At 41.8% G+C, this 71,396-nt stretch overlaps 3 protein-coding genes across 4 annotated transcripts in view; 1 reads left to right on the forward strand and 2 right to left on the reverse strand.

Moving 5' to 3' along the window:
- Positions 1 to 8,925, reverse strand: part of fam120c (family with sequence similarity 120 member C) — a 20,991-nt gene extending 12,066 nt beyond the window's left edge. The window contains exons 1-10 of the mRNA XM_062392488.1: positions 8,655 to 8,925; positions 7,628 to 8,490; positions 6,629 to 6,875; positions 6,386 to 6,468; positions 2,634 to 2,762; positions 1,188 to 1,290; positions 994 to 1,067; positions 465 to 739; positions 188 to 350; positions 25 to 108 (exon numbers count right to left, since the gene is read on the reverse strand). Coding sequence (XP_062248472.1) covers positions 25 to 108; positions 188 to 350; positions 465 to 739; positions 994 to 1,067; positions 1,188 to 1,290; positions 2,634 to 2,762; positions 6,386 to 6,468; positions 6,629 to 6,875; positions 7,628 to 8,143 — 1,674 coding nt within the window. The 5' untranslated portion in view covers positions 8,144 to 8,490; positions 8,655 to 8,925. The remainder of the gene's footprint in view (positions 1 to 24; positions 109 to 187; positions 351 to 464; positions 740 to 993; positions 1,068 to 1,187; positions 1,291 to 2,633; positions 2,763 to 6,385; positions 6,469 to 6,628; positions 6,876 to 7,627; positions 8,491 to 8,654) is intronic.
- Positions 8,926 to 13,049: 4,124 nt separating this feature from the next.
- On the forward strand, positions 13,050 to 20,928 carry LOC133957257 (vasopressin V2 receptor-like). Its single transcript, XM_062392746.1, has 7 exons — positions 13,050 to 13,113; positions 14,091 to 14,404; positions 14,515 to 14,760; positions 15,958 to 16,104; positions 17,583 to 17,823; positions 18,506 to 18,682; positions 19,998 to 20,928. The coding sequence occupies exons 1-7, from the start codon at positions 13,050 to 13,052 to the stop codon at positions 20,174 to 20,176; spliced, it is 1,368 nt and encodes a 455-aa protein (XP_062248730.1). The 3' UTR covers positions 20,177 to 20,928.
- A 1,338-nt stretch (positions 20,929 to 22,266) lies between these two features.
- Positions 22,267 to 49,853, reverse strand: LOC133956444 (monocarboxylate transporter 1-like). 2 transcript variants are annotated; one of them, XM_062391476.1, is made up of 5 exons: positions 49,785 to 49,853; positions 37,799 to 38,140; positions 28,625 to 28,768; positions 26,141 to 26,956; positions 22,267 to 24,774 (listed from the first exon to the last, which is right to left on the reverse strand). In XM_062391476.1, exons 2-5 carry the CDS (start codon positions 38,013 to 38,015, stop codon positions 24,482 to 24,484), a joined length of 1,470 nt encoding a protein of 489 aa, XP_062247460.1. In that variant the 5' UTR covers positions 38,016 to 38,140; positions 49,785 to 49,853; the 3' UTR covers positions 22,267 to 24,481. The 2 variants fall into 2 exon arrangements, with proteins under 2 accessions (XP_062247460.1, XP_062247459.1); XM_062391475.1 differs by lacking the exon at positions 49,785 to 49,853 and adding an exon at positions 46,260 to 46,417.
- Positions 49,854 to 71,396: the final 21,543 nt, after the last annotated feature.

Consider the following 71,396-nt stretch of genomic DNA (forward strand, 5'->3'; position numbering starts at 1 on the left):
GGAATGTTAGAGAAAACAGTTTACCTTGGTCAATATGTGGTAAATCTGTGGGTACATCAGTCCTCTTCTGTGTCTGTGTTCGGCGACACGAAGAACCTCAGCACTGACCTAACAACACAAACAGAAACTTTGAGAAAGTGCATCATACATCTGTCCGGTGCAATACTATTTCATTTGTGATTTTCACCTGAGGCAGAGGGGGTGTGGTTATGTCCATGTGACTCCGCGTCGCCATAGACAGAAGTGAGGGAATGTTTGATCCGCTCCCATTGCCTTGAGAACCATCCCTAGAGGCCGAGCCCCCCCTTCCCGCAGGATCATCCCACCGTGAGGGTTTGTCTGTTAAATGGCTGAAAGAAGGGGATCATGGGAGAGTTTAGACATCTCTCCTGGAATTCTTCATCATGTTTCTATGTACAATGAATGAAGATTCAACAGTGGCAGATATTGGATCCAGGTCTTACTTTGCGTTGCTGTCATTGGGCTCATCTCCATCTGATGATGAGGAAGGCGACGGAGACGGCCCCGATTGATTGCCCATGTGATGATTGGGTAATCGACTTCCCACCTGAGTGGAATCATAGGGAGCTGACCAGTCAGAGAATCCCATCTTGCCCGTCAACGAGTCGTTGCAGTCTTGAGACGTTGGAGGCGGGTTCTGGAACAGGGGGGTGGGGCCAGGTCCATATGGAGCATTTTGATAGGGTGGTTTGAATCCTGGAACCTGGGGAGGAGGGAACTGGAGTTGGACAGAAGAAAGGTTTGATAAGAAAGGAAGAAAAGAAGGAGGGGGAGATGTCTCAGGGAAACATTTTATCAAATATGATGGGAGGATTTGAAATGGAAAGGACTTTGCCCACCTGTCATCTGTGACTCAAGCATTTACCTGCCAGCGACTGCTTAATGTTATTGTTGTGCATTTGATAATAAAAATCTTGAATCAGTGACATGTAGATTAATGTAGAACACATCAAACAGGATGAAGGAATCTACCTGATTCTTTCCAGGCGGCATCGGTCCCATGTGGCCAGGTGGTCCCCCAAACGGAGTGGGTCCAAACCCAGGTACTGAGCATGGAGAGACTAAATTAATCAACTTTTCTTACTTTCCCATGTTTAAATAAGACAAACGTGGTAACAAAATGATGTTGATGACAGATTCTATGACATGAACAGTTTGCTACTCACAGATGAAAGCAGAGGGCCCCATACTGGGTGAACGTGGTTTTGAGGCAGCTGAGAAATACTCCACAGCTTTCTTAAATCGCTCCACCTTGTCCTCCATACGAGACTGTGAGAGGAGCAGAGCATCGTGCTCACCACAAAGCATGCTGGGATAGAAAATCTTACAAAACTTCAGATAAATTTTGCTTCAGAGCAAAGCGAGGAGGAGGAACCTCGTGCTCGGTGTCCATGTTCTCTCTTTCAGATATCAACTTAACACGATCGTAACTGTGTGAACACAGGAGCATCCGACAACTACAACATCAACAGGAGGAATTTGAACCTAGATTTATATCTGCAGGCTTCTCATTTTAATGAAAACATTAAAGTGGAATTAAAAACAAAGTGGTCCAAATTTAGACTTTTATCATCATGTTTCAACCCATTCATTGGGTTTGTCAGCAAGATACCACAAAAACTACTGCAAGGATAACAAGTAAATTTGGTGGTGGGATGCTGCATGGGTCAGGGTCGCTTTGCGTTCTACCATGGGGAAAATACCCGTTCACACAGCAGGCCCAATTGGCCTGAATCTGATTGTTTAATGCAGCATTGCGTGGAATCTGATCTTTTCAAATCAGGCTTGGGCCACTTTCATGAGATTCTAAATCAGATACAGATTCGTTTTTTTGAAATGCAACCTCAATCTGAACAGACATGTGACTTGTATCTGAATTCAATGCATCTTTTGCATCACTCAAGATCAACACTTAATTTTCTGCAGGAGAAGGGGCGGGACTCATCTGTCAAAAACAAAAATGGACTACAGCTTCGACAGAGGTCATCAGTGTGGAGACAATGAGGTATTATACCTCACTTGAGGTGAAATGTCTGGTCAAGCTAAACTTGAGGGGTCAAGTGTAAACTGCAAACGCCAACGTGTGACGTCTTGTCACACACCACATGGAACTCTGATCATGGCCACAAGATAATAGGAAAAGCTACAGAAAAAAAATTATCTGCAAAAAATTCTTAATCGAGCACTATGGCTTGCATTGTGAACATATTGTACCCCACTACATCAACAGTATGTTATGTAAGGTAGAGGTGAGCCCATTCAGTTTGAATCTTCAAACTACTATGATGACTCCATTTTAAGCTAATTAAAACTTTACTACACCATCAACTCGTCGGCATGAGTGAGCAGGTGAGTGAGGTAGAGAGCAGTCAGCAGAGTCTTAATGAGTTTAAAAACCAATGTAAAAAGTATTTATCTTTGTATTTTTGATAGTTTTAATGTGTATCAGTATTGCTATTCTTCCTTTGGTTGTGCCGCACATCTCCACAACATTTTTGTGAAATTTGTTTAGTCGATTTTGAGTAATCCTGCTGACAATCTAACAAATAACAATAAAAAAAGATGGGCTGCTTCGCGGAAGTAATAATCACTGATGTCATCCCCTGACATACCTGTGACTGTTTGAAGACATCTCTGGCGATGGCATCGAGGTTTCCCAGGTCCTTAATGGAGGAAACGTACTCTGAGACCGCCTTGATCACCACCTCACAGGGCGGCAGCACCAACTGATGAGCTCGCACCTACGACAGTAAACAAACAGCACATAGGTTTGGATTCATCTAATTCAGTGTGTAGTGGCACTTATCATTGCAGTACAGTCATCAACATTATTGCCACCTGAAGGAGTGGATGGAGCAGCTTGTGTAGCTGTTGGTTGTTCCCACATCAGCAAAGTAACCCGTCTAATGCTTACTGATCTTCAGACTATGGTAGAAACTAGGGATGGGCATTTGATTAAATTGTCTTAATCGATCATCAGTAGAATTAACGATCGATTTTCAATTACTCATTCATATTTTTATATTAAAATTCACTAATTATAGGCTATATTAAAATGCAGTGAAAATAGAAAAACATCACTTGTTTCCTCATTGAGGTCTTTATCACAAGATGAAAAATCTTGTGGTAGAACGGGATCCGTTCACTGGTTACATTTGAAAATATGCGCTGCTGTACTCTTAGGCCCTGATGAGAGCAGCAGCTAGCCACTGAGAGCTAGCTGGATTTGACGGTTCTCGACGTCTCAGTCCGGTTGTTGTCACGTCCTCAGTCCCGGAACACCACACCCAGACCTGGGTCTGTCCGGGTTCCCTTCCCCGTGGACTGAGGATCTGTGTGCGGACATCATTAATCATTCATATTTTCAAGTTAAAAATTCAATATTTATAGGCCATATTAAAATTAAGTGAAAAAACAAAGCGTGTTTCCTTATTGAGATCTTTATTACAAGAGAACAAAATATGCGCTGCCGTAATCTTAAGCAGAGGAGCCGACAGCTAGAAGCCGGTGCTACCAAACACAACTGACGCTCGTTTTTTTCTTTCTCCAAAATAATGCAATAATAACAAAAAACATCATGTTAAACAACAACTTAACCACATCTATATAATACTTAGGTCTGACAGGTTTTGCCAGATGTAACTCAAAACTATCAAACAATGCACCGAGTCGAGAAAGCTTCATAAAAATAACCAGTAACTCTCATACAACCTCAGCACCAGCCTACTGGTTTGTGTTGAGAAAGATGAGCATGTTAACATTCCCCGAGGTCAGACGGGACCGCAGCCTGTTGACCGTCAGTCCAGCCACCAAAAAAAACTCGCTCTGAGGAGACTGACGTCCCCGTGATACACAGGTAGCTCCGTGCTAACTTGGCTAGCCTGGCCGCGGCTCCGGTGTTTGCTCTCCCCTCGTCCGTGTCAGACCACGCAGGCTCCTTGTCTCCCCGAGTCTCGGGGATAGCTTCGCAGTACTGGCAGTGAACCAAGTCATTGTTTAACTCAATATGGTTCCGCGCTACACTTCGCCATTTTCTCTTCATGTTTACTTTGGAAATGGAAATACACGGTAACTCGCAGCCATTCGCAGGTAACTGAGTAGGCCTGTGGCGTTTTTTCCAAACACTGACCCCCGTGGTCAAATGTGTAATTAGTGACTTTCGATGAAAAAATAATTTCCTCAACGAAATTCTTACTGATCCATTAATCGATTGTCGATTAATTATGCCCATCCCTAATCGATAGTGATAATTATCTCAATTTAACTTTTACTCGATAGAAATTTAAGACCGGACAATATAACATCGATAAAACTCGTTCCATCCATGTTTCCAAAGAAAACAGGAACAGCCAGTGAAAATGAGAATAGTATTGAGCCGAACCAATCATGTGGCTGGAATAGAGTCAAGATTAAGATTAAGATCCATTTATTTGTCCCAAACACATGCACAGACATGCAAAGGCACACTCATGCAGGTAGGGGAATTTAACCTCTGCTTTTGACCCATCTGGTGCAGGACACACAGAGCAGTGAGCGACCATGTACGGCGTCCGGGGAGCAGATGTTGGGGGAGTAAGGTGCCTTGCTCAGGGGCACTAGACAGGGTAGGGAGAATCCTCTTGGATATCTGGACAGATCAATCCAGGTTCGTCTTTTTGTTTTTTCTTCGTGGAGCCGAACAAGAGACGAACCAGAGACCTTCTCTGCCCATAGTCCCAGTTTCTGCCACCAGTCCACCGCCTGTCCGTGAGGAGAGGCGGTGGACTGGTGGCCCTGAAATCATGTCCGCGCCATCTGCAGATTCAATGGCCAAATGGGGCAGGACCTGACAAGGTGCAGATGGTTTTCAATTCAGTGTGACGAGTCGGCTGTGTTTGTTCGGATGGTCTTTGATGACATTTCCACTAGAGGAGATTAGGTGTCTATTACAATAGACGGGCCCCAGAAACGACAGGACACCTCTCAGGGTTTATTATTGCACAGTGCAAATCAGACCCGGGCTTTCCTAAAATCTTGGACTACCATTGCATCATTCACCAACAGGCTATATGCGCCAAAGTCTTAAGAGTTGATCATCATGACACCTGTTATTAAAATGATCAACTGCATTCGAGGAAAGGCCAAACAAAACAGAAGTTTCTAACTGTTTCTACAGCAACTGCTTGCTGACTATGGTGATGTCCTCATATGATTTTTCCCACATCTCCTAGCTCAAAAATACAGTGATAAAGTCTTTCTGCTTTAGTTTCACTGCTAACATAGACCCATTACAGTAAGTGGTCTACAGACACTGAAAATATAAATACTTATCATTCTAGCATGGTTTCATTGAAAAAATTTCACCTGGCTATCGGGGGTCTATGGACAACTCCAAGTCAGTATTTAGTTACTCAGTCTGTAATTTACTGCTCCGCTCTGTTTTCCATCATTCACACTGAGCCCTTCACCTAAAGCATCAAACTAAACCCAACACCATTTCCTACAGCTCTACATACATCGACTAAGTTTACAGTTTTCATTTGTTTTTAACAAGACTGAGTTTATATCAAACTGTGTGTGTTTGAGAGCGAGATAGCTGATAAATGCACTGCTCTGAAGAAAGATTTAATTAATTGCTTAAAGTATCAGCAATTATATGATGATCAGTGGTGACAAACAAATCAACTTGTCGTTTCTGAGAGAGCAGCGAAATCGATGAGTGAGAGTGTGTCACTTTTCCCTCAGGTACTGGGATCATAAATAAGATACACAATTCTTTTATATAATCAATCAATCACTCATAGTGATGAATCTGACTCGGGACAAATGCCCTCACTAGAAGTTGCCACACTAGAATTTAGCTGGGAGTAGGCAGCACAAGATTTCACGGAGCTGCGTCGCGATTCCTCTCCGACAATGATCTGAATATTTTTAATGTATTTTAGGGCAGCGGGATTTCATTTGTTGGCGAAATATATTGATATGCAGAGTGTGAATGCACGGCATATAAAACACCCTTTGTCCCATTTAAGCAGTCCACCCAGGTGAACAGCAGTCTGCAGGAAGAATTAAGTGCCCTGAAACAAGATCCTGGGACGACAAGCTCCAGGTCAAAATGCAGCATTAGTCTAAAGTGACAAATGAAAAGTTAGTGGCACTGGTATTAAATTATCTACGGTGAGTAAACAGGCTTTAAATTATATATGTTTCATGTGGACAGATTAGTTTTGGAAACTGATGCCTCACATCTGGAAGTATTTTATAGTGAAAGAGCACGGTTGTTTTAGCATTTAATTTAAGTCAGGGCTCACGACAATGTTTGACTAATTACGTTACACAAAGAGCTGATCTTTATAAGATATTGGCAGAGGATTTTGTACGATACCTTGAGAGAAGCTAGTGGGTGTTCTGGTCCCAGCAGACTCCAGTGGAAGGCAGCCAGGTCCTCATCGGGCAGAATATGATTTCCTGCAAGAGAGAATCAGTGTGTGAGACACCAAAATGTCAGACCAAAAGAGTCACCAGGAGCTACTTGTGTTTCAGTAAAAGACAGACAAAGAGACATGTCGCGTCCATCTTTGTAGCTGTGTCTGCAAAGGGTGTGTGCTGAGTGTGTGTAGTTCCTTACCCAGCAGAGCAGCAAAGCAGGGCAGGTGCTGCGTCTTCAGCCCCAGCTGCCTGGCGGCCTCAGACAGCAGGTACTGGTGTGTGGTCAGGTTTTTGCCGTTCCAGCTCAGTTTGAGTGCGTGTGAGGAGAAGTAGGCAGGAACGTTGCAGAGAGCAAACTCAGAATCCTGAGCAATCAGACCAGCAAATGCATAGTCTCTGTAGAGAGACAGCACCTCCTGGTGGTGGTCCTCCAAAGTCTGTACAACCTGTAGATGCATAACAGACAAACTCTTGTTATACCTTATGTAAAAGCAGCAATAAATTGATTCACAATTATCTACAACTATTTTGAGGTGGGAGTAAATATGACAAACTTCAGTCTGACCTTGTGTTTTCTCTGCTTTATACCACTGAAAACTTAGGATCATGGCTGGACAATAGAGCTAAATAATTATATTCAGTCACTTAAGGAATCTATTCAATGAGCTGGTCAAGGATGCACGGACTATTATCTGATTCACAGATCTGTAAATAGCACTGGCTGTGAGAACATTTCTCTTCTCTTTGGAACAAAACCCCAAAACATGGGGGAGAGCAATCTACAGACCACAGCTACAGACTAGTTATAGACCACATATCAAATCTCTGTTTTCTCTTCTTCTTCAATTCTTCTGACAATAATTCATTGATGGGAAAACCTGTCAATGATCTGAATAGCTTTCATTTATTATCCAGGCCAGCAGGGATTCACCTGATGCCGATATATTTTCTATATAATGTGCAGCCCTACTACACTCACGTATCTTTCCTCATAGAAACACATCTGTCTCCGTGTAAACCACTGAACTACTGTCTCTTCTCTCGTCGGCTCCAGCAGCTGCACTCAGGACTGAAAACTGGATGATGACAGCTACTAAATGTCTGAGGTGCAAAAACAAACTGTTGGAAATGAACAATGTGAAATGAGAACAATAAAATAAGTTGACTTAGCCACATTGGCCAGCGTGACTGTGCTCACCCGCACTCGGAAGCGGAACATGGCGAGGCGGACACAGTGGCTGAGGCAGGCCGGGGGCAGGAACCATGCCCGGGGAGGCGGGGTGGCCTTGCTGCCGACGTGGTTGACGATCAGCTGCGCCGTCTGTCTCTGGCCCTGAGCTCGCCGCGCCCACTCGGGCCAGCGCTCCTTCCCCAGTGTGCCGTTGAAAACCACGACGAGCTCCAGGCCACCCTGGTACAGGCAGGCCTGTGACAGGGCAGCCAGGTAGCCCAGCATGGCGTTCCACTCGCCCCCGCACACCCAGTCCGTCTGGTAGCCGCCGTACAGGCGCTGCAGGCCGGAGTCCGCGTCGATCAGGATCCTGGCAGGCGGGGGCGGGGGAGGCATGGGCCCGGGGTGATGTGGGTGGTGGTGTGGGTGATGGTGGTGAGGGGGCTGGCGGGCCGCGGTACGGGCGAGCTTCAGGAGGTCCACCGGGACCGCAGCTCCGGGACACCGCTTCTCTAAATACTCTTGAAAACCCTGCACTCCCATGACGGTGTTGTTGAGCCGGTGCGTGTGGCCGGGAGCGGGCTCGGAGTACGTTCTGTACGCCGTGTTTGTGCTGTGACGTGGGGCGAGACAGCAGCTAGCAAGCTAACTGCTCTCCGATGTAGTGACTAACTAGTTTGGTTAACTTCGAGTGAGACGAGTCACCGTGCACCGAATTCCTCCAGAACACAGATATGAGAATCTACGCTGAGTTCAGTCGTAGCTGCTCGGGTTACTTTCCACCCCTGCGGGGGTCTGGTGACATGTCAGCGGGGCCAGGGCAGCTACAGGCGGGGAGAGTCCAACACGTTTCCTGCTGCCATCGTTCACCAGAAGCAGCTCCGACCGATCTGCAGGGAGAAGAGCGTTAAAATGAAGATGTGTGTTAACACTGCGCATTAGTGAGAGCACCAGTCCGCCGACACGACGTCACAGCGAGCAGCTACTAATCCACATGTGTTCTTGTTTAGCTCGGACTAAATGTTAGCACGGCTGCAGTCTGGATTCAAAGTACCTGAGAGACGAGCTGCTAACAGCTAGCTGCTAGGCGCTAGCTGCTGGCAGGGTCCCCGGCGTGATTTGACGCGTCAGCTGCCTAACACGAGTCCGAGGCGGACACGACGCGGAATGAGATGATGTGTGACGAAAGAAAAGAAAAAGAACTAAAAGAAAACAAAAATAAAAGCCCGTCGGTGCCTCCCTCGCTTTCTTCCACGCTCACGGCTTCATGTTGCGGAGGGGAACGTTACTTCCAGGAGACAGCGGCCATCTTGCGACTTCCTCGCGGCCCGGTGGAGTGGGAGGGAAGGCGGAGGGCGGAGGATAGAGGGGGGCGGCGGGGCCGCGGTGAACCCTGGGATCTGTGGTCTTATGACTGGATCACGTCCAACATGTGACCCTGTAGTGACGCGGAAAAATAAACTACAACTACCAGCAGCAGGATGCGATGAAAACTGGACTAAAGTGATTCAAGTAGAAACGCAGTTAGTTTCTTTACATAAAAAAAACTTAAAATTAGCGTGTGCATTTTTACACGTGTAAAATTTGTAAGTTTATATTTTTTACATTATATAAAAAGCTGGTCCGGCTCAAATTGATGCCTTATAGTAACTATTAACACAGCAGTGATTTGATTAAATATTGACAGTAATAACTATTGAATTCATACATAATTGTGTTACTTGACGCTTGAATCAGTGACTCAGTGATCAGAGCTGGTAAAAGTACACACAGTTTGGACACCAGTAGAAGTACTATCCTTCTGTAAAAGTGACTCAAATAACAGTGTAAAAGAACAGCCTCTGAAATGTTCTCCAAGTGTAACCAGCCTAACAGTAACAAGTTGTCGACTTGCTGTATCCGTGCAAAGCAAACTGACATGTTCCATTAATATAGTTCATATTAATGTAGAATATATAGACTATTGTGGCAGCTCGGCTGCGGCCCTTTGAATCCAGAGAGAGTGGATTGATCAACCAGTCTCAGCTGTGCCATTCCCCTCTCCCTGGCTCACCTGAGGGCTCACTGAGCCACCTCCAGAAATATTAGTTAGCTTGAAATTACGCTCAAAATAACTTGAAATAAAATAAAAAATCATTTCCTAAGTTGTTTAAACAAGAAAACAGTTACCTTAACCCACCGGAAGTAATGTGAAAATGTATTAATTAAACTTTTCTTCATTTAAATAAGTCCAGGAATGTAAAATGTTTAGCTCGGCTTTCATCATGGAAGTTATCAACATTATCAGTAATGTTCTTCTCTTTCTTTCATATGGTATCTTCTTGACATGGACGTATGTGCTGCCCCTGTCCTGTTTTGTGTTATCTTGATATGTCTTTCACACCATGTTTTGTGTGTTGTTATTGATCTGCACTGATAGATACAGAACAAGGAGTCGTTTCATCTCTATTATTGTTTATAGAATTACTCTCAAATGCAGTAAAACACTGTGAAGTAGAGTTAAAGTAAAAAGTTAATAATAATAATAATAATAATACATTTTATTTCACAGCGCCTTTCATGTCACTCAAGGACGCTTTACAATTTAAAACAGGAGCAAACAAATAACAAAACAATTAAAATTAAAAGTGCAAGTAAAAACAGCATGGCAACTACAGTGTGAATGCAATCCTGAAAAAGTGGGTTTTGAGAGAGGATTTGAACTGAGGGAAGGAGTCAATGTTTCGGATGTCAAGTTGTCAGACACATACAAACTTAAGTACAGACACCTGAAAAATCTACTTAAGTACTGTAACATCATATCTGTACTTTCATACTTCTCACCTCTGTGAGTGATGTAACAGGTACAACTGCAATGTCACTCTTTCTAATCTCTGTCGCCCCCTTGTGGTCTTAGTCAGCTCTGTGCTCTTAAAAGAAAGGTGAGAAACCCACAAAGTAAAACTAGGTTCTACACTGAAGCAGCTTCAGACCAGACCTGAAATCCTCACTTTTCAGTATCTTCTCTGGAGGATCTAGTGTGAACACAAACGTCAGAGTGATTCTCAGTTTCTCTTTCTCCTCCTGAGCTCCTGTATAAATTCTAAATCCAGGAGCAATATGAACAGCAGAGGATCCTCCACTGATTCACTGAGTCAGTGACTGGGGGGGGGGGGGGGGGGGGAAAGATGCTGACACACACAAAGAAGACATAGACGAAGATGTGAAGAGAGTTTGTGGTGATCAGAGCTGACGACATGTCAGGTGATGATCACATGACCTCTGCAGCAGAGGTAATACACCACTTCCTGTCTCTGTCAGGAAGTGACAATGAGGAGGATTTGATGCTGTTGTGAACGAGTTGAACGTGTTGTTCAGCTGTGAAACAAAAACTCAGTTCATGTCTGAGAACAGCTTTTCTGTTCTGCTCTTCTTTGCAGGTTCATGAGAACAGCAGAGTTGTAACACTGAGATATGAAATGAAACCTGTTTATAAGTCTATGCAACAGTTTTCTATTCACAGGGTTTATTCGTTCTTAACAAATATAGGTGGTTTCCTAACTGTTGTTTGCCACTTTAAGTTGGACCCAATCTTTCCCATGTGTGTTAATATATACTTATAAGAATAAATAATGTGTTTGAAGGGAGAGTTCTGCTGAATGCATAGTTCAGATGTGTGAAATGTCTAATAAAATCCTGTTTCTCTGGAGGTCATTCTTTTATATATATTTCCGCTCACTGGCAATTGAATAGATTTGAGGATTCTTGAGTAGACTTTATTGAGCCATTTGAACTCATGTTTTTTTAGTGCTGATGCATTGATATCTGGGCTACAAGCTTTGTTCTGTGTTGAATATGTGCTGAGTCCAGATTACCGAGTATACATACAGAAGGGGATTATGGAAGGTCACAGCCAAGAAATACTGACAATGTAGGGGGTACTTGTTCCCAGAAATGTTGTGTCTGTGGGCAGAGCCAGAGTGCATGGAGGTAGTTGTCTGTTGTGTTTAGTGTACAACGAGTGCATAAGTCTGATCCACCTAATCCCATTATGTGTATTTTGTGCTTTGTGTTCTGTGAATGATCTTCTATTAATTTCATGTTTGTTTTCTGAGACATGCTGAAGATGTTATTACATGTTTTTGTTCCAAAAGTAGTTATTTGTGTGGATCTTGAGGTATTTTCCCCATTTCTTTATTGTAATATGCAGGATATTGGTAGGGTCCGGGGGGATATACGATTATTCACTTTTGAAAGGGCCTTGTTAGATTTGTATTGATGCAGCCCAAATGTGGTGGTTGTTCCTCGAAAATGGGCTGGATGAATTCATTTTTCTTTCAACTCGTGCCAATTAAGGCAAATCTATTTGCAGTAAAGTCAGAGTTGTGCCCAACTTTTTTTAAGTGAACAATCATGAAAGGACCAAATTTAAAGTTAAGGTGAATAATGAACAGATGATTAAAACCAGAAAACTCCCAGAACTAAAACAACACAAGGGTGAAACATGCATGAAAATCTGTTTGAAAAGACTCAATAAAACCAACTGGTTTAAAGTTGAAAATAGTTCTTTACAAATGAGCGGTGTCATTTTTTGTGTTGGGGACAAGTGGCCTGAGGCATTCTGCTTCCAGCTGTCAGTCTGTTCACCCGTCCCATTCTCATGAACATGATTTCCTTCCTTCAATTTGGTATAAATGCTCAGTTCAGACTCACTGAACATTGAGGGATTGACGACCATGTTTTTGACTTTGTTTTCATGTAATTTGCTGATTCATAATTTTTTCATGATAGTGTTTTTACTTCTATGCTTGAATTGCCACTGAATCCTTGAAGCTCAAACTGCTTCACAGATCAGAACAATCAGCTTTAGTGTCACATGTGAAGAAGAGAAAAGCTCGAGATGACCGGCCTTGTTGGTTTGTGTGTTCATGTTTGTGTGTCCATGTCCAAAGGTCACTCAGTGGGCCCCTCGATAATTAGAGGCTCCTCCAAATGAAGGAGCAATAGAGGGGAAGCAAACAGTGCCCTGTCAGAGAGAAAGAAAGGAGGAGAGAAAGAGAGAGGTGGAATGCAGGAGAAGGAGAGAAGGACAGAGGGGGGTGAGGAAAAACAGGGAGCAGGGGTAAGAGGGAATTAAAAGAAAGAAGCTCATCAAACGTACACTTTAAAGTGTGCGTGATCAATAACACAAAAGTGCACTTCTGCTCTAAATCTGGATCAAAGTTGCACCAACAGCAACTTGGTGAATGTCAGTGACACAGCAGGACATCAACACACCAATTTTCCACTTCAGTTCTCCCACTTTATTTGTCTCACTCTGTTCATTTTTTTGAGTGAGGATAGAAGAGGGAGGAACGTATTCAGGAGGAGGGAGAGTTGTTGATGGGAGGAGATGGGGAGACAGGAGTCAGCAGCGAGAGTTGGCAGAGGTCACCCACAGAGCAATAATCAAGAGGAACACACAGCATGGATGCAGCCAGTGCGTGCAGATCAGGTTGTTGTGGCTCCTGCAGATGCTTCACACGGAGAACGAGGTGAGTAGTGAACGATTCAACGACCTCTTCTTGTGCTTCTGCTCTTCAGTTTCTCACCTCCTTTGTAGTGAAACAGAAAATCAGGAACTTGCTGTCACTTGTAATGAGGTTGGACAGGTTCAGATGGGTATTGTCTGGGTGGAGAACCTTCGGCCTACAGACTACAAACCTTCCTCCACACAATTCATAAATACAATCCCTAACCCTGACTGTAAGCAGTAAAAGAAAACAACTTGGAATGGTGGAGTAACACTGGCTCGATGACAACCTGCTGTGTTTGGGTGAGAAGGAGTTTCACTATTAGCCGGTCTCAGTAAAATTCTGACTTATGTGTAAACACGAGCTGATATATCTAAGTGTTGCTGAGTTTGCACAAGTCCTCTCTTCTTTCTGTTTTGTAAAATGTGCAGTTTTCTTTGTGTGATCCTTTTTTCTAGTTGTTGTGTGATGTCCTTCATGGGAAAAGTTTCTCATTTAACAAGGGGGCCTCTCTGCATGCCTCTGTGTTGCTGTGTGTGTTGCACTGTTAAAGTGCTTCAGTAACTGCATGCTTTATGTGTCATTGTTTCATAATTAATGTGTTTGATGGAAGCTTGACCTACACATTCACACATATTAACCTCAGAGTGTGTGTTTACATACAAGTGCTCTGGCACTTCTTACTACAAACACACACTGTTCAGCATTTCATACTTTGAGGCCTGTAAAAAAATTATTTCCAAAAACGGTTGGATTATAATTTATAAACACTGCCATCCTGTGACCAGTGGTAGTTTTTATTTGGCAATCACTAACTAGGCAGACAAAGTAACTAAATACTGAGGTACTTTCACTTTACTATATCTCAAATGTATGGTTATTTGTACTTCATACTTAAGATTATCATAATTAATTTCATGAAATGTAAATCTGTATAGTATCATCTGATAAATGTAACGAGTACCTCTAAATTTGACTTGAATACAACATTGGAGTAGATGTACTCAGTTACTTTCCATTCATTTGCTCTCTTCTCCTAGTCACTATGTCAGTCTCCATGGAACCAGACCCACACCCGTCCATCGACTGGTCGCTGGTCTCAGCCTCGCCGGGCGCTAATGGCACCGGGTGGGAGCGGGACGCCCTGCTGGCCCAAGCAGAGGTGCTGGTGCTGGCAGCCATCTTGGTGATGGCCTTGCTCAGCAACGGGCTGGTGCTGGTGGTGCTGCTACGGAAACAACGACACAACAACCCGCTGCACCAGTGCATGCTCAACCTCTGTTTGTCTGACCTTGTGGTGGCACTGTTCCAGGTAACACACACGCGCACACACACACACTCTCTCTCACATGCACACAAACTCTCACAAACACACACTCACTGCAGTCCTTCTCCACATCTCACCCCATCTTTCCCCCCGAGGTGTTGCCTCAGTTGGTCTGGGACGCCAATGGCCGCTTTCCTGGCCCGGACTTCCTGTGCCGCCTGGTGAAGTACCTGCAGGTGCTTGGGATGTTCGCCTCCTCCTACATGATAGTGGCCATGACAATGGACCGCCACTACGCCATTTGCTGCCCCCTGCAGGCACACCGCAGTGGCGCCACCCGACACTGGAATAGCTTCATTCTGCTGGCCTGGGGCCTGTCGCTGCTGCTCAGCCTGCCACAGGTAGGATGACATGTGCAGGCTGGATGACACAGGTTTGATAAAATGTATGACGGTTCATATCCTGAAGGTTTAATGAACGTATAGCTGAAGAACTGAGGAGAGATTATAAAAACCCTGAATTAATTGGTATTAAAAACATAAAGGAATTTCACTGACAAACATGAACAAGCTTTTTACTTTGAACCATCATACGGAGCAGGAGAATGTTTTAATGGAGACACCCAGGTTGATCATCTAATGAAATGTTTTCATGCTCTGATGTTCATCACTGTCCTCAGACAGTCCGTCTCTACAGCTCCTCATTTTAGCCTTGTTCGAGCTCCTGTCTCATTAAACCCCCCTCTTGATAAAGCCCGGTCTCCTCTGATTGGTCAACAGCTTCCAGTGTGTAAAGGAAATCGCTCCGCTCTCACTTTACCGTTGTTAGAGTGTAAATTTTGACTTTTGCGATTTATTCCAATACAAACTGTTTTACACAATAAATCAACGTATTAAACCTTCGTGTGATTCTCAAGATGTTTTCTTACGACAGCAGCAGAAAGAATGGAGACATGACGCAGCGTTTACGTTTCTTTAAAAATCTGCGTGATTTTGATAATCTGGGACAGGTCACTTTATAATGTTATACAATTGATTTAAGCCTAAAAAGCCAGCGTGACCTTGGTTATACAGGTCAAGCTCAATAATACCAATTTTTGAAAAGGATTTGACAAGAAATTACATAAATTATTATTTATCATTCATTAATTCATATTAACATCATATTCTTTTCACAAAGGACTCTAACCCTGAATAAAATAACTTCTCATCACATTTTGTATTGGGGGGGGGACGGAACAGACGTCCTCTCGTCATCATGTCCTTGCTAACTTACTCTCGTAAGTTAGCAAGGACATGATGTCCTTGCTAACTTATAGTAAAAGTCCCGTGGACTAGATTTTGTTTGAAACAGACTGAAGCCTATAGGTGTCCTTGATTATTTGAAATCCCCCTCCATGTATATTTTAGCATTAATATACATGGAGGGGGACAAACTTGTCTCTAAAACTTCCATGAATCCCTAAATCATGTGATTCGTCATCATGTTGCCAAAACTGTTTCCTATTCCTGCTCTACTCGTTTTGCTCTTTGTGATGAAACCAACAGTTCCTATTTCCTAGTTTTAAAAGAAGGAACCAGACGTCTTCTTGTCCACAGGTTTTCATCTTCTCCCGCTCAGAAGTGGCTCCAGGAGTGCATGAGTGTTGGGGTAACTTTGCTGAGTTGTGGGGCCTGAAAGCATACGTGACCTGGATGACGCTGGCTGTCTTCATCCTCCCTGTCCTCATCATCACTGTCTGTCAGGTACGGATGATCAGACCAGACACAAAATTGTATTTCTGACAACTGTCGATAGATTTTATTTTACCACACCATCACCGAAGGTCTCTGGTTTTAAACAAAAACAGCGTTTTATCATTTGAAGAACGTGTTTCCATTAAAGTGAGGTGATTTATCTCTAATGCAGGTGTTTGTAAGGAGAAGGTTAGACAGTAACTTCCATTTCTGCTCCAAAAAAAACAAGGGACAAATAATCAATGAGTATTAGTTTAAAATCTGAACCCTTAATGGTCACATATAGGGTTCCTAAGCCCCACACCAGTTGAACTTCAGAGATCAAAGTGTCCATTAGAAGAACCAGTGGTTGTGAACCAGTTTCTCTGCTTTGGTGCAAATCAAAGTAGCAACAGGTGAAATGGAGGCAGAAGCAGGACGAGCCCCATACAGGGGATGTTTTTAATGTGGTGTCCACAGGCAGCTGCTCTCTGCTCCTCCTCACTGACTCCTTCTAGCTCTGTGTTCAGCTCCTCCTCACTGACTCCTTCTAGCTCTGTGTTCAGCTCCTCCTCACTGCTGGTAGCACGAGGAGCTACCTGCTGCTCAATCAGGAGGTTTTAATTGCCCCTCATAGAATAACAAAGTTCTTCTAATAGATGCATTGTATGACTGTGTGTGTGAATGGGTGAATGTAATACTGTACTGTAAAAAGCTTTGAGTGGTCATCAAGCCTAGAGAAGCTCTACATAAATACAAAACCATTTACCATCAGGCTGCACAGGTAGTCCAACTCCTCCAGGAGGACACATCCATACGTGTGGTCACCAGAGGGTTGGTGTCTCCCAGCACAGTCTCCAGAGCCTGGAGGAGACACCAGGGGACACCAGGGGACACCGGCTGTTACACCAGGAAGTGGAAGTGTCTGTGATGCCTTCTGATGATGTTGCATTAAAGAAGCATGAACCAAGTGAACAGTATCAGTCCAGCTACAGAACCTTGAGTTTATTGACATGGGTAAATCCACATATTCAACTTTTTGCATCAGATTCAGTAGATCAGTTGAGATTTGGGATTGAGTGACCTGATATTCATTAAACCACATTTGGCCAGAACTAAACCACTTTATTTAGTTTGGTTTAGGGCTAGGGTTAGGGTATTTCATTTGTGTTTGTATTCCTCTTCTCCTGTTCATATTTGAGGTGGTCGGAGGGGCAGACAGACTTTCGATAGGGTATGGGGGGCTGACTGAAGCTCTGCCTCTTGATCTCAACTCTGGACTGTCATGGGTTTCACTGTCTAATTTCTAGATATAATAGCATCCAAAATGGGATGAATCCCGTCGCTCCTGATTAGACCAGGTTTTCCCACAAAACGTCCCCACTTGTTTTCAACTCGTTTAGTTTCCTTTTTAAAACATCCCACGTTTGGTAAGTCACATGAAAAGCACGTTTAGATTGTTTGAAAAAGGTGCCATACAAGTGAAGTCTATGATTATTTCCCCTCAGGTGCGAATCTTCAAAGAAATCCACAACAATCTGTACCTGAAGTCCGAGTGCTGCCAGTCGCCCGCCTTGCACCCTCCATCCAGAGGGGGGGGCACTAACTGGACGTGTGGTCCCTCGCTGTATGTTTCTCCGCTGATGTTGAAAGATAACTCAAAGCCCAGATCCACAGATCAGCCCCTCCCCCTGGGTCCGCTCAGATCCAACAGCATGGACTCACCTGGTCACACAGCTCCTCCTCCTGGTACGAGCTTTGCGTTCCCACATTGTTCTTGTTCTGTATCATCAAGCGTCTTAAGGGTCAAAGATCAAAATGAAGTAGAAGGTTTGTTATGTGATTAAAACTAAACTTTGATGAAACACAATATGTTTCCTGTTGATCTCCGACCTTTAAGTGACCTAGTCGAGGTTAGTCAGCTGTTCACTGCACTTCCAGGATTTATGCTAAGCTAAGCTAACAATGGCAACCAAAAAACTCATTCACAAACATCATTTTAGGAGGTTACATTTTAAATGTCAAATAAATCACACATATAAAATCAGATATGATATTAAACGGTTTTCTTGTACTGTATTAGCATGTGATCATGTTAACAAAAAGGTAACGCAGCTGAACTCGTTGTAAATCTGTATAGTTTGTAGTTTTTATATTTCAGTGTGTAGGTGAATTACTGAGCTGCAGTCTGAGTCCTGCTGGAGTATCTCAGGAACAGTTTTCATTTCAAAACTGTGACATATCTCAAGAAAACTTTCCATAGTCAAAAGCAAAAGGTGTGTTATGCTATTAATGAGTGAGAATTGAACAATCACAATTCAGGGGTTTGATTTAAACTTGTTAATCATCATTTTATCAATTTGAATGATCTTTTTATAGATATTCAATATTTTTTAATGCTGGAATTATTTTAAATATGTGTTTGTGGCAGCCGAGCTCCAGCCTGAAGCGGTAGCGCCCTCTGCAGGTCGAGGTGGAGAAGTGTCGGCGGCCATGTCGAAGACTGTGAGGATGACGCTGGTCATCGTCATCGTCTACTCGCTCTGCTGGGCCCCGTTCTTCATCGTGCAGCTGTGGGCCGCCTGGGACCCGGACCCCCCTCTGAACGGTGACCCAACACATCATAATGACAATCAGAGGAGAGGAACATTTATTATTATTATTACAACTGTTTACTGCTCATTAATAACATCTTTACATCTATAATGATCACGTTTTGCAGTGAAAGTAGGTCAGAGCTATACTTTTAGGAATGTATTTAACATATTTGTTGTGCACAGCGAGTGAGTCTAAGATGTCAGCACAGTGCAGGAGACACAGTTTGATTGACAGTCTTCATGGTGCTTGTTTTCCATTGGACAATCACAAACCTGCTGCTGTGCTTCACCTGCAGATATGAACGTTTTTTGATGTTAGCCATGTTTTCAAAGTTGGCTTTGATCTGTGGCTGTGATCTGTCTCTGATGTGTTGGTGCAGTTGGCAAGTGGTTGAAAGGTGCAGCTGAGTTTTCACCTCCTGCTGTGTGCAGCAGGTGCACAGTCTTCTCTGGAGAGCCAGGTCAGCCAGTGGTGGTTTCCCTCCATGGCTGTGCTCACTGAGTCTGGTCAAGCATCCTTAGTTTTGGATCTGTCACAGTGGTCAGATAAACTCCCACTGACAATTCTCTGTCTTGGGCCCAATATAATTCCAGTTTGCTCTGGTTTTGGTTGATTCCCCCCAATGCGTCAAATAGTTTCCTTTTTGTTTTCCCATAATTTTGTTGAGTCTAATTGGGTTTCTGTTTGGAGGCTCTGATTCCCAGGACCAGCTGGCTGAGGGGGCTTCTTTCTTCGGTCTCACTATAGGCTTTGAGATGGAGTGTGTCAGGGTCACTTTCTTTTAGGTGATAATTAAATGTAGATGCTCTCTTTTGTATTTTTATAATGAGTGGTATCGTCCTGATTCTGCTCTTCAAGTTTTTCGAAGAGATAGATTTGCAGAATTCTGTTTGCAGAATCTCAATTTGGTGTTTGTCCAATTTTGTAAGATCTTGGTTGGCTACTGGACCCCAGACCTCGCAACCATATAGTGAAAGTGGTTTTATCCCGAGTCCAATATTTTAAGCCAGATTTGAATTGGGACGTCCAACTCGATGTCCTTTCTGTAGAATGTCCTTCTTGTCTGTCAGGTCCTTCACAGCTTTGTTGAAGTTACCTGTGCTGCTGATGTTCAGGTCTGTGAGGAGCAGGGTCTTGATATTCTGAGTTTTACAGGGAGACAAGAAGTTTTAATGTCAATATATAAACAAACACACATAATTCCTTATGTTTCTATTATTATTAATTTACTGATTCTTTACTTGTTCTTGTCATTTATTCACTTCTGTCATTTACAAACTGCCTCCTGTGTATGTGTGTTTCTGCATGTGTTTGTGTGTGTGCAGATGCTGCGTTCACCTTGCTCATGTTGTTGGCCAGTCTCAACTCGTGCACCAACCCCTGGATCTACGCAGCGTTCTCCAGCAGCGTGTCTCTGGAGGTCCGGCAGCTGTTGCTCTGTCACAATCAGCGTCGACGCTCTCTACACAATGACTCCACCGCTACACACAACTCCTACTACTGAGTCACACACTGCAAATATCCTGTCATAAATACACAACACCTGGTGTACAATACCCAACTATGAGAGTTTGACATTTTGTGAAACCTACTGTACCTGGCTTCTTGACACTCTGTCCGTGAATACGAAAAACATTATTTGTGTGAGAATATTTCAAGATGGAGAGAAAAGAGAAAAGAGGCTATGGCCAGGACAGTTAGGAAGTTAGCATAAAGAAAGGAAAATAGTTGCCCTGATGTTATCCTTAATGTAACAATCCAGCTCTTTTAACCCATATTGTATCTTTAGTTTGTTCAATGTAAATAAATTGGAATAAATGAAAATAGTTGTGACACAAATACACTCCTGATCAAAATCTTAAGACCAGTTAAAAAATTGCATGAATTTGCATTTTGCACTGTTGAATCTTAGGAAGGTTCTAAGTAGAGTTTCAAAATGCAAAAAGAAGAAATGGGAACAAGAGTCCAAAAGTTGTGAGCAGGCAATTTATTGAAAACAACACTTTAACTGAGGTAGGCTGTTCATCAGCTGATTTTTTTGACAACAGCTCAAAAAAAAACTAAAACCTCCTAAAACAGAAATTAAAGTGTCAGAAACTGACCCAGTAATGAGTAGCTCCACCATTATTGTTGATCACTTCAAAAATTCGTTTTGGCATTTGATGCAAGTGTTTCCAAAAGGCTAGTGCGAATGTTGCGCCAAGTGGTGAAGATGGCTTCACGAAGGGCATCCACTGTCTGGACCTGAAGTCCATTTTTGTAAACTTCCCTTGACATCCATCCCCAAATGTTCTCAATTGGATTAAGACCAGGGGAACACACAGGATGGTCCAAAAGAGTGATGTTATTCTCCTGGAAAAAAGTCTTGGTCAGACGGGCATTGTGAATTGGAGCGTTGTCCTGCTGAAGAACCCAGTAGTTACCACACAGACGAGGGCCCTCAGTCATGAGGGATGCCCGCTGCAACATCTCCACATAGCCAGCTGCTGTTTGATGCCCTGCACAACCTGGAGCTCCATTGTTCCATTGAAGGAAAAAGCACCCCAGATCATGATGGGGCCCCCTCCAATGTGCCGCATAGAAAACATCTCAGGTGGCATCTCCTTGTCATGCCAGTAACGTTGGAAGCCATCAGAACCATCAAAGTTAAAGTTTTTCTCGTCAGAGAATAAAACTTTCTTCCACCTTTGAATGTCCCATGTTTGGTTCTCCCTTGCAAAGTCTAAACGGGCAATTTTGATGCGTTGAAGGAGACGTGGGCTTTGAAGACGTTTCTTGTTTTTGAAGCCCTTCCTTCGCAGATGCCGTCTGATGGTTATTGGGCTGCAGTCAGCACCAGTAATGACCTTAATTTGGGACGAGGATCGTCCCTTGTCTTGACGGACAGCCATTCGGATCCTACGGCTCAGCGCCAGTGAGATTTTTTTGGGTCTACCACTCTATTTTTTTGTTCCATAACCCTGAGGATCTTCTAAGAAATGCAAAATGACTGTCTTACTGCGTCCGACCTCAGCAGCGATGGCACGTTGTGAGAGGCCTTGTTTATGCAGTTCAACAATCCTACCACGTTCAAAGACGGTGAGCGTTTTTGCCTTTGCCATCAAGAGATCTTCACAGTGTGATTACTTGACAGGAAATGACATGGAATCCAAATTTTTGCACAGATTTTGGCTTTAAAAGGCTGTGGTCTTAAACTTTTGATCAGCTGATGAACAGCCTACTTCATTTAAATTGTTGTTTTCAATAAATTGCCTGCTAACAACTTTTGGTCTCTTGTTCCCATTTCTTCTTTTTGCATATTGAAGCTCTCCTAGTTACCCTATAAGTGCGTTCATTGAGGTAGGGAGAGAGCAGGGAGAGAGCAGAGCCTGAGGCACCCAGGTCCTGAAGGGAGGAAATCAGGATCTGCTGGTTCACTGTGTCAAATGCAGCAGAGAGGTCTAGAAGGATGAGGACAGAGGACAGAGGACAGAAAGGCTACTCTAGATGTGTGAAGCTGGTCAGAGACAAGGAGGACAGTCTCAGTTGAGTGGAACCAGACTGGTGAGCGCCAAGCAGAACAGTTTTTCTACAGAACAAAACAAATGCGATAAGTTTTGCTTTAAAAACTGTTTATTCTCTGATTCATCAGCCGTCTCATCACATCACACATACAAAGATAAAAACATCTAACGCAAATAAAAGAAAAAGTTATTTTCCAGAAAGTTAACACATTGATTTCTTCTTATTTAAAAAAAATGTGCTGAGGCTAAGTACAGTACCATTTAAAAAAAGAAAACTGCAATAGTAAGACTACGTTCTTTTATGTAATGTTTTTGTTGTAGTCCTTCACAAATTTTTCACAGGGTTAGGGTTAGGGAAGGTTAGACAGTAACTTCCATTTCTGCTCCAAAAAAAACAAGGGACAAATAATCAATGAGTATTAGTTTAAAATCTGAACCCTTAATGGTCACATATAGGGTTCCTAAGCCCCACACTTAGGGTTGTCACACTTCTCAAAGGCAAAATAAGTGATTAATTATGTCAATTTTGAAATGGAGTAAATTAAAATATACCTCTCATGTGATATGTGTCAGCATATTTCAGTTTGTCTACAAATCATTTCTATTTCCACTGAAATATCAAAATAAACAAAGCTATTTTCAATGTCGTCATTTCACACTTTGACCGAAACATTTTCAGTGTAAAAATCCTGCTCCACTAAAAAGAAATTTGATTTGATTGGTTTTCAGATTATAAAGAATAACACCATTCATATTCTATGTGTTTCCAAGCTTTTGGAATGAGAATACTACATAAACAGTAAAGTGGGTTACCTGGGTTGAATTGGAAATTTTTATATGATATTATATATTTTATATCAAATTTAAAAAATGAAATAACTTGACAATGGAAATTATTATCAGTTGCAGAGCCTTACTGGTTGCCATGATCAGTTAATTGTTGATCTTTACAATGAATGTGTTGACAATAATAAAAATGTATGTAAAAAGTTAAAATAATGTTCCTTTCTTTAAAAGTATTACAAAATTCATTATATAATATTTCAACATTGTTCAAGACACATGTTTTTGAACTATTAAACACTTAAGTTTAGACCAAGTAATGAATTGTTTAAAACCTTCATATATGTTTTTGTTTGTTCTGGCTGGTTCGGTGAGTCTAAGACGCTTCTCAATAAAACTGATCACTGCTCAATAACCATCGACTGATCTGTTATGAATTTTAAGCCACAACATTGCTCTGATATGACGCACAGTTTAGACATTAATGTGCTGAGAGTGCAGTTTCTGAAATGAAGAACCCGGATTTCAGTTTATACTGCACACATGATGTTTTCGAAATTATGCAAAAAAAATGTTACGCTTGATCCCTGCTTTTCAAAACATGTGTGAATTGTTGTGTGATGTTCAGCATCATTAGAGTTTGTCTCGAGGATAGTCTCCACACAATTGATCCGGTCTGTGGTGGTAGCACAGGTGCACGTAGTCCACGTGCAACAGAGACATGAACAAGAGATAGAAAGTGTGAGAACTGCATTGATGCCACTGACAGGTTCCTACACAGCTGCGCACGCACACACACACACACACACACACACACACACACACACACACACACACACACACACACACACACACACACACACACACACACACACACACACACACACACACACACACACACACACACACACACACACACACACACACACACACACACACACACACACACACACACACACACACCATCGTTCCAACTTTCTCACTTTTCTTCATCTTTGCATTTTTAAAAGTATTGCTTCTGTTCTGTTAATGAAATAATGAAGTTCTTTTTTAGTCTGACACGTGAGCAGAACCTGAGACCACGAGTCCCTTTTGGGATATGTGGTCTCAGAGTTGCAGGAAAAGTACATGTACAACACAGTCTCTGATCGTAGTGTAACAATACAACTGTTGGCAGAGTGGAGGACGAGTGATTAGTGAGAAGAGCCTGAGAGTAAAGTCCTCACTAGTTGACTGGGTTATTTTATAACTGGTGTTAATGCGGTGCGCAGGACTTGAGTTTGCTGAAGGCACGTTCGATACCAGAGCTAAACGGTATCAACGCAGTGAGACGATGAGGGGCAGCTTCAAGCTTCACATCACAGCAGCAGGTCTCAGGTCTGAATCCTGTAAGTGTTTATATGGCTTTAGGCTTGTTCGCTATATCACGACAGAGTGCGTAGCTGCAACTAATGTATGTGTGAAGTGTGAAGTGTGCAAAGCCGTGTGTGTGTCCTTCACCAGTCTGTTTGTTTTTCTTTTTTTTACACTGTGTCCTCGTCCATTTTGGCCACTTCCTCCAATTTGATGGCGCCCGGCACATTGCTCCCCTCGCCCGCCTCCTCATCTGATTTGGATGGAGAGGGAGGGGCCAGCATGGCAGTGCGCTCCTCTTTGGGCTCGTCTCGTTGTCGCCTCTCCTCCTCCTTCTTCTCTCGATCCAACAGGTGGTAGTTGATGCCCATTCCCACAAAGAGCATCACGCTGGCGATTATGAGGATGATGCCACAGGTTATGTAGGTGTAGTCATAGTGTTGATAGTAGTTATAGAAAGTACCTGGAGGTGGAGAAGAGACAGAGAAACAAATCAGTTTTAACAAAGTTCAAATGATGATCTGGATTCATATTCTTTAAAATAATTAAATATAAATAGATTAAATTAAAAAAGGCAGAACACATTTAAAAACAAAATAAGTCAAATCAGTTTCTGCTGACAAACCCGTGAACAGCAACATAAGGTTGTTATTAATCTTATTTGTGTTATTCTTCAGGTAAAATGTTTAAACCAGGTCAGTAATTAGCAAATGAAGGATAATGAAAGTAATTTATTCATCACAGACCTTATTTTTGAATGAATTCTACAGAGTTTCTGCAGCTTTCAACAAGTAAGATCAAAATGAGTCAAATTTAAGATCTTTGATACGAGGGAACATCAGAGTCGGAATCACTGACACTTCATTAGAACTCTTACTATATAAGAGCTGAAAAGCTAATTTGCTGTCAAGCTTCAGACAAAGACAGTAAAATAGTCTTTACACAGTGAACTCACATCAGTTCTGATTGAGTGTTTTTAGACGATCAGTTATCAGTTCATATGAGTTCTATTTAGTAACATTACAAAATACATATGCTGCCAAAAACCCTTAACTAGTGGAAGTGTAAAAACCAAACAATTACGACCTGACAACTAGGGCTGAGCGATATGAATTAAAATCCATATCACAATTATATCAAACTTTTAAATCGATCGTTTATTTCCCATTGCTAAATTCATATTTTTGTGTTCTGGGCATCGTTTTTTCTGTAACTATGAGGTTGAAAACTGTGTTACATTATAATCCTCAGGGAGGAACTTGTCACATGTCTGCAGATGTGTGTGTCTCTGTCACATTTATTCAGTTATTAATTGATGCTGTCGGATCATGAATCTGGATCATTCTGGTCACTTTAACATTGATGTCCTGGGCGTGCCTAACACGTTACATCTGATGTTGTGAGCAGCATTTGTTCAATGTGTCTAAATACGTGTCACATAAACTCTAGAGCAAACTTCGGATTAGTGTTGGTGGATTATTTCCTGACTTCTGTTACGAAGCGCCTCCTCCCGACCAGACGCAGACTCTACTCCTCTGCCTCTCCTCTTCACTATGCGCCATTGACTGAAGCAACGTACTGTAGGTTCAGATCATGCAGGGTTGTGGTCTGGAGTTGTGTTTGGATAATTGAATGAGATTGAGTGTGCCTGTGAAAAATAAGAATGAACCCTCAGACGGGAGACGTGGCGTGGCCCTACAGTACGTTGCTTCAGTCCTTAACGTGTACAGTGAGTGAGGTGGGAGGAAATGAGGCACAGTAATATGGAATGGAGCGTGAATGCATGCTTTCACCCTACGGACCGCCCAAATGCATGCTGGGTATCTTACCTGTGAGTGGCGGGCCAAGAAGCACCGGTCCACACTCCACTATAGTGACAAGACCCACAGCTGAAGAAAACCTCTCAGCCCCCACCAGGTCCATCAGAGTCTCAAACAACACTGCACTCAGCCAGCCAAATGCAAAACCAAAGAAGATGGCGTACACCACAAATCCAGTGTAGTCCACCGACAGTGGCGCCAGCACGTGACAAACCCCGTTGTAAAGGACAGCACCTGCAAAGAAATACTGCACCCTCGGCCGGATCCACTTGGTGTTAGCCAGCAGGCCCATTGAGGGTCGGGCAAACATGTCTACAAAGGCCAGCACCGACAGAAGGAAGGCTGCCTTTTCCTTGCTGATGTCTTTACTCTTGGCGTAATTAGAGAGGAAGACGAGCGGAGCAAAGAGACCGAAGAACATCACAACGTTTCCCATCAGGTACAAGAGAAAGCCGCGGTGTTTGAACAGCGTCAGGTCAATGAAGGAGTTGATGGTTTTCAGGATTGTCTTCTTCTGCTGCGGCTGTCCCGACTCCGATGCCTTGGCCTCTCCGGCTGCTGATTCGAGCTCCGCGGGCTGAGGGTTGGGTCTGAGGGGGCGCATGAGGGAGCCGGCCACACAGCAGTTGAGTAAAAGTCCGCCCAGGATCAGGAAGCTGCCTCTCCATCCAAACTGATCGTAGAGCCAGGTGTTGAGAGGAGCCAGAGTGGACAGAAACACTGGGCTGCCTGCCATAGCAATGCCGTTGGCGATGGGCCGGCGCTTGTAGAAGTATGTTCCAATCATAGTGAGGGCTGGATTCAGGTTGAAGGCAAGTCCCAAACCTGGAGGAGGAAGAGGAAATAAGACTTTAAAAAAGGAAAAGACAAATATCTCAGAGTTCTTGCAAGTTCTTGTTGCGATGAAGTAGATTTCAGAGTTTTCATGCCTTAATCGTAAATGTTGTTGCTTTATGGCTAATAAAAGTTTTCTGCAGAATATGAAATAAATTCTTAAATGAGTAGAGATTGTTTGCGGACATCTTCATTGCAGAAACTGTCGAGAGGTCCTAAGAGACGCAAATCGATTTATCAGTTGGCCGATAACTCCTTCCACAGACTTAGACATACTTAGCATATTTTTATTTTATTTAAATTATAATTCCTTCATTTTTTTGTCTAACTCATTCTGACCTGCCTGTAACAACCCTAACCCTAACCCGGTCTGTGGATCAATATAGTTTTATCTCATCTTATCAGTATGTGTAAACTTTAGAGTTAGGGTGCAGAAAAGCTGCATTTATGTTTATTCTTTTAGGATAAGTTTCATATATTTGTTGGTTTTTGTGTTTTCCCCTCATTCAAAGTTATTTCTTTTGTCAAGGAATTTTGTTTCTGTTCATTATGTATTTTTCACCGCAGTGTGACCATAGAGGTGTGCTACTTCACAAGCCTCAATATTTGTGCTTTAAAATTGACCAAATAAAGGTTTCTATAGAAAAATCTGACTACAACAGTCGGTGTATAACGGTGGTCAGTGATCTCCACACGGATTTGACTTCATTCAGTTTAGACTTGTGCTGGTTAGTCTCTACTGTATCATGTGTCGCCCCCTGGCAGCATCATCGTGCATTCCACCGCTGGTCAACATGAGATTCGGCTCCTCCGCTCTTTACGCAGCATTTCACTACACTCACCCTACACAACCTTACACTACACTAACCCTACACGACCTTACACTACACTAACAGTGGAGTCACACGTCCACAGACTGTAATTGAACAGTATTATGTGTACGACAAATTTATTCACAGAAAAGCTAATAAACAGTAAAAACTACAACTTTCCCGATTGTTTTGATAGGCAGAGGGTTAACCCTAACCTACCATCTTAGATTTCTAGATCTCTAAGTTGGGGGGGGGGGTTTCTCCAACCTACTGAGTGAAATTCCAACTTGAGGCCCTAAAAAAACCGAACAAGCTGGAGAGGAAGGTTGGCTCTGAGGTGGAACTGGACTGTGTGGAGGCCGTGACTGAAAAGAAAGAAAAACTAAAAGCCATGATGGACGACCCCTCGCTTCCTCTCTCTTTCTCTCAGGAGGGTTTAGGGTTAGGGTCTCGTTACCGGAGGGCTCCTCCCCCTAACCCTGAACACAGCTCCTCTAGTAAAACACTGAAAACTGTATCAGGAAAGAACTGCTGCACATTCTATGAATTATAAAATAATGGATAAATCGCACAATAACACAACCCTACATCTATATGGTCCTTTTTTTGTATCGCCTTCTGTATATAGTATTATTTCTACTTATTGTGCATAGTATTTATATTTTCATTCATATTTTTATTATTACAATGTTTTATTGAAATTATTTTACTGCAGCCACTAAATGTCATAATGATAAGTTGAACAAGTGCAAAGACAGGGTGGTGTTATCTTATTATTTCAAAAACGTTTTTATATATTTATATATTCAAATACTACATTTCTGTTGGATTTGGGTGAAATACTGACCTCCCACGACTCCTATGAAGAAGTACAGCTGCTCCACCGTGTTGCAGAAAGAGGCTGCGACCAGTCCCGACCCTGACAGACAACCACCGGCTATGATGATCGGTCGACTACCGAATTTGTTCACAAGGATGCTGCTGATTGGGCCTGAAGAAGAAGAATGAAGAGAGGGATCAGAGGTTGAAAGGTCAAGTTAGACCAGTGTTGAACTTTACTGCAACATAAACACAACAGTGAAAAATGCTGCTGTAATAAATTCACCTTGTTAAACCCAATCAAAAGCCAAATAAGATTTTCAGCTTGATCTCAAACGATTCAATGATAGTAAAAATAATAAACCTTAATTATGTACCACCTCCCAAAAAAAAAACATTTACAAAGTAATTTACAATAATATAATACACCACAACAAATCCTGTCAATTGGGATGCAGTGACAAGGGAATTTGAGCATTATGCTTTAAAATGATTGAAAATGTACCAATCAAAAGAGCAATTTTGTTTAGAACAAATACTCAGTTTACAGAAATATCTTTGCTTCTTTATACAAAGAGCTGAAACAATTAGATGAATAATCAATATCTTCAGTTTGATGTGCAAAAATATCTTATTTGATACTTGATATTTCAAGTATCAATCAATCTATCAATTCATTGACCCCCAGTTATGTTTCAAAATGTTTATTCTTATCAATGCTGCTAAAACCTTTATCTCTCTGATGTCCTCTTTTCACAGGACATCTGTTGGACTAGTGTCCATCCTGGGAGACGGGTCCTCACATGTGTCCCTGAGGTTTCTACTTCACCTGTTAAAGGTTTCAGTAGTTTGACTCTTGTTGAGGGTGAAGAGCAGAGGACGTCTCACCTTGTTAAAGACGAGGAGACAAACTGTGATTTTCGAATATAGGCTATACTAATAACATTTTATTGATTGAATGAATCAAAATCAGAAATACTTCATAGAACTATTATTTTGTTAAATATAATACTATAATACTTTTAATACATGTCTGTGATTGGTCATAAGCAGTAAACCCTGTCCCTAACAGGTTAGGGTTAGACCAGCCTGACTGAGTTTGTCAGGTGAAGTTCGGCTAAATGACTGAAAGATATTCTGGGTTTGTGAAACTCTTGTTAGTACAGGCCCCTGATCTGTTTTCATCATGAATTATTCTTTGATAAATCAGTGAAAATGTTAAAGGCATATGTCTCAATGTTACAGAAAGATAAATACAAATTCCTGGACCTGCAGCTAAATTTAAAAAAAAAACTTTTACCAACTTGACTGGAAATCTGTTTAATAGTTTATGGACTCGGAGAAGCATACTTTAGCCTTAACCCCCCCCCACACACACACAGGTATCACACCTCTTCTTCCGAGCCTAGAGAAAGACACTAGCCACCGCCAAAAAAATGCCCCCAGACTGCCCCATCCCCTCCATCCCCCCATCACACCTCTCTCAATTCAGGAGAGAGATGTAAATAAGCTCTTGAAGAGACTGAACCCCGGTAAGGCAGCTGGACCAGACACTGTCTCCCCCTCAACACTGAGGCACTGTGCGGATCAGCTGTCTCCAGTATTCACGGACATCTTCAACACCTCCCTGGCTGAATGTGTTGTACCCGCCTGCCTCAAAACATCCACCATCATCCCCGTTCCCAAGAAGCAGAGGATCACAGGCCTTAATGACTACAGGCCAGTCGCCCTGACCTCCGTAGTGATGAAGACCTTTGAGCGCCTCGTGCTGACCCACCTCAAGAACATAACCAACCACCTCCTCGACCCGCTGCAGTTTGCCTACAGAGCCAACAGGTCCGTAGACGACGCAGTCCTCATGGGACTCCACTTCATCCTCCAGCACCTCGACTCCCCTGGCACCTACGCCAGGATCCTGTTTGTGGACTTCAGCTCCGCATTCAACACCATCTCCCCAGCTCTTCTCCAGGACAAGCTAACACAGCTGAGCGTGGCAGAGCCCACCTGCAGGTGGATCACTATCTTCCTGACCGACAGGAAGCACCACGTGAGGCTGGGGAAGCTTGTCTCTGACACCTGGACCATCAGCACTGGAGCCCCACAGGGTTGTGTGCTCTCTCCCCTCCTCTTCTTCCTCTACACCAACAACTGCACCTCCAGCCATCCCTCTGTCAAACTCCTGAAGTTTGCTGACGACACCACCCTTATTGGATTAATCTCCAATGGTGATGAGGCCGCCTACAGAGAGGAAGTAAACAGCCTGGCTTCCTGATGCAGCCAGAACCACCTGGAGCTGAACGCTTCAAAAACTGTAGAGATGGTAGCAGACTTCAGGAGGAGCCCAGCCCAAACCGTCCCTCTCACCATGTGCAACTCCCCAGTTAAAACAGTTTTGTCTTTGAGATTCCTGGGGACGATCATCGCACAGGACCTGAGATGGGCAGAGAACATCACCTCCATCATCAAGAAGGGGGGGGGGGGGGGGGGGTGATGGGAGGGTATGAACTGTTGCCTTTTTTCTTTTCTTTTTGTCTTGTCCTTTTTGTTCCATCTGTTTTGTTGATGCAGGTCATTGCTTGTTCACTTGCTATTCTTTTTTGTCATAAGTCTTTTTTTTGTCAGGGACTACTTTTTCACCTTCTGTAAAAACAAAGGAAACTGTCGACTGTTAATTTCTCTGCTATGTGATTGGTTTCCCAATAAACATATTTGAAACAAATAAAAGAATTCTGATTCTGATTCTGAAATACTTTCTTGTTACATCAGGTCGCCATTTTAACTGTTCACCAGGAGATGGTGCAATTACGGTCAAAGTAAGAGCGGGACAATGAGTGATTGTGTAACTGCAGACAGAGGGAGGGAGGGGGAGTAAAGGTGAGGTATGGGTGAGGGGGGGCAGGACATGCAACAGAGCAGCTTGTTACTGCAAAAGTTGCATACACAAGATACACGACACACAACAATGAGAGTAAAAGTGTGTGAATACATAGTTAAGACCACAGCAGTGTTGTGCTAGTGGAAGGTTATTAAATTTAAATTTATTTATTATTATAATTAATTATCAATTAGTAAATGAGCGGTAAATCAAACAGTAAACATTGAGACTTTTTGGGAGGATGCAGCATTTGGGTTTGAAGATACTGATGGATATTTTACAAAATGATCAATATATGTAAATACATATAAGCAAATTAAGAGTTTTCTTACACAGTCGTCCCAGTAAGTACACAAATGACATTTATGTCTAAAATGAACAGTAGAGAGAAGAGAGGAGGAGGAGGGAGAGGAGGAAGGCCACGTGTCTCAGTTTGCGTGTCAGTGTCAGAATGAATGGGCTTCACATGAAACCAGGCGGCCGCTACTCGGCTGGTTGTGAATACAAAGTACAGGCTGCACAATCTTTACAGTGTGTCTGTGGGAGAGATGATTGTTCCTCTTGTGTGGAACAATGTATTAGTTTGTGATACACTGTGCAACGACAATGAAGGATTAAATTCTATTCAGTTAGTTATTCGACAAAAAAGAACAATACAATTTCAAGACCTTGACTTTCTATGTTAGGTGCCCTGAGATAATGGACATTATGATTTTGCACAATACAAACAAAGTTGAATTGAATCATGCTTCGCTCCGACTGTTATGCCTTTGTCCTTGACACTTGGTCGCTAACCCATAAACACCAGGGGGCGCTCTGGATGCACTAATCCCTGAAGCCTCACACCTCGTTTTTGTGTTATGCTGGCCTACTCAGGGTGGAGGGTTTCTCTGGAGGAGACACTGAACGCCCCACTCTGTGATTCTCTTAGCAGCTTCAATGTGAATGTGACGGTGCGCACGGCGACCGTCGCTGCAGTAATTCACGGCCCTGTTTACACGTGTAATCATTACAAATGTTAACTGTATGTGTTGCATGTCTGTTGTCCGGGTCCGTATACCGTGTTTATGTTTGTTAACTTGTCCATTTTTCATCCAAACTTCCGTGCATAGTGCAAAAGCTTCCTTCAACCATTACACCGCTACAGTTTAAAAACCTTTGTACCCGTCGGTTTTCTGTAAAAATCACCACGCCATACAATGTCTTATGTTATAAATGTTACGTTTATTTATTTTAAAATCTCACATTAATTCCATATTACACAGCGTTGGTCTTACCGTGGTTCAGCGTCACGTCTTTGTTTGTTTGTGTGAAGCAGCGAGCAGCCCGTGATGCGTAAGTAAATAGGTGTTCGACTTCCGGGTTAGCCGTAAGTGAACCCGCGGGGAATTTAATGTTGTTTATGCTGTTGTATTATTAGTTGGCTATGCCTTCATGGAGCAATTATATGGTAAATATGTTGCCGGGTATTTTTTCAGCCATAAGGAATTTGTGGTACAAGCTGTTAAAGCTTCTGGGATTTCCTTACCTGTGACACCCCTGCGTATGACACTATGTTTGTTCCCATTGTGGGGGCGGGGTTAGGTTGATTACACACGTGCGCACACGCACGCACACGCACTCCCGCACGCACGCACACACGCTCTTTTCACTCCCACACAAAGATCAGAAGTCTCACAGATCACACTTTTCATTGAGACACTGACAGTCAGTGCCCGCACTGTGCTACACATACACACACAATAACACACAAAAGGAGCATGTTGGTGTTTGTAATTCCAGATTAGGATTAGGTGAATTAGGAAACGACTAGCCAATTAAATTGTATAAACCTCTTATAGATCTTTTTCAGTTTGTCTCATTGTCTTTAACAAGGTGAGACGTCCTCTGTCCTTCAGACTCTGACACGATACAACCCAACTGCTGCTTCTGCTTCGATCCTGAAGCAGCAGCACAAATCATTTTGAATCAGTCATTGAAACCTTGAATTCACACTTTTTGTCCGCCTTGTTCACCTCTTCTCTCATCTCTGCGTCCCTGTCCATGTGTCAGCGTGTGAGTGCTAACTCCACAGAGGAGATGAGTAAGTGACTCAATCACGTTACATTTACATTTTTCATTTCGCTGACGCTTTTATCCAAAGTGACTCACAATAATTGCATCAACCCAGAGGGAACAAACCCAGAACAACAAGAATCAAGAAAGTACAATTTCTTCAAAAACAAAGCAACACTACAAAGTGCTATAAGTAAGTGCCATTGAAGTGCTACTAAAGTGTTAGTTTCCAATTTTATTCAAGGTGTAGTCGGAAGAGGTACGTTTTTAGTTTGCAGCGGGAGATGTGTTTCTTTTGTCCGGGTGTCGATGGAGAGATCGTTCCACCGTTTAGGAGCCAGGACAATAAACAGTCGTGATGTTGATGAGTGTTTAGCTCATAGTGAAGGAGCAACGTTTCAAATTGGGAAAAACAGCGACACACAAGCTAAATGTTCGTCACCAGCTGAGACCAAGGGAAATGTTCTTAAAACGTCCATGGTTTTAAGAACAAAACGATGTGTTATGAAAAAGATGATACACACAGTATTAATTTTTCATGAGTAAAATCCCTTTTACCACAGGACAATGGAGAAGCTTCAAAATAAAGGGTTTTAATAAATGGACATTTGTTTTTATATATTAATACATTAATATAGATTGTGAAATCACTGCCTGTTCTTCCTCTTCCTAGTTCAAACTGTTATCCACAGTAAAAAAAGACTTCTGTAAAAGTAAGTGTGTGTACTTGCGACGGCTCTTGTGTAACCAGTGAGTCACTTTCTTGTAAACCCTAGTACTTCCCTCATGCTACAGTACAAGCAGGTATAATGCTTGAAAAGAGTGAATTGAGAGACAGGATTGAACAACTTGTTTATATACATATATGGGAGCAAATGAAACTACTTCAACATCTGGCTTGCGTTATGTAACTTCACTCCTCCCCCCGCTCCTCACTCGGCAGTTCCCTCTTCTAAACGCAGACTGAATACAAGTGCAGGCTGGCACGCAGCTCTGAAGGGGATGAACGAATCAGTGGAAGGAACAGACTCCATTTTTAGATACAAAGATTTGAGCTGAGGACACGGACAAATGGACACAGAGACGAGAGACAGAAAGGGTCAGGCCACCGTTGCAGCAGTGGAAAGTAAAATGGTTCAGTCTGAGAAAAAATTGTTTGTTTCTATACATCCAAGTTTCAGGTCTGGTTGAAAATCAGTTTTAAAGGTTGAGCTTTATTTGCATTTGTTCAGACACATGGTCGCCTAATGTACCTCACTGGCTTTGTTTTTCCTCTACACCGCCTCAGGTTCACATCTGAGGTTTTTTTAGTGAAATATACTGACAACAATTTGATGGACTGTTACTTGGTACAAATATTCTTGAGCCCAATAACATTCCCATGACTATTTATGATTAATGAATCTGCAGATTGTTAACGCCACCATGGAGGTAAAGTTTTTCACCCAGATCCATCCGTTTGTTTATTTGTGAGAGATAAGATAAGATGAGATCAGATAATTATTTATTAGCCCCACAGTAGATAAATTTGCTCTGTTGCATATGTTCACTGTGAGTATATACTGTGGAACACACTGCATGTTGTTCAGTAAACAGAAACCACTGGAATAAACCATGAAACAGCGGAAGGGTATGTTATGGTTCAGAGAAGAACTCATTAAAATTTGACATGGATCCTGATCGGGGGACGAATCCTGACCAACCATTGACATTAGCCCAGTGATGCTTGGTTTAACTGCTCCGTGGCTGTACTTTAATATGAGAAATAAATGAGTACATATCAGGAATATTCCAGTTCATATACAGAGACAAGTTCAAGTTACATGCTTAAAAATTACAATTTGAGAACATCGGTTATCGATATTGACGATCCAGTGGGAGATCCCCCTTCACAAATCGAGTTCTCCTAAATTCCTGGAGACTTTATACTAGGAGGCCGGCTGGAGAAAGTCCACAGAAACTGCAGGGTTCTGACATTTGGGTTCACACACACGCCTCGGAGGATCTGCAGAGTGCAGTGCACGTGTGAAAGCAGCTTGAGAGATATGAAGGGCAGCAGAGGAAAAGAGCGAGAGAGTGAAAGGAGAGAAACAAGGCTTCTGTTTGTTTCTGGTTTGCTTCAGTGAAGGGTGAATAAGGATGTGATGGTGATGTTCATGCTCAACAAACAGTCATTGAGAAAACAAGTATCATTCAAACAAGACTCTCCAAGTTCTCCTTCAAGGCAACGAGACGCTACAACCAAGCCCCACTTGAGAACGAGCTGAAGTTCAGTCTACACACTGTTAAACTACATTAGTTGTCAAATGTGGACAAACACATAACACTGCCTGATCTAATAAGTTGTTCTCTGAGTTTGTTTTAGTGTCAGAATCACATCATGAACACATTCTTGTGAGTCCAGAAGTCTCATCACCCTGTGTCTGTGTAGGGAAGCTTTAGAAGTGTTCCTCATGACACTTTTAATATACAAATTGAACTGCAAATATCAGTTACTAAAAGCGTAGACTTCTCTCCTCAGACATTTAGACTGTTTTCAGAGAAAACGTCTCTTCAGTCCAGTGACTAGGCAGAGCTCAAACAGTTCTGCAAAGAGGAGTGAAGGACAAATCCATCTGTAACTCCAAAGTTAAAGTTAACCATCTGCCTCAGTCATTTTTCATGAAGAAATACCCAACACTCACATTTTTTGTCTTAAATTTGAAAAACCTTTGAGGTTTTTGTTTATGGGACCAAACAAGCATTTTCAGGAGTTAACCTTAACCTTCAGGATATGCTGAAGAAAATTGTATGAAAAAAAAAAACAATGTGTTAATCATTTAAGAATATAGAAATATGTACTTGTAGCCATGAAGCAATACAATTAATGTTGATCAATAGTTTATCTAAAATTAGCTATACTAATAAATAATGCTGTAAACGAGAAACAAAAAGGTTTGTGAAAGCTTCCCAGTCAGAAGTGATAAGAACTGACCACCAGTCGTCTGAGGAGTGACGAGCTACAAACCAGTGCTTTGAGACGCTCTGAACCAACTGGTCTGATCCCGAGGTTCCACCTCACAACTCACAGGAGGTGAAAGATCTGTTGTTTATGTCTTGCTGTCAAATTCCACAGAGCAACGTCAGAGCTTGGGTTGAGTCCATGTCACTGCGGGGGGTTGATTTCATATATTCACTACTTTTAAATGACACTGGAATGTTAACATGCATCAACTAACTTTAGTGAGTGGCCAGTGAGAAACTGCTGTGTGTAAATATTTGCAACATTACACTATTTATCTCTTATTTCTCTACACTGAGAGTTCACTATTAAGAAGAAACATTTTGCACAAATATAACTGAGAATAGAATCCCACCATGCTGAGACACATGACAGAGTCCATTTTCGAAAGAAACTGAACTCATCAGCAAAACAACAACAACAACACCAACAAGCTGGTTGAGTTTAGACTTTAAATCCCTCATGTTGGGTTAAAGCAACTTCTATAAATAAAGCACTTCAACTAACCCAATTAGCCTCAACTAAAGCACATTAAACAGAGTGCGTCTCAGTGGATTCAGAGAAATATGATGTTCACCTACAATGAACACATTCACAATAAGTTCAGTGACCTACTGGCTAAACTCTTGGGTAGATATAACTTTGACCCCAATATAACAGCTGATTTATTATGTTTGCATTTAACAACATTGAACATCTGGAAAAAGTGGCTAAAAGAATAGTGAGCATGGTGAACATGGTGGCTGGGCTCCGTTTCAACTCTGGTACCTAATGGAAAACAGGGAACTGGTCGGTCACTCCGGGAGCACCTGCTTCTTCTGGGTCGTTTATCTGGATCGATTCCAAAATATAATGAGTTCTTTCTTTTGTCATATCCCCCCCCGGACATCTTTTGAGTAGATTTTTCATAAACTGCTAACAAACAAACAAACAATTGCAGATGAATACAGAACCTCCTTGGTGGAGGTGATTAGCGCCACCTACTGGCATCTCAACGGTACATTTAATGGACAAACTTCGGTCATAGTGACAAAACTTCCGTTGCTGTGTAGAAAAGCACAAAGTGTCTGCACCTCTTATGAGCAGCTACTCTGAAGAGCAAAACCTCTCCGTCCAAATTTTAAAAAGTGTCTGCTTTTTGCAACATTTACTAAAATGATGGATGTTTTTTTTTATCACAAAGATTTTGCTGCTTGTCTCCATCATTAGAAGTGACACAAGTGTTCTCTGGAACACTACACAACTAATTCAAAGTCACACACGTCACTCACCTCCAGCATACATGACAGCCAGCATGATGGACGAGATCCAGGACACCTGACTCGGTGTGGCATCGAAGATGACCTCTATCTCTTTGAAGAACACTGTGATGGACTTGGGGAAGGCATAGGAGAAGCCAATGGAGATGAAGGCTCCCACCACCACCGCCCAGCCCCAGCCACCTTCAGGGGGGGTGTATCCCACAGGACCACCAGCCGCTGAGGGCATGTCTGCTCACAACGAAGACTAAGATGATGAAGATGAAGAAGTCGAATGTTACTGTCAGTGGGTCGCTGAGGTTCAGAGGATTAGAGAAGGTTGAACCAGCTGAACTGGGATCAGCATTCAAAAACCTGTGGGGGGGACAGAGCAGAAGCTGGTTAAAATCAACACAGTTGGTCAGTGACAGGGATAAACACATACTATCCTCTTCCTTGGCATTTTCACTGGCTGTTAAATGAAAATATGTAGAAAGGAGGGATGTGTAAGGAATGAGGGAGGACAGGAGTCAAGAGGTGGAGAAGACCGACACAGAAAAGAATGCAAGGACTGATCTTCTATGAAGAAACTGCTGAACTCATTTCCACTAAACTTGGTGGAAGGTTGGGACTTGGGCCAAGAAAGAACTTGTTGTGAAGACTACTGCTAAGGTTTTTTAAATGACTAACTGCAGCTACAGTGGAGGAAATAATTATTTGATCCCTCGCTGATTTTGTAAGTTTGCCCATTCACAAAGACACAAACAGTCTATAATTTTAATGGTAGGTTTATTACAATAGTGAGAGATGGAATATCAAAAGGAAAATCCAGGAAATCACTTTAGATAAAATATATAAACAGACTTGCATTTTATCGAGTGAAATAAGTATTTGATCCCCTGCCAACCATCAACAATTCTGGCTCCCACAGACTGGTTAAATACTCCTACTCCTTAGATACACTGAAAAAAACATGTTACCTGCAGCAAAGACACCTGTGTGTCAATCAGTCACCAATCACCTGTATAAAAGACACCTGTACATGCATTCATAAGTCAGACTCCAAACTCTCCACCATGGGCAAGACCAAAGAGTTGTCTAAGGACATCAGGGACAAGATTGTAGACCTGCACAAGGCTGGATTGGGCTACAAGACCATAGGCAAGAAGCTGGGTGAGAAGGAGACAACTGTTGGTGCGATCGTTCGAAAATGGAAGACGCACAAAACAACCATCAATCGTCCTTGTTCTGGGGCTCCTTGCAAAATCCCACCTCGTGGGGTATCACTGATGATCTCAAGGCAGCTGGGACCACAGTCACCAAGAAAACCATTGGGAACACACTACGCCGCAATGGATTAAGATCCTGCAGTGCCCGCAAGGTCCCCCTGCTCAAGAATGCACATGTACAGGCCCGTCTGAAGTTCGTCAATGATCACCTGAATGATTCAGAGAAGTCTTAGGAGCAAGTGCTGTGGTCAGATGAAACCAAAATTGAGCTCTTTGGCATCAACTCGACTCGCCGTGTTTGGAGGAGGAAAAATACTGACTATGACCCCAAGAACACCATCCCCACCGTCAAGTATGGAGGTGGAAGCATTATGCTTTGGGGGTGTTTCTCTGCTAAGGGGACAGGACGACTTCACCGCATTGATGGAAAGATGGACGGGGCCATGTACCGTAAAATCCTGAGTGACAACCTTCTTCCCTCCGCCATGGGCACTGAAAATGGGTCGTGGATGGGTCTTCCAGCAGGACAATGACCCAAAACATACGGCCAAGGCAACAAACGAGTGGCTCAAAAGGAAACACATTAAGGTCATGGAGTGGCCAAGTCAGTCTCCGGACCTTAATCCCATCGAAAATATGTGGAGGGAGCTGAAGCTTCGAGTTGCGAAGCGACAGCCTCGAAACCTTAAGGATTTGGAGATGATTTGCAAAGAGGAGTGGACCAAGATTCCTCTTGATACGTGCACAAACCTGGTAATTAACTACAAGAAACGTCTGACCTCTGTGCTTGCCAACAAGGGTTTTGCCACAAAGAACTAAGCCATTTATTGGCAGGGGATCAAATACTTATTTCACTCGATAAAATGCAAGTCTGTTTATATATTTTATTTTAAGTGATTTCCTGGATTTTCCTTTTGATATTCCATCTCTCACTATTGTAATAAACCTACCATTAAAATTATAGACTGTTTGTGTCTTTGTGAATGGGCAAACTTACAAAATCAGCGAGGGATCAAATAATTATTTCCTCCAATGTATGGATTTACCACGTTTAGATCCTTTGGTTCTGTGCAAACAAATGAGTTGGAGAAATGAAAAACAAAACCACTAAGTACAGTCCACATAGAGTTAATAATTTTCCTATTGAAAAGTGTGCATTTACTCAAGGTATCATTCAAAAGCTGTTTCCAGACTGCACTGAACTCTGGAGGAGGTTCATATGTGAAAACAATTGTCTGAGTGAGGGCCTCCGGATATCTACACACTTTTTCCAGATGTCCCTCAGGTACAAAGTCATCAGAAAGTCATCAGAATCTGAACCACATTCTCTGGACTTCATCCCCAAGTCATGTCTGAAAACGTCGTAAGTCGAGTCCTGATATCAGACCTGAAAATACAGTCAGAACATCATTTTTCACATCAAGCATTTTGACCTGCCGGGATAGAAAAACCCAGAAAGACTCAGTTTGCTTCAAGTGTCCAAAAAGGAATAAAGCCAGGACGCACAATACTAAGACTCAGGGATTAACCCTAAATGTTTAATGTTATTAAGAAGGTCCCTTCTGCATTTTTCCTTATCTGACATGTCTGAACATCTTTGGTGGAAAAGGCATTTGGTCACAGGTTCTTCACTGAATGCATCAATCTAAATGTCCTCTTTTCCATTTAGGCCACACATGACCAAGTTATTTATAGCCAGCAGCTCTCTGACATCAACTCTTCTACTGCTTTGGACCATTTGCCATTAAAAGCCTTTAAAATAGAAACTATTACAAAGACTAAAACAGTTAATTAACATTAATGGAACCGCCCTTAACTGGTTTAAATCGTATTTTTCTGATCGCTCCCAATTTGTGCAAATTAATGATGAGTCATCTGTGCGCACCAAAGTTAATCATGGTGTTCCACAGGGCTCTGTGCTCGGCCCAATTTTATTCTCATTATATATGCTTCCACTAGGAAACATTATCAGGACACACTCGGTAAACTTCCACTGCTATGCGGATGACACCCAGTTATATTTGTCAATAAAACCTGAACAAAGTAATCAATTAACTAAACTTCGAACATGTCTGAAGGACATAAAAACCTGGATGACCCGCAATTTTCTCTTATTAAACTCAGACAAAACAGAGGTTATAATACTTGGCCCCAAAAACCTTAGAGATGCATTATCTAATGATATAGCTGCGCTAGACGACATTGCCCTTGCTTCCAATGAAACAGTAAGGAACTTGGGAGTGATCTTCGATCCTGATTTATCCTTTAATAGTCACTTAAAACAAATTTCTAGGACCGCTTTTTTCCACTTGCGTAATATTTCAAAAATCAGACATGTCCTTTCACAAAAAGATGCAGAAAAACTAGTCCACGCCTTTGTTACATCGAGACTGGACTATTGCAATTCATTATTATCAGGCTCCAGCAGGAAGTCGTTAAAGACTCTACAGCTTGTCCAAAATGCCGCAGCACGTGTCCTGAAGACAACCAGGACCAGAGACCACATGTCTCCTGTGTTAGCATCGCTAAACTGGCTTCCAGTTAAATCTAGAATAGAATTTAAAATTCTCCTCCTCACCTTCAAGGCCCTTAATAATTTAGCGCCTTTATACCTTAAAGAGCTGTTAATACCTTATAAACCCACTAGAGCACTCCGCTTCCAGAATTCAAGCCTACTTGTCGTCCCTAAAGTCTCTAAAAGTAGAGGAGGAGCCAGAGCTTTTAGCCATCAAGCCCCTCGGCTGTGGAATAATCTACCACTTTCAGTTCGGAAGGCAGGCACCATCTGTTCGTTTAAAAGTAGGCTCAAAACCTTCCTTTTTGATAAAGCTTATAGTTAGAGCTAATTAGTGCAGCAGAACGTTACTTGTTCTATTTTATGACACATGACACACGGAGCTTCTCTTTCCAGCTTCTCCTTCCTCTTCTCCATCCCTATCCCCCTTCCCCGGAATCCCTTTGCTTTATCACCCGCAGATCCAGGGCCTCTGTGGCCGCACCATGGATTACGGTTTGTGGATCGCGCACCGGGGGTCGCGGTGGTGGATCCAGTGTGGAGGTTTCTGAGTCCTATGGGCTGATCGTGGTGCTGGTGGCGGACCCTATGTCGCGTTGGCATTGGGTACGGGCGGTGGACCAGGACCGCGGTGGTGGCTTGTGATGGGTCCTGGTGGGCGGCGGTGGACGGTGACTGAGGACTGGAGTGGCGTCTGGTCTGGATGGTGGATCGTGGTCTAGATGGTTGCTGAGCATGGACTGTGCTTGCAGCGGGACTGCTTGGCATGTCATGTTGGGGTTGTCCTTCGGGATGTCTACCCTCATCAATGCTGCTAGAGACTTTGATTATTGATGATGTTCTCCTGCACGTGGCATCTGTTGACTTGTGTCCGTCCTGGGAGAGGGATCCCTCACATGTGGCTCTCTCTGAGGTTTCTACATATTTTTACCTGTTAAAAGGTTTTTTAGTAGTTTTTCCTTACTCTTGCTGAGGGTTAAGGACAGAGGATGTCACACCCTGTTAAAGCCCTATGAGATGAATTGTAATTTGTGAATATGGGCTATACAAATAAAATTTGATTGATTGATTGATAATACATTTTATGAAACTGTACAAAATCAGACCTCAATCACACTTCGATGTCATCAATGTTTGATCATCAATGTTTGATGACATCTTAGGAATCAGCCAATTTGGTGTATAGTCTTGACAAATTGCAGTGACTTGTCCTGTGGCGTCACTGGTGTGTGATCAGTGACAGTTCCCACATCACTGCCTTCGGTCAGATTCAAGCTCAGAAGGAGGAGGACTCTCAAACACCACCATGATGAAATCTGTGGAGAGGTTTTCTGTTTTTTTTGATGTTGCGTCAGTTCCTTTGAGACCAAATTTTTCCAGTACCAGTTTGTCATCATTCTATTGTAACATCTAATTTTCACTCTTTTTCAAATGAAACAGAATTATGAATTACTATTTCATGTTTGTGGTTTATATATATTTATTAACGTTTGAATAATTTATTGATCTGATGTTTTTTACCATGCTGACATTTCAGAGTCTGTTAAACAACCAACACAATCTTCTGACTGATGTAATGAAATGCGGTGTTCCACCATTATGTAATCTTTCTGACTTACAAACTAAGGCCCTATTGATATTACCATGTGGTTCTTGTGATCCGATCACAAATGGTCAGCTCTGAGTTCAGGTGTGAACGCATTCAGATCTGGTCACATCAGATCACATTCTGAGTCTGGGCCACGTGTCCACATTCTTTTAACAGTGCAACGATCCTGGGCCACAGATGAAGGACGTCCTCCTCAGCTGACGTCTCTGTGCAGTTTCACTACGAATCAAACTTATTTATCTTCCTCTCATCGATTTGTTTGTAGCCACCGACACAATATCAACACATAAAGACCTATAATTTAAAAATTAAACTGGTAAAATATTCATTCACAGCTGCATGAGATTCATTCAGTCTCTCCTGACTCGTCTCTCTATCCCTCTTTCGCTCTCTCGTGCCGACACACACAAACAACACAAACTTGTAAAGTTGACTGGATCAAAACAACACTAACACAAATACGTATGTGTTCATTTGCATGTAGAGCAGGATAGAGGGTGAGATCAGGAGACACATTCAGAACACATTTAAACACCAGGTGAGACACACCAACTTAACACTGGACACTTGTGACCAGATCTCTTAGGATGGATGTTAATACCAGTTGTGTACAGGGCCTAAGAAGAACACGTTCAGATGGGAGGCTGTGTCTCATCAGCTAGAGCGGTTGTCCAAAAGTATTTTACCTGACTTACACAGCGTGAAGCTAACTTTAACTTATCAAGCTGCTGCTGATAAAATCAAGGCTTGTCTACTAAAAATTGTATTTAGTTTAGAAGCTGTGTGTGTGTGTGTGTGTGTGTATGTGTGTGTGTGTCAGTAAAGCAGACATCTCCCAAATGAGTTCTCAATGAGGTTATTAATCCTACAGCAACACACCCTCTCTGTACCAAACTGTGTGGACGAGCTGGAGTTACATGAAATACTTTATACAACAAATGACAATTTCAGCTGCTGAGATGTGACAAATTTTACAAAACACAAGAAGTGTCGACTGTTTCTACTGACTTGCCTGTCTGTCTCTTTCTCTTTGTGTCTGTTTGTCCAGATATTGTATTTTCCAGACAGTGCACAGTAAAGACAGACAGAGAGAACGAGAAAGAGAGAGAGAGAAGTAGGAAGTGATGTGGTTTGATTTATGTTTGCACACGCGTGTGTGGTGTAAATAATCAGTTGTGTCTGCTTGTGTGTGGGAGAGCGCTGTGACATGGTAAACTGCCACATCTACATATACTAATATGCATATATATATATATATATATATATATTGTTTGAGCTCTAGTGATAACATCACGCTAACATTAGCCCACTGCAAGTGTTAACCAGATTTACCCAGCAGCCTCTCTGCCAATAAAAAATAGAAAGAAAAGTCTTCCTGAAAAATTGTGAAATGTTCCTTTGGGATTTAGACGCCTGTAAAAGAAAGAGGCCTCCATGTTCCACATCTGCTTCTTTTTGGTACTCTCCGTCTTAATCAGTACCACACTTCCTTGAACACACAACACATAGTAGAAAAGAACGGCAACACACACACGGCTGATGTGTCTCCTCTCATTGGCCGCCTCTTACTCCGAATCTCAGGCTCAAACAACTTTCCTTGTTTTCTCAGCGAAATCTCCTCATTTAGACAAAAATCTATAAACAACCTCTTAATGGAAAAATATTGAAACTTGGAAAAATGTGATTTAAAGCTGAAGTGATAAAATCATGACTCACATGGCAGTTCACTCAACTGCCCATTTTATTCTATGCATATCTGCCAAATAGTAGTATAATAGGAAAGGAACAAGTCAGCTTTGCTTTATGGAACTTTTCCTGGTATGTTCTCGTCAGTGAAAAAACATAAATAGATAAATAAATATTCGATTTTAAAAATAAATCTTGCACAATGAGGTAAGTGAAGACTTAATTGTCAGGGCTTGTTCATTTTTGAGCAGCAGTTGTAACCTGATGAGGCAAATTCTGAGAGCAGAGATGTGTATTAAGTTGTCTGGCCTCCGTAACTAGGAAAACGTTTTACTGTAAGAGAAGATGGTGGTTAAGGGTTAATACACACATGGACTAATAGTCTCTGGTTGAGTTAGGACGATTGGGGGGGGGGGGGGGGGGGGGGTAGCACATGTGGCTGTCGTGTGATCCTTCTATTGAGCACTGGCCCTCAAAGTGCCAGCATGTGAAACTCATTCTGCTCAGTGCAGAATAGATAACACATTAGACCACGGTCAAATGCACAACTACACCAACTGGAAATCACAGTGATTGGCTCAAGATCCCCTCTGTCTCCATTTCGGTTTGACCTCACTGCCATGGATGGATTAATGAGTCGGCACAAACCCAAGGGTCCCAAAAAGACAGGACATAACACGGGCCCTTGGCCAAAGACTGCATGTTGTGAAATGTAATGTTTTTCTTTGAAAAGTCAATTAAATCAAAAATGTTGGCAGCAAAGACACAGACAAAAAAAAGAGATACATAATGAACACGTACGCAAAAACATCTATAAATTTGTACAAAAACATGAAATATGCCAAAAGGATGACAGCCCTACACAAAAGTACACAAATTATCCAAATGAAGAACTAAACTTTATCAGACTTAACTAAGCTTAATTGAACTAAACTAGAATTATTTATGAGACTGTGTATATGATCACACCCCCTTTCACTAAGAGACAACAAAAGTGGCACCAACAGCACAACTCTAAAGTGACAACAGCAGGATGAGAAACAAATTAACACTATGAGATACACAATGATCACAAAGGGACACACAATGTTCACAAAGGGGACACACAATGTTCACAAAGCGGACACACAATGACCAGAACAGAGAACATATGAGTCCTAAGAGGAGCTGAATCATTTATTGTGTGTCCGTTGTGTCAGTGTCCATCCCCGGGGTAACGTAGCGGACCGGGAGCATCACGGTGAATCAAACCGGGTCGTTCGGTGCCTGTCAGTCCTTCATGTTTCTTAATGCGTTAACCTTAACGTGTATTCATATTAACGTGTATTCATATTTAAAGGAAGCGGCAGCTGAACATGAAGCTAATCACGGAGGCGCGAGCTCATTAAACTGATCATCGAGCGCGAGCCTCTGTGTTCACGCAGCACGCGCCAGGACGTTCACCAAGTCACTCACCGGCTCGTCAGGGTTCGGCTTCCTCCGGTGAAGACTCGGTTCGGCTTCCTTCGGTGAGGACTCGGTTCGGGGTAAATGGTTCTGGGCCGTGACGGCGGCTCCACGTGAACACGCAGCTCAGAGAACCGCGCACACACAGTGAACTCCTGTATGTGAGGATGGACCTTACTGAAGCGCATGCGCACAGCAGGAGTGAGGGGCACGCGCAGATCAAGTCAGATTCAAATCGAAGACAAAAGACAATTTAATTTCAATTGAATAAATTTATTTATTATTAACATGACTGACTGAAAAACTGAAATTCTCCTTATGATGAGAAATTTTGTTCATTTTAAACCCCATCATCATCCCCGTCATCATAGCACTGTATGATGTGTTTTTTAGTAAATGGTGATAATTGTTGTGCCTCTAACTACAAGTTATATAACAAACCCCAATGCATCACAATCAATGTGGGATGGTAATGTTATCAATGTATCAACATGTGGAACATAAAGAGGAGAAACTTGAATGTCTGTGCACATGAAGAGGAACTCAACACTATGAGCCTCATTTGTTGGGAAATGTCTCTTGAACTGACTCAATATTGGGAAACTATATTTATTTGAAAAGGGAAGGTTCAGGCCAAGACTGGGTGTGTCGCTAACAGTCATATAACTCGTGGATGTCCCAGGCTCCAGTACATCCTGCACTTTTCCCTTTTTATCACTGATATTTGTGAAAACTATCACCAGCAGCACAAATACAGGAGCACCGTATTGTATGAGAACTGTATGACTGTATATTTAACAACTTATAAGATCAAGAAAAAAAGTTGTTGTTTACAGACTTTTAGTTAATTTACTGTTTCCTTCTGTCTCCAATCACAACAAAATAGTTGTACATCAAGGGCCAGAACATTTAATATTCACTTAACACACTGAAGAAACAATGTAATGATTAATAATCTAAAGTAGGGATGAGCAAGTACACCATTATCTGTGTCTATTGAACCAACTAAATTATCCACATCTGTACTTGGAAGGGGTGGGGTTTAAACCAGAAGTGGGTGGGATTTGGTATTTAAAGCTTGACATGGATATGGGTTGATTAGAAGTTGCTATATTCATTCTTTATTAGAAAACTATTTACAGAACAGCATTAGAATTTAGCTTCAGATCATGTTTTCAAGACAACTATTCACAAGTTTTTTGAAGCTTCAGTGAATCAATGAACACAATACATGCAGTATTAGGGTTAGGGTTAGAAGTATTAAGTAAAATGCAGGTTTTCGTACTCAACATTTTATTTTTATTAATATTTATATATTTTTAGGGTTAGGGTCTCTCCATGTGTGTCTAAGCTTTACACACCGCGGCTTGGCCAGTGGACACTGACGATATGAGATCATAGATAACATGTTACACGTTAGTATCCTGTGGACAGAGCGCCTGTGACACAGCATGTTTGTGTTGTGTGGCGCTGCTGGCGCAGCAGCAGTGAACTGGTTCTAGGCTCTGTGTGTAGCTGGCCTCTGAAGGAATGATGTCAACACAAATTTCCAATGAGGATTTTCATTCTTCACGAGTACGGATAGTGACACATTTTACTCAGATTGGTACTCGTGCTCGGGAAAGTACATTATCCATACCGGATACTCGTTTCATCTGAGTATTCGCCTCAAACCAAATCTAAACTTGGATATGATATATATATCATATATTGATACCTTTAAATGATCTGGATCCCAGACATAAAGTTTTTTAAATTCTGCACATTTTAACAACGAAATAAATATACAGTTTTTTTCTGCCTAGTTAATAAAAAAAGTTTGATGAGGTTGATCGTGTTGCACTCATCACAAAACATGTCTCCCTGGAGCTGAAGCACAGTTCATTGAATTACCATTTCTGTGTCAGTAATTATGATGCCGTCTTGCCCCTCCTCATGAAAAAATTGGAACGCCTTGCTTGGGAAATGATTGTGTTGAGCGGTTCTACCTGTATAATATGGTTGTTTGATTACTGCAGCCATCAAGATCCTTTATCCGATGTTTCCAGCTGACAGCCTGAGAAGATGCTCTTGGCACAGCGATGTGACAGTCACTAATTGGAATATTCATTCTGTCTCTGCTAATGAGGAGGAGGAAGAAAGGAATCACGGAGACAGCGTTGAGTCTGGATGAGTGACATGAAAGAAAGAAGACACGTGTGGGTCTGCAAGGACGTTAGAAGGAGCTTTAAGTCACATATGTGAAACAAACTATTCATGTTTTAACTCCTGTCACTACTGTTCGATTCTCTGCCTCCAGGCAGCTGAGTTTTTTCCTCAATGTTTATCTGCCTCATGCCCTGCAGCAGAGAGGAAGGCCGAGCTGTTTACTTAATGGATTCACTAGGACGATAAACAGTTGGGGACGCTCACTCCTGTTTTGTTGCCTCACCCCGACCTCAGAGTTATCCCAGACGACAGGGAAGAGAAAAACAAAGACAACGGGGCCTTAAAGAGAAAGCAGAGCCGAAAAGTGCTAATGAGAAACAGATTTTTTTGGGGGGGTGGGGGTCAGCTGCAGAGTTTGGGTGTTAGGAATGTTTCCTGTGGGTGGAAACATGGTTTGTGTGTCCTTGATGATCTTCTTCTGCCTTCCTAAGCTATTTTCTTCACATGACAGGATTGCCTGAGAACAACTTCTTCATAGTGAAGGATTTACTCACACAAACTTTGAGACCATAAAAAAGTGTAGAGTCCACCGCTTTACGACACACACACACATACACAGATAACAACTCTCTCTCTTTCTGCTGATGCATTGATGTTTGTGTGTTTTTGGACCATCACTGTAATTTAATTGTTGTATTGTTCTGTGTTGTCTTTTATATTTTCCACACACACACACACGCACACGCACACACACAGACACACAACTATATGACAACTTAGATTTAAGCTCAGTCATTTCACCTCTACACCTCAGTCAAATATTCAACACACAAGTCGTACATCGCTTTTCACACAAGCACTGAGGTCCATGATGTGAAAGGCTTTGAAAGTGTGGAGGTTTTTTAGGTCAGTGCTGGAAACTGTTTGAACTCACAATATTGATCTGTTTATCTCAACCGCTCTGCTACTGAACTCTTTGGTTTCTCTCAAATTCTATCCACTCACAGAGACACATTCAATGCAAGCAAATTAAGACAAAGATTTATAAAAAAGATAAAGATTAATGCTTGTTTGTTTTTGACATGTCTGCCAAATGCAGCTTTAAGTCATTTTATGTAGCCTCTACCATACTGCAGAGTAAGATTTTACATGCAACACTTAGGTCTGTGGGATCAGGCACTGCACGTCACGTCCAAAACAAACCTGTGTCTGACTCGGAAACAGAGGTGGGTACAGTTAATGTAAGCTGCTCTGAGTTTTTGTTACTCTAACCCTGACAGAAAATGGCTATTGCTTGTTTTCCCAAATTAATAATGTGAGCAGTGTAAAAAGTTAGACCAGCCAACAAACTAAACCTGGATATTATTCCAAACATTTTGTCACTACCTGTCTCAGGACGTCTCGTCAGGCTCCCATGTCCACAGAAGCTTAACTGAATGTACCCATGCAGGGTTGTGTAGCCAATGATGTGCTGTTCCCACTCAGATAAGTCTGCGTGTATGTTTAAAAATGTCTTTGGACTTTAGATTTGAGCTCAAACTATTATTTAGCTTCAACTGTGCGACTTTCTCTTGGTTTACAAAAACTAAATCCCAGATTTTCTTTGGGCTGTTGTAGGGAACCCTAACCCTAACCCTAATAGGTTTGCTGCAGATGTTCTCAGTGTTCCGGAGGGAACATCTTTAACTAGAGAGGCAGCTGTGTAACTGGGTCCATTCAGAACTTGGTCTAGCTGCTTACAGACACTGAACTCTGCAGATGTTCTGTTTTCTCTGGAGAATCATGTGTGAACACACTTTTCAGAGTGTGACACAGTTTTTACTTTCTCCTCCTTGATAGATACATTTATCAGAATTTAAAGTCCAAATGTCTGCATTGAAAAAAAATACATTTTACATTTAGAGCTACAAAAAAGATGGACGGAGAAAGAGATACGGTCAGACAGTCTCCACTGTCTCAACAAAATGGTTGTGAACAATTGTAGTGCTCTTTCTGGATGCTGTTTCATTCAGGCCTGAAACCTCACTGTCATCACTGAGCCGAACAAACTGCCTAACTGTAGTTACAATACATCACAGCTACTGCTGTATTCCTCTTTTTTACAGCCTCCCATCACATATTCCGTCAAACATCTAAAGTTTAAATATTATAGTTCAACATATATAGGTATATCAAAATGTAAAAGACCCAGACAAAATTTCAAGAGAGGTACAAGTGTGATATGTGGAGAGTGGGATGGAATACTCAATGTTTTAATAAAGAAGAAAAGTGTGGAAGAGAAAGAGACGTCACTGGTCTGGACTGGACCACAGCTCAAAGTAAAATGATATTTGTCTGGAATGTTTACAGAGGGTTAGGAACAGAATCACTTTAACTTAACTTCAGGGTGACCACATCCTTTCTACCGAAGTAGAAAGGATGTTAAAATTACTTCCCTAAACTGATGATGAAAACCCTGGGAGGCAGTCATGAAGTAGAATCAAATGTTTAGATGACAAAACAGTGGATCAAAGATAAAGCACATTGTTGACACTGTAACATGCAGAGAAACATTAGGAAAAAGATGTGATGTCACCATAAAGTAAAAGTAATAAAACTTAATCTCTTCAAGGACATTTTGTGCTCAACAGCCCACACCCTCTAACCCTAACCGTATGCTGTGGAGCCAAAAACCCCAAATTAAATGCAGGTGCAGATTCTATCCCTGCTCTTCGTCCAATCAGAGCAGAGGCAGAGCTGTAATGTGACCATTTTATCTTTTCAATATGAGAACACACTCACAACTGTGTCAGTCAAGCTGCTTTCAGACATTAATTGGTCTCTGCAGATACTCAGTATCTTCACTGGATCACAAAGAGCGAAGCTTCTCCTCCTCCTCCTCCTGAGCTCCTGTATAAAGTCTGAATCCAGGAGCAGTGTGAACAACTGATTCACTAAGTGAGTTGGGGGGGGGGGCTTCTAACACGGGACACAAACATGAAGAAACATAAACAAAGATCTCTGGTGAAGAAGTGCTGACACACACAAAGATGTGAGGAGAGTTTGTGGTGATCAGAGCTGATGACAGTGTCAGAGGATATAAACATGATCCTTCTTCTATTGGCAAAGCAGCTTGTAGACGCATGACCGCCACCTTGTGGACTTGAGCAGTAGACGCAGGCAGGTCCGCATGCAATGACAATAACGAACTATATAAAGGGCAATAGAATCAAAAGAAAGGATTTAAAGTGAAATAAAAAATGCAAAGTATGTTCATTGTGGGCACACAGGATGAGAGTAGGACACACAGGATGATTGTATGTGGCAAATGAAAATCTGTCTGTAAGTAAATAGGTTTTACATATTCTTATATACATATATTTTGTTGTTTTTATAATTATATATATATATATATATATATATATATATGTATATATATTGTACTATACACTCCAGCAGCACAAGAACACTTTAATACACTTTGAAACTGACACAATCAACTCATTGCATTCTGTACCATAGGGTCCGACCCATTCATGTACCTGTATCTTCAATGTTCTACCTATGTATATGTGTTTTATGTATGTATGTCGGTTAATTGTATAAGCTACTGGATGACCTAAATTTCCCATGGGATTAATAAAGTATCCATCTATCTATCTATCTATCTATCTATCTATATATAATAATAATGATAAGAAATAACAAGAATAAAACAGTTGTACATCCAAAAACCAGTGCGCGAAGAGTTGCTTTCTCTTCAAAAGAGTGTCAAATAGAAGTAAAGATGGTGCAAATATTGTAAGTAACATAAGCAAAGCATAAACAGCAGCAGAGAAGCTACAGAAAGAGACAAGGAAACATGCCCCATCTCCATCAACCGGACCAAGGTGGAGCGAGTCAGCAGCTTCAAGGTCCTCGGGGTCCACATTACTGATGACCTGACCTGGAACCATCACACAGACTCCATCAGGAAGACGGCCAGGCAGCGACTGTCTTCCTCCGCAGGTTGCGGAAGCTCCACATTGACTCCAGGATTCACTGCAATTTCTACAGGGTAAGGGTTAGGATAGGGGAAATTAATCCGCCTCCTTTCATAGTAACCAATTTTGAGTTCTAAGTAATTTGGCTTAACTTATTTATTTATAAATGTTAAATAGTTAATAATAATCTCCTTTGTTGTCTCTATAATGAAATATAATTTATAATAATGTAATAATAGTTTTTTTATTGGGTTAGGGTAAGGGATAGTGAGGTATATGTAATTAAGTTATGGTTAGGGTTACATCATTTTTATGTAAAAGGTCAAATTTATGAGGGTTAGGGTTAGGTTTAGAAGATCTATCTCGATGACTCCCCCCGCTTCGTCCGACGACTGGGCAGTTTGGTCTGGGGAGCCAAGGCAATGCACTGGCCGACGCATGTTGTCAGCACTCTCACATATCCCCTGTTGCCGAATTGCTTTTTTTTAAAAATTAGATTTGAAGGTTGTTGAATTTTAACGGAGTTGGTTGGGCTATTTTTATCTATAGGCACTATTTTGATTTCCTAGTTTTATGGAACACATCATCAGTAGTGGACCTCAGGGTCATTGGATGTTTCGGCCATTACCACCAGACACCCTCTCCCAAGGAAGGCCCCGCCAGGGTTGATCAGACCCCAGGGTGTGTCCAACTAAGTTTATAGTAATCTAATTGTAAGGTAATTTTAAAAAGGATTCACGGTTTTATTTAGGATCAACTGGTTAAGTTTAGGCAATAGATTTAAATGGTTAGGTTTAGGGTTAAGGTTAAGGCTAAGGTTAAGGTTACGTTTTTAAGGTTAGGGTTAGGTTTAGGCCTCGGGCTTAAAGCCTTAGGTTTAGGCATCGGGTTTAATGGTTAGGGTTAGAGTTAAGGTATTGGTTAAGGTTAGAATTCGGATTAAGGTTTAGGTCTCTGGCTCTGAGTTTCAGTCCTAGTGGAGACTCAGGAGTAAGGGTTAGGGTTAGGGTTAGGGTTAGGTTTGGGTTATGTTTAGGGTTTAGGGTTCAAGGTTTTGATTTTTGTGGTTAGGGTTAGGGTTAGGGGTTAGGGGTTAGGGGTTAGGGTTAGGGTTAGGTGAGGGGAAAATGAACCCACCTCCTTTAAAAAGGTGGTGGGGAGTGCACGGTCCTTCACTCCAGGGGGCTCCCTGGTCCCCATTTGTCACAGGTCCTGTGCTGTCAAACTAATACATAGGCTTATACACTGTGTTATTACACATACGTAGACTCTCAAAAAACAACGAACTATATACAAATATACAAATTAAGGCTTAGGTCTCTCCTCTCGTCCGAGGGAGGGTTCGTTGCTTGGTCAGGTAAGTATCAGGTAAGTCAAATTTAGCTTTTTCATAGTCTGGCCCTGTCGCGACGTTTCGGAATCTTTTGTTCCTTCTTCAGGCAAGGGCAGGTAAGTCAGTCAATTTGGATTCAGTCTGTAAGTCATCCCCAGGGTGGGTCTCTGTGAGAGCTTGTTGTTTAGCTCCTTCTCCGTCGGAGCGTCATGTCAGTCTGAGACCGGAGAGGGCATCGCACCCATTTATAAATCCCATCTAGCTCCTCCCCTTTGCAGAATTTCCCATTTCTGAATTTCCCAGTTCCTTGGCATCACAGTTTTAGCTTTTTCACAATCATTCCTTACGCTTTTGTTGTGTGGCCAGATTAATAGCTCCAGTTATATGTATTTGGGATTTCTTTTGAATCACCTATATAACCATACTACACTAAGTTGGGTGGGGTATTTTTAGGGTATTTTTCCTCCTGTTACTTCCCAATTAAAGATTTTCAAACCATTCTTGTGTGGAGTCTTCGTTTAGTTTCAACAACAAAGCATTTTGGGTGAAGTTAATACAGCTTAAAAATGCCCTGCTTAGGGTTAAAGGTTAGGTTCAGGCAAGGGGTCTTGTGGTTAGGTTTAGAATAGAGGGTCCCTGATTAGGGATAGGGGTTAGGTTTAGAAGATCTATCTCGATGACCCCCCCCCGCTTCGTCCGACGACTGGGCAGTTTGGTCTGGGGAGCCAAAGGCAATGCACTGGCCGACGCACGTTGTCAATACTCTCCAGTCTCACATATCCCCTTTGTCGAATTTGGTTTTAAACTGTAGTTTTAATTTAATCCCTATTTTATTCGTTTTTTGTACGTTAGGTTAATTTGTTTTTTTTAACAAAAGTAATTTTTTATTTGGTAGGCTTTGGTTTTCTTTTTTGTTCTTGTCCTGCATTGAAGTTTTAAGGATTTGTTTTGATTTAATGTTTTTCTTTTTTTTGTATTGTTTTGTAAAAATCAATTTGGACTATTTTTGGTTATTTTCTGTTTTTCTAAATCTATATAAAAGGTGACACATCATCAGTAGTGCACCTCAGGGTCATTGGGTGTTTCGGCCATTACCACCAGACACCCTCTCCCAAGGATGGCCCCGCTGAGGTTGATCAAACCCCAGGGTGTGTCCCACTAAGTTTATAGTAAGTCTAAGGTAATTTTAGAAAGGATTATTAGTTTCGTTTTTAGGGATCAACCGATTTCGGGTTAGGGCTTCTAACTGATGTTTTTTTAGGGTTAGTTTCTTTAGGTCCAGAGGTTGATGGTTTAGGGTTTAAATGGTTAGTTTAAGGGTTAGGTTTAGGGTTAAGGGGTTAGGTTTTTTAGGCGTAGGATTGAACGGTTAGGGTTAGGATTAAGGTCATGTATAGGCCTAAGGTTGAACGGTTCGTTTTTAGGGTTAGGTTTAGGGCTAGGGTTAAGTGGTTAGGTTTAGGCGTAGGGTTGAGTGGTTAGGGTTAGGATTTTAGGGTCATGTCTAGGCATAGGGTTAGGTTTTCAGGTATTAGGTTAGGTTCAGGGCTGGGGTTAAGTGGTTAGGTTTAGGTGTAGGGTTGAATGGTTAGGGTAAGGATTAAATCCAGATAAGTAGAATTAAATTACTCAAGCTTAGGTAAAAGTATCTGGTTAGGGTTAGGCGTAGAGCTTAATTAGTTTAGGGTTAGGTTTTTAGGAAAACTCCTGGGTTAGGATTAGGGCTAGGGTTAAGTGGTTAGGTTTAGGGTTAGGGTTGAATGGTTAGGGTTAGGTTTAGGTATAGGGTTCAATGGTAAGGGTTAGGATTAAGTTCTAAGTATAGGGTTACCTGGTTAAGTTTTAAGTAGAAGTAACTTGGTAGGGTTAGGTGTAGAGTTCCATTAGTTCAATTCAAAAGGTCAAGATTAGGTTTAGAAGATCTATCTCGATGACTCCCCCCGCTTCGTCCGACGACTGGGCAGTTTGGTCTGGGGAGCCAAAGGCAATGCACTGGCCGACGCACGTTGTCAGCACTCTCACAGTCTCACATATCCCCTTTTGCCGAATTGTTTTTTTTAAACTTGATTTGAAGGTTGTTGAATTTTAACGGAGTTGGTTGGGCTATTTTTATCTATAGGCACTATTTTGATTTCCTAGTTTTATGAAACACATCATCAGTAGTGGACCTCAGGGTCATTGGATGTTTCGGCCATTACCACCAGACACCCTCTCCCAAGGAAGGCCCCGCCAGGGTTGATCGGACCCCAGGGTGTGTCCAACTAAGTTTATAGTAATCTAATTGTAAGGTAATTTTAAAAAGGATTCACGGTTTTATTAGGATCAACTGGTTAAGTTTAGGCAATAGATTTAAATGGTTAGGTTTAGGGTTAAGGTTAAGGCTAAGGTTAAGGTTACGTTTTTAAGGTTTAGGGTTAGGTTTAGGCCTCGGCTTCAAGCCTTAGGTTTAGGCATCGGGTTTAATGGTTAGGGTTAGAGTTAAGGTATTGGTTAAGGTTTTAATTCGGATTAAGGTTTAGGTCTCTGGCTCGTCACGACTTTGAAAGGACAGTGTGGTAAAACTCAGCTTTGTGAAACTCACCGTGCTCTGGCCTTGAGCTCCAGTCCTGGTAGAGACTCAGGAGTTAACATCCTTAAAGGTTTAAGCCTCTACAGTGGTTCGACTTTGATAGGACAACTTGGTTAAACTCAAAGGGCTCTGGCATTGAGTTTCAGTCCTATTGGAGACTCAGGAGTTAACATCCTTTAAGGTTAAAGTCTCTTCAGTTGTTCAACTTTAATAGGACAGCTGGGTAATACTCACACACCGCTCTGGGGTCAGCCGGGGTCATCCTTCTGTCGGTTTTGGAAAAAGAGCTAAATGCTATGAAGCTAAGCGCTAGGTAGCTAAGTTCTTTTCTTTGTTCTCTCTCCTTTCAGGAAGTGCTCCCATCATGCATTGCGGAAGGGGCGTGGCCATTTTCTAAAATGGCGTCTGAGAATTCCATCCTATCTGTTTAAAATTGAATAATTATGGGTTTTATTTGTCTGAAAAAGTAATATAATTCTTAATTAATCATTCAACTAATATATAGATATATAATAAATTAATTTAAAACAATTTATATATAATTAATTCATTTAATAATATTAAAATTGTAAAATCTTGGATCTAATCTATTTTTAATCTTTCTTTTCTGTGATTTAACAAGTGAGGGAGACAGAGTTAGAGGGAGAAGCCTGTTCGGGCAAGAGCTCCCTCCCGCCTGTTCGGGCTGACACTCTGTCTCCCCCTTTACTCTCTCACTTACTGAAGTGAGAGAAAGAGGGGAGAAGAGGGATTAAAATTTGCTTTCAAATACTTGAGTATATCGAGGTTCTTCTTAGTGTATTATTTTCCAGAGACTTATTTCTCTCTAATCTATTTTTAATCTCTCTTTTCTGTGATTTAACAAGTGAGGGAGACAGAGTTAGAGGGAGACGCCTGTTCGGGCAAGAGCTCCCTCCCGCCTGTTCGGGCTGACACTCTGTCTCCCCCTTTACTCTCTCACTTACTGAAGTGAGAGAAAGAGGGGAGAAGAGGGATTCAAATTTGCTTTCAAATACTTGAGTATATCGAGGTTCTTCTTAGTGTATTATTTTCCAGAGACTTATTTCTCATCCTTTTTCAGGCTTGTTCTTTTCTTAAGGCAGAGCACCGATCTGAATAAATTTGGTAGGGATATGCAAATCGTTTTTCAAAGAGAGGCAGCTCTTCCGATGGCACGGGCTGGGTTAGGTTTAGAAGATCTATCTCGATGACTCCCCCCGCTTCGTCCGACGACTGGGCAGTTTGGTCTGGGGAGCCAAAGGCAATGCACTGGCCGACGCACGTTGTCAGCACTCTCACAGTCTCACATATCCCCTTTTGCCGAATTGTTTTTTTTAAACTTGATTTGAAGGTTGTTGAATTTTAACGGAGTTGGTTGGGCTATTTTTATCTATAGGCACTATTTTGATTTCCTAGTTTTATGAAACACATCATCAGTAGTGGACCTCAGGGTCATTGGATGTTTCGGCCATTACCACCAGACACCCTCTCCCAAGGAAGGCCCCGCCAGGGTTGATCGGACCCCAGGGTGTGTCCAACTAAGTTTATAGTAATCTAATTGTAAGGTAATTTTAAAAAGGATTCACGGTTTTATTAGGATCAACTGGTTAAGTTTAGGCAATAGATTTAAATGGTTAGGTTTAGGGTTAAGGTTAAGGCTAAGGTTAAGGTTACGTTTTTAAGGTTTAGGGTTAGGTTTAGGCCTCGGCTTCAAGCCTTAGGTTTAGGCATCGGGTTTAATGGTTAGGGTTAGAGTTAAGGTATTGGTTAAGGTTTTAATTCGGATTAAGGTTTAGGTCTCTGGCTCGTCACGACTTTGAAAGGACAGTGTGGTAAAACTCAGCTTTGTGAAACTCACCGTGCTCTGGCCTTGAGCTCCAGTCCTGGTAGAGACTCAGGAGTTAACATCCTTAAAGGTTTAAGCCTCTACAGTGGTTCGACTTTGATAGGACAACTTGGTTAAACTCAAAGGGCTCTGGCATTGAGTTTCAGTCCTATTGGAGACTCAGGAGTTAACATCCTTTAAGGTTAAAGTCTCTTCAGTTGTTCAACTTTAATAGGACAGCTGGGTAATACTCACACACCGCTCTGGGGTCAGCCGGGGTCATCCTTCTGTCGGTTTTGGAAAAAGAGCTAAATGCTATGAAGCTAAGCGCTAGGTAGCTAAGTTCTTTTCTTTGTTCTCTCTCCTTTCAGGAAGTGCTCCCATCATGCATTGCGGAAGGGGCGTGGCCATTTTCTAAAATGGCGTCTGAGAATTCCATCCTATCTGTTTAAAATTGAATAATTATGGGTTTTATTTGTCTGAAAAAGTAATATAATTCTTAATTAATCATTCAACTAATATATAGATATATAATAAATTAATTTAAAACAATTTATATATAATTAATTCATTTAATAATATTAAAATTGTAAAATCTTGGATCTAATCTATTTTTAATCTTTCTTTTCTGTGATTTAACAAGTGAGGGAGACAGAGTTAGAGGGAGAAGCCTGTTCGGGTTAGGGTTAGGGTTAGGGTTAGGGTTAGGGTTAGGGTTAGGGTTAGGTTTAGAAGATCTATCTCGATGACTCCCCCCGCTTCGTCCGACGACTGGGCAGTTTGGTCTGGGGAGCCAAAGGCAATGCACTGGCCGACGCACGTTGTCAGCACTCTCACAGTCTCACATATCCCCTTTTGCCGAATTGTTTTTTTAAACTTGATTTGAAGGTTGTTGAATTTTAACGGAGTTGGTTGGGCTATTTTTATCTATAGGCACTATTTTGATTTCCTAGTTTTATGAAACACATCATCAGTAGTGGACCTCAGGGTCATTGGATGTTTCGGCCATTACCACCAGACACCCTCTCCCAAGGAAGGCCCCGCCAGGGTTGATCGGACCCCAGGGTGTGTCCAACTAAGTTTATAGTAATCTAATTGTAAGGTAATTTTAAAAAGGATTCACGGTTTTATTAGGATCAACTGGTTAAGTTTAGGCAATAGATTTAAATGGTTAGGTTTAGGGTTAAGGTTAAGGCTAAGGTTAAGGTTACGTTTTTAAGGTTTAGGGTTAGGTTTAGGCCTCGGCTTCAAGCCTTAGGTTTAGGCATCGGGTTTAATGGTTAGGGTTAGAGTTAAGGTATTGGTTAAGGTTTTAATTCGGATTAAGGTTTAGGTCTCTGGCTCGTCACGACTTTGAAAGGACAGTGTGGTAAAACTCAGCTTTGTGAAACTCACCGTGCTCTGGCCTTGAGCTCCAGTCCTGGTAGAGACTCAGGAGTTAACATCCTTAAAGGTTTAAGCCTCTACAGTGGTTCGACTTTGATAGGACAACTTGGTTAAACTCAAAGGGCTCTGGCATTGAGTTTCAGTCCTATTGGAGACTCAGGAGTTAACATCCTTTAAGGTTAAAGTCTCTTCAGTTGTTCAACTTTAATAGGACAGCTGGGTAATACTCACACACCGCTCTGGGGTCAGCCGGGGTCATCCTTCTGTCGGTTTTGGAAAAAGAGCTAAATGCTATGAAGCTAAGCGCTAGGTAGCTAAGTTCTTTTCTTTGTTCTCTCTCCTTTCAGGAAGTGCTCCCATCATGCATTGCGGAAGGGGCGTGGCCATTTTCTAAAATGGCGTCTGAGAATTCCATCCTATCTGTTTAAAATTGAATAATTATGGGTTTTATTTGTCTGAAAAAGTAATATAATTCTTAATTAATCATTCAACTAATATATAGATATATAATAAATTAATTTAAAACAATTTATATATAATTAATTCATTTAATAATATTAAAATTGTAAAATCTTGGATCTAATCTATTTTTAATCTCTCTTTTCTGTGATTTAACAAGTGAGGGAGACAGAGTTAGAGGGAGAAGCCTGTTCGGGCAAGAGCTCCCTCCCGCCTGTTCGGGCTGACACTCTGTCTCCCCCTTTACTCTCTCACTTACTGAAGTGAGAGAAAGAGGGGAGAAGAGGGATTAAAATTTGCTTTCAAATACTTGAGTATATCGAGGTTCTTCTTAGTGTATTATTTTCCAGAGACTTATTTCTCTCTAATCTATTTTTAATCTCTCTTTTCTGTGATTTAACAAGTGAGGGAGACAGAGTTAGAGGGAGACGCCTGTTCGGGCAAGAGCTCCCTCCCGCCTGTTCGGGCTGACACTCTGTCTCCCCCTTTACTCTCTCACTTACTGAAGTGAGAGAAAGAGGGGAGAAGAGGGATTCAAATTTGCTTTCAAATACTTGAGTATATCGAGGTTCTTCTTAGTGTATTATTTTCCAGAGACTTATTTCTCATCCTTTTTCAGGCTTGTTCTTTTCTTAAGGCAGAGCACCGATCTGAATAAATTTGGTAGGGATATGCAAATCGTTTTTCAAAGAGAGGCAGCTCTTCCGATGGCACGGGCTGGGTTAGGTTTAGAAGATCTATCTCGATGACTCCCCCCGCTTCGTCCGACGACTGGGCAGTTTGGTCTGGGGAGCCAAAGGCAATGCACTGGCCGACGCACGTTGTCAGCACTCTCACAGTCTCACATATCCCCTTTTGCCGAATTGTTTTTTTAAACTTGATTTGAAGGTTGTTGAATTTTAACGGAGTTGGTTGGGCTATTTTTATCTATAGGCACTATTTTGATTTCCTAGTTTTATGAAACACATCATCAGTAGTGGACCTCAGGGTCATTGGATGTTTCGGCCATTACCACCAGACACCCTCTCCCAAGGAAGGCCCCGCCAGGGTTGATCGGACCCCAGGGTGTGTCCAACTAAGTTTATAGTAATCTAATTGTAAGGTAATTTTAAAAAGGATTCACGGTTTTATTAGGATCAACTGGTTAAGTTTAGGCAATAGATTTAAATGGTTAGGTTTAGGGTTAAGGTTAAGGCTAAGGTTAAGGTTACGTTTTTAAGGTTTAGGGTTAGGTTTAGGCCTCGGCTTCAAGCCTTAGGTTTAGGCATCGGGTTTAATGGTTAGGGTTAGAGTTAAGGTATTGGTTAAGGTTTTAATTCGGATTAAGGTTTAGGTCTCTGGCTCGTCACGACTTTGAAAGGACAGTGTGGTAAAACTCAGCTTTGTGAAACTCACCGTGCTCTGGCCTTGAGCTCCAGTCCTGGTAGAGACTCAGGAGTTAACATCCTTAAAGGTTTAAGCCTCTACAGTGGTTCGACTTTGATAGGACAACTTGGTTAAACTCAAAGGGCTCTGGCATTGAGTTTCAGTCCTATTGGAGACTCAGGAGTTAACATCCTTTAAGGTTAAAGTCTCTTCAGTTGTTCAACTTTAATAGGACAGCTGGGTAATACTCACACACCGCTCTGGGGTCAGCCGGGGTCATCCTTCTGTCGGTTTTGGAAAAAGAGCTAAATGCTATGAAGCTAAGCGCTAGGTAGCTAAGTTCTTTTCTTTGTTCTCTCTCCTTTCAGGAAGTGCTCCCATCATGCATTGCGGAAGGGGCGTGGCCATTTTCTAAAATGGCGTCTGAGAATTCCATCCTATCTGTTTAAAATTGAATAATTATGGGTTTTATTTGTCTGAAAAAGTAATATAATTCTTAATTAATCATTCAACTAATATATAGATATATAATAAATTAATTTAAAACAATTTATATATAATTAATTCATTTAATAATATTAAAATTGTAAAATCTTGGATCTAATCTATTTTTAATCTCTCTTTTCTGTGATTTAACAAGTGAGGGAGACAGAGTTAGAGGGAGAAGCCTGTTCGGGCAAGAGCTCCCTCCCGCCTGTTCGGGCTGACACTCTGTCTCCCCCTTTACTCTCTCACTTACTGAAGTGAGAGAAAGAGGGGAGAAGAGGGATTAAAATTTGCTTTCAAATACTTGAGTATATCGAGGTTCTTCTTAGTGTATTATTTTCCAGAGACTTATTTCTCTCTAATCTATTTTTAATCTCTCTTTTCTGTGATTTAACAAGTGAGGGAGACAGAGTTAGAGGGAGACGCCTGTTCGGGCAAGAGCTCCCTCCCGCCTGTTCGGGCTGACACTCTGTCTCCCCCTTTACTCTCTCACTTACTGAAGTGAGAGAAAGAGGGGAGAAGAGGGATTCAAATTTGCTTTCAAATACTTGAGTATATCGAGGTTCTTCTTAGTGTATTATTTTCCAGAGACTTATTTCTCATCCTTTTTCAGGCTTGTTCTTTTCTTAAGGCAGAGCACCGATCTGAATAAATTTGGTAGGGATATGCAAATCGTTTTTCAAAGAGAGGCAGCTCTTCCGATGGCACGGGCTGGGTTAGGTTTAGAAGATCTATCTCGATGACTCCCCCCGCTTCGTCCGACGACTGGGCAGTTTGGTCTGGGGAGCCAAAGGCAATGCACTGGCCGACGCACGTTGTCAGCACTCTCACAGTCTCACATATCCCCTTTTGCCGAATTGTTTTTTTAAACTTGATTTGAAGGTTGTTGAATTTTAACGGAGTTGGTTGGGCTATTTTTATCTATAGGCACTATTTTGATTTCCTAGTTTTATGAAACACATCATCAGTAGTGGACCTCAGGGTCATTGGATGTTTCGGCCATTACCACCAGACACCCTCTCCCAAGGAAGGCCCCGCCAGGGTTGATCGGACCCCAGGGTGTGTCCAACTAAGTTTATAGTAATCTAATTGTAAGGTAATTTTAAAAAGGATTCACGGTTTTATTAGGATCAACTGGTTAAGTTTAGGCAATAGATTTAAATGGTTAGGTTTAGGGTTAAGGTTAAGGCTAAGGTTAAGGTTACGTTTTTAAGGTTTAGGGTTAGGTTTAGGCCTCGGCTTCAAGCCTTAGGTTTAGGCATCGGGTTTAATGGTTAGGGTTAGAGTTAAGGTATTGGTTAAGGTTTTAATTCGGATTAAGGTTTAGGTCTCTGGCTCGTCACGACTTTGAAAGGACAGTGTGGTAAAACTCAGCTTTGTGAAACTCACCGTGCTCTGGCCTTGAGCTCCAGTCCTGGTAGAGACTCAGGAGTTAACATCCTTAAAGGTTTAAGCCTCTACAGTGGTTCGACTTTGATAGGACAACTTGGTTAAACTCAAAGGGCTCTGGCATTGAGTTTCAGTCCTATTGGAGACTCAGGAGTTAACATCCTTTAAGGTTAAAGTCTCTTCAGTTGTTCAACTTTAATAGGACAGCTGGGTAATACTCACACACCGCTCTGGGGTCAGCCGGGGTCATCCTTCTGTCGGTTTTGGAAAAAGAGCTAAATGCTATGAAGCTAAGCGCTAGGTAGCTAAGTTCTTTTCTTTGTTCTCTCTCCTTTCAGGAAGTGCTCCCATCATGCATTGCGGAAGGGGCGTGGCCATTTTCTAAAATGGCGTCTGAGAATTCCATCCTATCTGTTTAAAATTGAATAATTATGGGTTTTATTTGTCTGAAAAAGTAATATAATTCTTAATTAATCATTCAACTAATATATAGATATATAATAAATTAATTTAAAACAATTTATATATAATTAATTCATTTAATAATATTAAAATTGTAAAATCTTGGATCTAATCTATTTTTAATCTCTCTTTTCTGTGATTTAACAAGTGAGGGAGACAGAGTTAGAGGGAGAAGCCTGTTCGGGCAAGAGCTCCCTCCCGCCTGTTCGGGCTGACACTCTGTCTCCCCCTTTACTCTCTCACTTACTGAAGTGAGAGAAAGAGGGGAGAAGAGGGATTAAAATTTGCTTTCAAATACTTGAGTATATCGAGGTTCTTCTTAGTGTATTATTTTCCAGAGACTTATTTCTCTCTAATCTATTTTTAATCTCTCTTTTCTGTGATTTAACAAGTGAGGGAGACAGAGTTAGAGGGAGACGCCTGTTCGGGCAAGAGCTCCCTCCCGCCTGTTCGGGCTGACACTCTGTCTCCCCCTTTACTCTCTCACTTACTGAAGTGAGAGAAAGAGGGGAGAAGAGGGATTCAAATTTGCTTTCAAATACTTGAGTATATCGAGGTTCTTCTTAGTGTATTATTTTCCAGAGACTTATTTCTCATCCTTTTTCAGGCTTGTTCTTTTCTTAAGGCAGAGCACCGATCTGAATAAATTTGGTAGGGATATGCAAATCGTTTTTCAAAGAGAGGCAGCTCTTCCGATGGCACGGGCTGGGTTAGGTTTAGAAGATCTATCTCGATGACTCCCCCCGCTTCGTCCGACGACTGGGCAGTTTGGTCTGGGGAGCCAAAGGCAATGCACTGGCCGACGCACGTTGTCAGCACTCTCACAGTCTCACATATCCCCTTTTGCCGAATTGTTTTTTTAAACTTGATTTGAAGGTTGTTGAATTTTAACGGAGTTGGTTGGGCTATTTTTATCTATAGGCACTATTTTGATTTCCTAGTTTTATGAAACACATCATCAGTAGTGGACCTCAGGGTCATTGGATGTTTCGGCCATTACCACCAGACACCCTCTCCCAAGGAAGGCCCCGCCAGGGTTGATCGGACCCCAGGGTGTGTCCAACTAAGTTTATAGTAATCTAATTGTAAGGTAATTTTAAAAAGGATTCACGGTTTTATTAGGATCAACTGGTTAAGTTTAGGCAATAGATTTAAATGGTTAGGTTTAGGGTTAAGGTTAAGGCTAAGGTTAAGGTTACGTTTTTAAGGTTTAGGGTTAGGTTTAGGCCTCGGCTTCAAGCCTTAGGTTTAGGCATCGGGTTTAATGGTTAGGGTTAGAGTTAAGGTATTGGTTAAGGTTTTAATTCGGATTAAGGTTTAGGTCTCTGGCTCGTCACGACTTTGAAAGGACAGTGTGGTAAAACTCAGCTTTGTGAAACTCACCGTGCTCTGGCCTTGAGCTCCAGTCCTGGTAGAGACTCAGGAGTTAACATCCTTAAAGGTTTAAGCCTCTACAGTGGTTCGACTTTGATAGGACAACTTGGTTAAACTCAAAGGGCTCTGGCATTGAGTTTCAGTCCTATTGGAGACTCAGGAGTTAACATCCTTTAAGGTTAAAGTCTCTTCAGTTGTTCAACTTTAATAGGACAGCTGGGTAATACTCACACACCGCTCTGGGGTCAGCCGGGGTCATCCTTCTGTCGGTTTTGGAAAAAGAGCTAAATGCTATGAAGCTAAGCGCTAGGTAGCTAAGTTCTTTTCTTTGTTCTCTCTCCTTTCAGGAAGTGCTCCCATCATGCATTGCGGAAGGGGCGTGGCCATTTTCTAAAATGGCGTCTGAGAATTCCATCCTATCTGTTTAAAATTGAATAATTATGGGTTTTATTTGTCTGAAAAAGTAATATAATTCTTAATTAATCATTCAACTAATATATAGATATATAATAAATTAATTTAAAACAATTTATATATAATTAATTCATTTAATAATATTAAAATTGTAAAATCTTGGATCTAATCTATTTTTAATCTCTCTTTTCTGTGATTTAACAAGTGAGGGAGACAGAGTTAGAGGGAGAAGCCTGTTCGGGCAAGAGCTCCCTCCCGCCTGTTCGGGCTGACACTCTGTCTCCCCCTTTACTCTCTCACTTACTGAAGTGAGAGAAAGAGGGGAGAAGAGGGATTAAAATTTGCTTTCAAATACTTGAGTATATCGAGGTTCTTCTTAGTGTATTATTTTCCAGAGACTTATTTCTCTCTAATCTATTTTTAATCTCTCTTTTCTGTGATTTAACAAGTGAGGGAGACAGAGTTAGAGGGAGACGCCTGTTCGGGCAAGAGCTCCCTCCCGCCTGTTCGGGCTGACACTCTGTCTCCCCCTTTACTCTCTCACTTACTGAAGTGAGAGAAAGAGGGGAGAAGAGGGATTCAAATTTGCTTTCAAATACTTGAGTATATCGAGGTTCTTCTTAGTGTATTATTTTCCAGAGACTTATTTCTCATCCTTTTTCAGGCTTGTTCTTTTCTTAAGGCAGAGCACCGATCTGAATAAATTTGGTAGGGATATGCAAATCGTTTTTCAAAGAGAGGCAGCTCTTCCGATGGCACGGGCTGGGTTAGGTTTAGAAGATCTATCTCGATGACTCCCCCCGCTTCGTCCGACGACTGGGCAGTTTGGTCTGGGGAGCCAAAGGCAATGCACTGGCCGACGCACGTTGTCAGCACTCTCACAGTCTCACATATCCCCTTTTGCCGAATTGTTTTTTTAAACTTGATTTGAAGGTTGTTGAATTTTAACGGAGTTGGTTGGGCTATTTTTATCTATAGGCACTATTTTGATTTCCTAGTTTTATGAAACACATCATCAGTAGTGGACCTCAGGGTCATTGGATGTTTCGGCCATTACCACCAGACACCCTCTCCCAAGGAAGGCCCCGCCAGGGTTGATCGGACCCCAGGGTGTGTCCAACTAAGTTTATAGTAATCTAATTGTAAGGTAATTTTAAAAAGGATTCACGGTTTTATTAGGATCAACTGGTTAAGTTTAGGCAATAGATTTAAATGGTTAGGTTTAGGGTTAAGGTTAAGGCTAAGGTTAAGGTTACGTTTTTAAGGTTTAGGGTTAGGTTTAGGCCTCGGCTTCAAGCCTTAGGTTTAGGCATCGGGTTTAATGGTTAGGGTTAGAGTTAAGGTATTGGTTAAGGTTTTAATTCGGATTAAGGTTTAGGTCTCTGGCTCGTCACGACTTTGAAAGGACAGTGTGGTAAAACTCAGCTTTGTGAAACTCACCGTGCTCTGGCCTTGAGCTCCAGTCCTGGTAGAGACTCAGGAGTTAACATCCTTAAAGGTTTAAGCCTCTACAGTGGTTCGACTTTGATAGGACAACTTGGTTAAACTCAAAGGGCTCTGGCATTGAGTTTCAGTCCTATTGGAGACTCAGGAGTTAACATCCTTTAAGGTTAAAGTCTCTTCAGTTGTTCAACTTTAATAGGACAGCTGGGTAATACTCACACACCGCTCTGGGGTCAGCCGGGGTCATCCTTCTGTCGGTTTTGGAAAAAGAGCTAAATGCTATGAAGCTAAGCGCTAGGTAGCTAAGTTCTTTTCTTTGTTCTCTCTCCTTTCAGGAAGTGCTCCCATCATGCATTGCGGAAGGGGCGTGGCCATTTTCTAAAATGGCGTCTGAGAATTCCATCCTATCTGTTTAAAATTGAATAATTATGGGTTTTATTTGTCTGAAAAAGTAATATAATTCTTAATTAATCATTCAACTAATATATAGATATATAATAAATTAATTTAAAACAATTTATATATAATTAATTCATTTAATAATATTAAAATTGTAAAATCTTGGATCTAATCTATTTTTAATCTCTCTTTTCTGTGATTTAACAAGTGAGGGAGACAGAGTTAGAGGGAGAAGCCTGTTCGGGCAAGAGCTCCCTCCCGCCTGTTCGGGCTGACACTCTGTCTCCCCCTTTACTCTCTCACTTACTGAAGTGAGAGAAAGAGGGGAGAAGAGGGATTAAAATTTGCTTTCAAATACTTGAGTATATCGAGGTTCTTCTTAGTGTATTATTTTCCAGAGACTTATTTCTCTCTAATCTATTTTTAATCTCTCTTTTCTGTGATTTAACAAGTGAGGGAGACAGAGTTAGAGGGAGACGCCTGTTCGGGCAAGAGCTCCCTCCCGCCTGTTCGGGCTGACACTCTGTCTCCCCCTTTACTCTCTCACTTACTGAAGTGAGAGAAAGAGGGGAGAAGAGGGATTCAAATTTGCTTTCAAATACTTGAGTATATCGAGGTTCTTCTTAGTGTATTATTTTCCAGAGACTTATTTCTCATCCTTTTTCAGGCTTGTTCTTTTCTTAAGGCAGAGCACCGATCTGAATAAATTTGGTAGGGATATGCAAATCGTTTTTCAAAGAGAGGCAGCTCTTCCGATGGCACGGGCTGGGTTAGGTTTAGAAGATCTATCTCGATGACTCCCCCCGCTTCGTCCGACGACTGGGCAGTTTGGTCTGGGGAGCCAAAGGCAATGCACTGGCCGACGCACGTTGTCAGCACTCTCACAGTCTCACATATCCCCTTTTGCCGAATTGTTTTTTTAAACTTGATTTGAAGGTTGTTGAATTTTAACGGAGTTGGTTGGGCTATTTTTATCTATAGGCACTATTTTGATTTCCTAGTTTTATGAAACACATCATCAGTAGTGGACCTCAGGGTCATTGGATGTTTCGGCCATTACCACCAGACACCCTCTCCCAAGGAAGGCCCCGCCAGGGTTGATCGGACCCCAGGGTGTGTCCAACTAAGTTTATAGTAATCTAATTGTAAGGTAATTTTAAAAAGGATTCACGGTTTTATTAGGATCAACTGGTTAAGTTTAGGCAATAGATTTAAATGGTTAGGTTTAGGGTTAAGGTTAAGGCTAAGGTTAAGGTTACGTTTTTAAGGTTTAGGGTTAGGTTTAGGCCTCGGCTTCAAGCCTTAGGTTTAGGCATCGGGTTTAATGGTTAGGGTTAGAGTTAAGGTATTGGTTAAGGTTTTAATTCGGATTAAGGTTTAGGTCTCTGGCTCGTCACGACTTTGAAAGGACAGTGTGGTAAAACTCAGCTTTGTGAAACTCACCGTGCTCTGGCCTTGAGCTCCAGTCCTGGTAGAGACTCAGGAGTTAACATCCTTAAAGGTTTAAGCCTCTACAGTGGTTCGACTTTGATAGGACAACTTGGTTAAACTCAAAGGGCTCTGGCATTGAGTTTCAGTCCTATTGGAGACTCAGGAGTTAACATCCTTTAAGGTTAAAGTCTCTTCAGTTGTTCAACTTTAATAGGACAGCTGGGTAATACTCACACACCGCTCTGGGGTCAGCCGGGGTCATCCTTCTGTCGGTTTTGGAAAAAGAGCTAAATGCTATGAAGCTAAGCGCTAGGTAGCTAAGTTCTTTTCTTTGTTCTCTCTCCTTTCAGGAAGTGCTCCCATCATGCATTGCGGAAGGGGCGTGGCCATTTTCTAAAATGGCGTCTGAGAATTCCATCCTATCTGTTTAAAATTGAATAATTATGGGTTTTATTTGTCTGAAAAAGTAATATAATTCTTAATTAATCATTCAACTAATATATAGATATATAATAAATTAATTTAAAACAATTTATATATAATTAATTCATTTAATAATATTAAAATTGTAAAATCTTGGATCTAATCTATTTTTAATCTCTCTTTTCTGTGATTTAACAAGTGAGGGAGACAGAGTTAGAGGGAGAAGCCTGTTCGGGCAAGAGCTCCCTCCCGCCTGTTCGGGCTGACACTCTGTCTCCCCCTTTACTCTCTCACTTACTGAAGTGAGAGAAAGAGGGGAGAAGAGGGATTAAAATTTGCTTTCAAATACTTGAGTATATCGAGGTTCTTCTTAGTGTATTATTTTCCAGAGACTTATTTCTCTCTAATCTATTTTTAATCTCTCTTTTCTGTGATTTAACAAGTGAGGGAGACAGAGTTAGAGGGAGACGCCTGTTCGGGCAAGAGCTCCCTCCCGCCTGTTCGGGCTGACACTCTGTCTCCCCCTTTACTCTCTCACTTACTGAAGTGAGAGAAAGAGGGGAGAAGAGGGATTCAAATTTGCTTTCAAATACTTGAGTATATCGAGGTTCTTCTTAGTGTATTATTTTCCAGAGACTTATTTCTCATCCTTTTTCAGGCTTGTTCTTTTCTTAAGGCAGAGCACCGATCTGAATAAATTTGGTAGGGATATGCAAATCGTTTTTCAAAGAGAGGCAGCTCTTCCGATGGCACGGGCTGGGTTAGGTTTAGAAGATCTATCTCGATGACTCCCCCCGCTTCGTCCGACGACTGGGCAGTTTGGTCTGGGGAGCCAAAGGCAATGCACTGGCCGACGCACGTTGTCAGCACTCTCACAGTCTCACATATCCCCTTTTGCCGAATTGTTTTTTTAAACTTGATTTGAAGGTTGTTGAATTTTAACGGAGTTGGTTGGGCTATTTTTATCTATAGGCACTATTTTGATTTCCTAGTTTTATGAAACACATCATCAGTAGTGGACCTCAGGGTCATTGGATGTTTCGGCCATTACCACCAGACACCCTCTCCCAAGGAAGGCCCCGCCAGGGTTGATCGGACCCCAGGGTGTGTCCAACTAAGTTTATAGTAATCTAATTGTAAGGTAATTTTAAAAAGGATTCACGGTTTTATTAGGATCAACTGGTTAAGTTTAGGCAATAGATTTAAATGGTTAGGTTTAGGGTTAAGGTTAAGGCTAAGGTTAAGGTTACGTTTTTAAGGTTTAGGGTTAGGTTTAGGCCTCGGCTTCAAGCCTTAGGTTTAGGCATCGGGTTTAATGGTTAGGGTTAGAGTTAAGGTATTGGTTAAGGTTTTAATTCGGATTAAGGTTTAGGTCTCTGGCTCGTCACGACTTTGAAAGGACAGTGTGGTAAAACTCAGCTTTGTGAAACTCACCGTGCTCTGGCCTTGAGCTCCAGTCCTGGTAGAGACTCAGGAGTTAACATCCTTAAAGGTTTAAGCCTCTACAGTGGTTCGACTTTGATAGGACAACTTGGTTAAACTCAAAGGGCTCTGGCATTGAGTTTCAGTCCTATTGGAGACTCAGGAGTTAACATCCTTTAAGGTTAAAGTCTCTTCAGTTGTTCAACTTTAATAGGACAGCTGGGTAATACTCACACACCGCTCTGGGGTCAGCCGGGGTCATCCTTCTGTCGGTTTTGGAAAAAGAGCTAAATGCTATGAAGCTAAGCGCTAGGTAGCTAAGTTCTTTTCTTTGTTCTCTCTCCTTTCAGGAAGTGCTCCCATCATGCATTGCGGAAGGGGCGTGGCCATTTTCTAAAATGGCGTCTGAGAATTCCATCCTATCTGTTTAAAATTGAATAATTATGGGTTTTATTTGTCTGAAAAAGTAATATAATTCTTAATTAATCATTCAACTAATATATAGATATATAATAAATTAATTTAAAACAATTTATATATAATTAATTCATTTAATAATATTAAAATTGTAAAATCTTGGATCTAATCTATTTTTAATCTCTCTTTTCTGTGATTTAACAAGTGAGGGAGACAGAGTTAGAGGGAGAAGCCTGTTCGGGCAAGAGCTCCCTCCCGCCTGTTCGGGCTGACACTCTGTCTCCCCCTTTACTCTCTCACTTACTGAAGTGAGAGAAAGAGGGGAGAAGAGGGATTAAAATTTGCTTTCAAATACTTGAGTATATCGAGGTTCTTCTTAGTGTATTATTTTCCAGAGACTTATTTCTCTCTAATCTATTTTTAATCTCTCTTTTCTGTG

Source organism: Platichthys flesus, chromosome 7, assembly GCF_949316205.1.
Source record: "Platichthys flesus chromosome 7, fPlaFle2.1, whole genome shotgun sequence".
NCBI classification, from domain to species: Eukaryota; Metazoa; Chordata; class Actinopteri; order Pleuronectiformes; family Pleuronectidae; genus Platichthys; species Platichthys flesus.

What these genes read in the sequence shown, in the direction of transcription:
- LOC133957257 (XM_062392746.1), top strand. Translation starts at nt 13,050, where the DNA reads ATGCAGCCAGTGCGTGCAGATCAGGTTGTTGTGGCTCCTGCAGATGCT. An exon ending in TGCTTCACACGGAGAACGAG is followed by an intron (nt 13,114 to 14,090) that starts GTGAGTAGTGAA and finishes ACATTGGAGTAG; the next exon opens with ATGTACTCAGTTACTTTCCA. An exon ending in TCATCATCACTGTCTGTCAG is followed by an intron (nt 16,105 to 17,582) that starts GTACGGATGATC and finishes ATTTCCCCTCAG; the next exon opens with GTGCGAATCTTCAAAGAAAT.
- LOC133956444 (XM_062391476.1), bottom strand. Translation starts at nt 38,015, where the DNA reads ATGCCCTCAGCGGCTGGTGGTCCTGTGGGATACACCCCCCCTGAAGGT. An exon ending in GGCTGTCATGTATGCTGGAG is followed by an intron (nt 28,769 to 37,798) that starts GTGAGTGACGTG and finishes CTTCTTCTTCAG; the next exon opens with GCCCAATCAGCAGCATCCTT. An exon ending in TCTTGGCCCGCCACTCACAG is followed by an intron (nt 24,775 to 26,140) that starts GTAAGATACCCA and finishes CTCCACCTCCAG; the next exon opens with GTACTTTCTATAACTACTAT.